The sequence below is a fragment of the Citrus sinensis genome, chromosome 3, assembly GCF_022201045.2.
Source record: "Citrus sinensis cultivar Valencia sweet orange chromosome 3, DVS_A1.0, whole genome shotgun sequence".
In the NCBI taxonomy this organism is placed as follows: domain Eukaryota; kingdom Viridiplantae; phylum Streptophyta; class Magnoliopsida; order Sapindales; family Rutaceae; genus Citrus; species Citrus sinensis.
In genome coordinates, this window is record NC_068558.1 from 41,622,721 (window position 1) to 41,674,869 (window position 52,149).

The 52,149-nt window shown below is 35.7% G+C and overlaps 7 protein-coding genes across 14 annotated transcripts; 3 read left to right on the plus strand and 4 right to left on the minus strand.

The window, feature by feature from the left end:
* Window positions 1-570: 570 nt before the first annotated feature.
* Window positions 571-3,292, plus strand: LOC102613671 (pentatricopeptide repeat-containing protein At5g48730, chloroplastic). Of its 4 annotated transcripts, none has more exons than XM_025099012.2 (4): window positions 571-1,198; window positions 1,720-2,126; window positions 2,290-3,019; window positions 3,192-3,292. In XM_025099012.2, the coding sequence occupies exons 1-3, from the start codon at window positions 764-766 to the stop codon at window positions 2,999-3,001; spliced, it is 1,554 nt and encodes a 517-aa protein (XP_024954780.2). In that variant the 5' UTR covers window positions 571-763; the 3' UTR covers window positions 3,002-3,019; window positions 3,192-3,292. The 4 variants fall into 4 exon arrangements, with proteins under 4 accessions (XP_024954780.2, XP_015386138.2, XP_006479270.2 ...); XM_015530652.3 differs by having other exon boundaries at window positions 572-1,198; window positions 2,290-3,042; window positions 3,188-3,292; XM_006479207.4 differs by having other exon boundaries at window positions 572-1,198; window positions 3,188-3,292.
* A 1,990-nt stretch (window positions 3,293-5,282) lies between these two features.
* LOC102614167 (chromatin modification-related protein EAF1 B-like) lies at window positions 5,283-19,774 on the plus strand. 2 transcript variants are annotated; one of them, XM_006479210.4, is made up of 23 exons: window positions 5,283-5,713; window positions 7,056-7,257; window positions 7,354-7,408; window positions 7,534-7,631; window positions 7,733-9,218; window positions 9,370-9,489; window positions 9,651-9,908; window positions 10,716-10,907; window positions 12,000-12,080; window positions 12,403-12,460; window positions 12,536-13,047; window positions 13,167-13,220; window positions 13,667-13,724; window positions 13,823-14,019; window positions 14,121-14,174; window positions 14,301-14,381; window positions 14,612-14,749; window positions 14,882-14,998; window positions 16,123-16,223; window positions 16,378-16,584; window positions 16,675-17,047; window positions 17,350-19,110; window positions 19,225-19,774. In XM_006479210.4, exons 2-22 carry the CDS (start codon window positions 7,115-7,117, stop codon window positions 19,024-19,026), a joined length of 6,060 nt encoding a protein of 2,019 aa, XP_006479273.2. In that variant the 5' UTR covers window positions 5,283-5,713; window positions 7,056-7,114; the 3' UTR covers window positions 19,027-19,110; window positions 19,225-19,774. The 2 variants fall into 2 exon arrangements, with proteins under 2 accessions (XP_006479273.2, XP_006479271.2); XM_006479208.4 differs by having other exon boundaries at window positions 5,286-5,713; window positions 17,299-19,110.
* Window positions 19,775-20,862: 1,088 nt separating this feature from the next.
* LOC102614841 (phosphatidylinositol/phosphatidylcholine transfer protein SFH9) lies at window positions 20,863-26,175 on the minus strand. Of its 2 annotated transcripts, none has more exons than XM_052437829.1 (16): window positions 25,715-26,175; window positions 25,463-25,509; window positions 25,053-25,353; window positions 24,492-24,591; window positions 23,963-24,229; window positions 23,789-23,866; window positions 23,594-23,695; window positions 23,463-23,512; window positions 23,268-23,367; window positions 23,056-23,145; window positions 22,877-22,969; window positions 22,254-22,350; window positions 21,673-22,067; window positions 21,493-21,567; window positions 21,220-21,381; window positions 20,863-21,137 (listed from the first exon to the last, which is right to left on the minus strand). In XM_052437829.1, exons 1-15 carry the CDS (start codon window positions 25,729-25,731, stop codon window positions 21,322-21,324), a joined length of 1,872 nt encoding a protein of 623 aa, XP_052293789.1. In that variant the 5' UTR covers window positions 25,732-26,175; the 3' UTR covers window positions 20,863-21,137; window positions 21,220-21,321. The 2 variants fall into 2 exon arrangements, with proteins under 2 accessions (XP_052293789.1, XP_052293790.1); XM_052437830.1 differs by having other exon boundaries at window positions 25,053-25,350; window positions 25,715-26,174.
* Window positions 26,176-27,751: 1,576 nt separating this feature from the next.
* Window positions 27,752-31,258, minus strand: LOC102615326 (uncharacterized). Its single transcript, XM_006479213.4, has 3 exons — window positions 30,372-31,258; window positions 28,749-30,028; window positions 27,752-28,034 (listed from the first exon to the last, which is right to left on the minus strand). The coding sequence occupies exons 1-2, from the start codon at window positions 30,949-30,951 to the stop codon at window positions 28,809-28,811; spliced, it is 1,800 nt and encodes a 599-aa protein (XP_006479276.2). The 5' UTR covers window positions 30,952-31,258; the 3' UTR covers window positions 27,752-28,034; window positions 28,749-28,808.
* A 4,690-nt stretch (window positions 31,259-35,948) lies between these two features.
* LOC102615609 (uncharacterized) lies at window positions 35,949-39,245 on the plus strand. Its single transcript, XM_006479214.4, has 10 exons — window positions 35,949-36,321; window positions 36,419-36,754; window positions 36,862-36,934; window positions 37,081-37,193; window positions 37,573-37,657; window positions 37,846-37,918; window positions 38,410-38,465; window positions 38,574-38,639; window positions 38,856-38,921; window positions 38,997-39,245. Exons 1-10 carry the CDS (start codon window positions 36,122-36,124, stop codon window positions 39,075-39,077), a joined length of 1,149 nt encoding a protein of 382 aa, XP_006479277.2. The 5' UTR covers window positions 35,949-36,121; the 3' UTR covers window positions 39,078-39,245.
* A 287-nt stretch (window positions 39,246-39,532) lies between these two features.
* LOC102615912 (probable LRR receptor-like serine/threonine-protein kinase At5g48740) lies at window positions 39,533-44,731 on the minus strand. 3 transcript variants are annotated; one of them, XM_052438692.1, is made up of 16 exons: window positions 44,231-44,731; window positions 43,420-43,960; window positions 42,877-43,328; window positions 42,663-42,780; window positions 42,502-42,570; window positions 42,345-42,413; window positions 42,198-42,266; window positions 41,984-42,055; window positions 41,805-41,873; window positions 41,483-41,727; window positions 41,196-41,389; window positions 40,903-41,029; window positions 40,733-40,801; window positions 40,311-40,500; window positions 40,088-40,220; window positions 39,533-39,988 (listed from the first exon to the last, which is right to left on the minus strand). In XM_052438692.1, exons 1-16 carry the CDS (start codon window positions 44,304-44,306, stop codon window positions 39,770-39,772), a joined length of 2,712 nt encoding a protein of 903 aa, XP_052294652.1. In that variant the 5' UTR covers window positions 44,307-44,731; the 3' UTR covers window positions 39,533-39,769. The 3 variants fall into 3 exon arrangements, with proteins under 3 accessions (XP_052294652.1, XP_006479279.2, XP_006479278.2); XM_006479216.4 differs by having other exon boundaries at window positions 41,196-41,395; window positions 44,231-44,730; XM_006479215.4 differs by having other exon boundaries at window positions 41,196-41,401; window positions 44,231-44,730.
* Window positions 44,732-47,616: 2,885 nt separating this feature from the next.
* On the minus strand, window positions 47,617-49,733 carry LOC102616397 (60S ribosomal protein L13a-4). Its single transcript, XM_006479217.2, has 4 exons — window positions 49,289-49,733; window positions 48,903-49,019; window positions 48,723-48,810; window positions 47,617-47,955 (listed from the first exon to the last, which is right to left on the minus strand). Exons 1-4 carry the CDS (start codon window positions 49,558-49,560, stop codon window positions 47,812-47,814), a joined length of 621 nt encoding a protein of 206 aa, XP_006479280.1. The 5' UTR covers window positions 49,561-49,733; the 3' UTR covers window positions 47,617-47,811.
* Window positions 49,734-52,149: the final 2,416 nt, after the last annotated feature.

Genomic DNA, 52,149 nt, shown 5'->3' on the forward strand with positions numbered 1-52,149 from the left:
CTTCCACAACCCATTAATTGGTTGACAACTAGTAATTGAGTTATTTTAGATTGATGTAAGTTATAGATAATGTAACTTAGAAAAGCATACCAATCTATTAGGTTATCCATAAGCATGGTTATATGATGCTTAGATTTTTAACAAGTGTGAAAATTTTAACACTCTTTTAAAACCTTTATATTGCCCATTTTAAATTTTACTCCCTAAAATATCCTCAATTTGATTTATAAAATATGAACAAATTAACCATCTTCCTATAAAATTTCACCAAAAAAAATTTATTTCAAGTTCTTATTTGTAAAATATATAAAAATTATAAAATCTTAATTTTTTCTCTTCTTGTTATTTTATGATTCTTATCTTCAAGACTCTAAAATCTTATAATTTTTAAAAAAAATTAATTAAAATTTTTAAAAACAAATATAAATTATGAAATGAGATGAATGTAAAGAATTTGATAATAGAATAATTTACTTAAGTTTTTAATTTAACGTTCATTCAAAAAATAAAGAAATGAATCAAACCGTGTGATTATTTCGGTAATCTTAATTAAAAGCGGGGGTTAAGGAAGTTTTGTGTGGTGTCAAAAAGCAATCATTATACAGAGCGAGGAGGCCCAGCTTCTCTCATGAAGCCTAGAAAGCAAAATCAGGCCTCCCAAATTTAACACTGTAAAAAGCTCATCAAGAACTTGAAGGAGTGAGATTTTTTATTTTATGGCTCAGGAGTTCATCCCATATTCAGCAAACTGAAAAATTTCCAGATGTCGTCCTCCCTCTCCAGCTCCAGCTATCCATACCCACCGGCGATTAAGCGCCGTCCCACCACAACAAACTCAAAACCCATTTTAAGCACGTCCGTACCTTTATCCAAACCCGAAATTGAACCAAGGAAACGACCGCACCATATTATTTCTTCTAACAACCACAGTGGCAATGCGGGCAAAACCCCCCAGAGCAGAGGCACACTACTAGACTTGGAGAAGCTGAAAGAGAGGGAGGAAAAAGAGAGGAAAGAGGAGGTTAATAGAAAGATAGCCTCAAAGAAAGCCATTTCAGTTATACTGCGGAGGGAAGCTACTAAGGCTGTGATTGAGAAGAAGCGAGGTCCTGTTAATTCCAAGAAGCTGTTGCCCAGGACTGTGCTTGAGGCTCTTAATGAAAGAATTACTGCTCTGCGCTGGGAGTCTGCTCTCAAGGTCACCGTGCTTAATTTTTAAATATAGTTTTAGTGTCTGTCGCTTCTGGTTTTGGTAACTGGGTTCACCTCTATGCTTTCTTTTGGTTTCTGTGAAGTAATTTAACTGTAATTTTTGATGAGATGTGATTTGATTTTGATTATTGTGAAGTGGTTTGGTAAGTTTGGGTTGTTGTGTCTCGATTTGCACTCATCCTCTGTTCTTCTTTTTCCTGCGAAAGTACATGATATGTGGAAAAATTTTCATATTTTTGTTAGGTTTCTTTTTTTAAGAAATTAGCCAATTAGAGGGGATTGGAACAAGAGGCAAAACCAGTACATGTCAAGAATAGAATGATACTTACCGTGCCAAAGTTTTCAAGAATAGTCACTGGACTTTACTAGTAACAGCATAATTCCTTTGATTGGTTTTCCAGATTCTTCTAAATGTAGAATTGAGATCTCTTGCATGACTGTCGAAATGCCCTGCTCATCATCTTCTAAGTGTGTGCTTATGGCTGTGATATCTTTTTAAATTATCAGGTTTTTGAGCTATTACGTGAGCAGCTATGGTACAAGCCCAACGCTGCTGTATACGTCAAACTAATTGTCATGCTCGGAAAATGTAAGCAACCTGAAAAGGCTCATGAGCTCTTTCAAGCAATGGTTGATGAAGGATGTGACGCGAACACTCAATCCTTTACTGCTCTATTGTCTGCGTATGGTAGGAGTGGTCTTTTCGATAAAGCTTTTTCTCTCCTTGAGCATATGAAGAATACTCCTGACTGCCAGCCAGATGTCAACACATACTCTATCCTCATCAAATCATGCCTTAAGGCTTTTGCCTTTGACAAAGTGCAAGCTTTGCTTTCTGACATGTCAACTCAGGGAATCAGACCTAATACAGTCACGTACAACACCCTCATAGATGCCTACGGAAGAGCAAAAATGTATATTCCTCCTCCGCTCTATCATTCTTTTATTTTCCTTGTTGCTGGAAAGAAGCTGGTCTTAGAACCTTTCTATTATCTTTTGTGATTTTGGTAACTAAATGGAGCACAATGGTGCAATCGTATCAGAGAGAAGTAACTCACCATTTCTTCTTCCTAAAAGGTTCGCAGAGATGGAATTGACGCTTGTGAAGATGCTCAGCGAGGATTGTGAGCCTGATGTTTGGACAATGAACTCCACACTCAGAGCCTTTGGTAACAGTGGGCAGATTGACACAATGGAGAAGTGTTATGAGAAGTTTCAGAGTGCTGGAATCCAACCCAGCATTAATACCTTCAACATTCTCCTTGATTCCTATGGAAAAGCTGGGCATTTTGAAAAAATGAGTGCTGTTATGGAATACATGCAGAAATACCATTACTCATGGACCATTGTGACCTACAATATCGTGATAGATGCATTTGGGAGGGCTGGGGATTTGAAACAGATGGAGTATTTGTTTCGGCTAATGCGATCAGAGAGAATTAAACCAAGCTGTGTCACGCTTTGCTCTCTTGTTAGGGCTTACGGGCATGCAGGGAAACCTGAAAAACTTGGTAGTGTCCTGCGGTTTATTGATAACTCAGATATAATGTTGGACACTGTATTTTTCAATTGTCTGGTGGATGCATATGGGAGACTGAAATGCTTTGCAGAGATGAAGGGGGCCCTTGAAGTGATGCAGCAGAGAGGATGTAAACCTGACAAGGTTACTTATAGAACCATGGTTAGAGCTTATTCAATTAATGGGATGAAGAATCATGCTAAACAGTTTCAAGACCTTGTTGAGAAAATGGATGAGACTGGTTTGGCAATGAAGAGGCCGGATTTCTGACATAAAGAACTTTCACAGGTCAAACATGTCTGATATTCCATGTAATTTTTTTTTTGTTTTTTGTTTTTGTATCTTACCATTGATAAACAAACAAAATGCTATAAGAAGCATTGAAGTTGCGTCTTGTATATGAGTTGCACTTTTTGGGGTCAATCAAGTAACCTTGTTACTTATATTTTCTGATAGGAAGGTGTAAACCCAATCCAGTTCCTCTGTCATTTTCGAAAGTGAAGAAATAGACAAGAGCGGCTCTTACACGGATTAATTATTTCTTGCAAGCTTTTGCTTCAATGTGTCTTAACTCATGGCTTTGTGACCTGGACATGATTGTGCACAGCCTCCTGTAAATGTAATGGCTACTGATTGATCATCACCTGAGTTCCTCGGCATGTAACAGTTGGTGGCTTGTTCAAGTCACTGGCTGGACGGCTGGACCCAGATTTGAAATTCTAATACTTAACCCAAGAAAAACCAACTTGATAAAGATTTCAAATTATAGATTGTATTTGAATAATTTAATTAAGTACTGGTGCTATTCTGTCTAATTTGTTTTATAATATATTATAGCTCGGACGCGGAAGATCTAATTTGACAGCGTGTATGATGGTTTTGAGTTTTGACCCCAATTTTCCCGGAACCATTCATGCACCTTTTGATGGAGATGTTGTGGGTCAAACTTTTATGTCTGAAAAATAAAAAAAGACTAGAAATGAAACACTGTGTGTATGCCTTTTTTTAAAAAAAAAATCCAAATGCCGTAAATTTAAAAAATATTTTTGACAAAGCGAATTTTATCATACTAATTTATTCAAGAAGAGGTTTGTGTTTCTATCATTACTAAAAATGATAATTTTTTAATATTAGGAAAAACAAATTTATGAATTTAGAAATAAAATATAAAAATTATAAAATGAATATCTTACCAATGATTTAATGCTGCCACCTGAGTTTGAGTAATAAGAGGGGGCAAGAGTTGGTATTATCTAAATTTTTTGATAATTAAAAAAAAGGGTTAATTTTGGCATTATAAAGAATTTTTTCGAGTTAAATAGTGGGGAAAATTTATTGAACAATGGCTCATTTGAGATTGCTATTGAAAGGTTCAAAGGTGACTTGAAAAGTTAAAAGTTAATTTTAATATTTGGTAAATAAGGAGCTTAAATATTTAGGGTTAGGTGCATATAAAAAACAGAAAAAGAAAGATTAGGTCGGCTCAACATGACACAATACTATTCACATCTCTCCTAATTTAAGATTAATTTGGTATTAAGATGGGTAAAATATTTGGTAATACTAACTATTGTAATTTAGAAGGTAAGTTAAACTTGATTATGTTCTTACATGATGAAAAACCTATAATATTTTTATTATTTTTGTCAAAATAATTATTTATAATTCATATTTATTACACACTTTTATTTTATAGTTACAGTTTATTTCCACAATAATTGTAAGTAAAAGTTACAATACTCTAATACTAAATAAAACTTTAAGTTTAAAACTTCTAGCAAACTATAGTTGAATTTTGACAAAAATCTAACGATTGAGCCCCCAACTTATAAGCTAATATTAGGACATGTTAGGAATTGTTTTTTTTTTTTTTGAGGGTTATAAGTGATTTTGAAAAGTAAAGAAGGAATAACTTTTCAAAATATGATTTTGAAAATTACTTTTATACTTAATATAATTTTACATATATTTTCATATATATCACAAAAATAAAAAAATGTCTTTATTAATTAGAAAATAAAATTATTAACTTTAAAGAGATTATTATTATAAACATGTAAATAAATTTTATTTAACGTTATGTTCAATTCAATCATTTATATTCTTATAAAAATTTAATAATAAGATTTACTAAACACATATGACTATTTTTAAAACTTACAACACTTTCAAAAATAAATTTTACGAAATATTTAATTAATTTTCTTCACAGTTGATTATTAATTATTTATATAGTATAGTTAACAACAATTATTTTAAAAAGTACAGTATTATGAAATTGATCTTTAGCATTATAATACACATGCGCGCACACGCAAAGATACTTGCTATTTGACATAAAAGTGAACTATTTGTTTGTAAAATTATATCAATAAAAAAAATATTTTTAATTAAAATGTTTTTAAATATAATTTTACGAAATTTTGTTAATTTATATTATACCGTTCATGTTTCTCTTAGCCTATAAATGATTTCACATCGAGATAGAAGAAAACTAGAGAGGCAGTAAGAGAAATAAATAAATAAATAAATAAAAATCCCAAAATGGACTAAATTTGTCTAAAGCCCCTCATGTTCATCTTTCTTCTCGAGTTGAACCCAAATCGAACCCAGCCCAAATCGCTGAGCGAGCAAGCGAGCCGGGAGAGAGACCTAGCATAGTATTTTCGAAAACAAAAGCCATACCTAGAGAGAAGATAGAGAGAAGAAAAACCAAAACGAAATTTCGAAATAGAAATTAGAAAAATTGGAATTACGAATTTTCAAAATTCACTTGTATTACACACACACTCTCGCATACAACGCTGTTTCTTATCATGGATTACATTTGCTATCCCGCTTTGTGCATTAGGGCAAATTCTTCTCGTTGTTGATTGGGGCCTAAACACTTGGTTTCTTCATCTCGAAAACCCTAGGAGAGAGTCCCACTGTGGGGTTTCAGGTGTCCTAGCTACGAATTTCATTATTCAGTTATCAATTCAGGTGATTCTTGTTCCAATTTTGGGTTGTTTTCGAAACCCTAGAATCTGGTGACGTGGAATTTTGTGCATTTGCGTCAATTCAATGTCTTTAGGGTTTCTTTTGAAGGTCTAGAGATGTGAATTCGTTTGTGTTAGGGTTTGGGGAGGCCCTCTGGTTCAATGTTAGTTGTTTTATGTGCATGCTTTCGTTTAGGCCAAGTCTAATGCTAAAATTTGGTCTCCTTATTGGGAAACTGGGGTTTGTGTTCCGTTTGGTAAACAAGTGGATTTTACTGTTTAGTGGATGTTTTGAAGGTGCACGCCTGATAATTTGAGGAGAATTATTTGTGCCGAGTGTCTTTCAAGCATTATTACTTATTATGCACATGTACTTGCTATGAAGTGCAACCAGTTATGTGCTATCCATTTGACATTGCTTTAGATACTCATATTAATTATGGATAGTCCTTTTCCTTGATTGAACTTTTAACTTTTGCATTTGACTTCCATGTTTAGTTGCAGCATTTTGTTTGTTGCTGTAATCATTGATTGTTCATCAAGTTTTATGTGGTCTTGCAACAACCTTGAGATTTTAATGTGCTGCTACTATCTTGATATGATCAAGTTTTAGTACACATGCTTTTATGTTAGGCTTTTATGGAAATTGGACAATATAGGTTTGATTTTTGACTCTTCACGCATGATGTTTCCACTTTCTTTTGAAGTTTTACTGGATAATTTTCAAATAGTTGAGACGTACATTGCCTTGCCTTCAGGATAATTCATTTTAAAGCGTGGCTTCTACGTCAATTATTAATTGTCTTCTTTATGGATGTGTCATGGCAGTTTTCTTCTTAATCAATCTGTGAATACAAGCAGGTGACATCACTGGATGTTTGTATTTTCTGTACAGGGTGAATTCTGTATTCCCCAGATATACATTTTTCTTTCTTATGGATATTGGCTATATTTAGTGTTGGTTTCCATGTGTCTTTGTTTGTACCTTGGAATTTCAGAAAATAGGTAATCCACTGCTGCTTGTATTAGGCATTTTCAATGCTTTGAATAGTATGTATTTCCTTTTCCTGAAATTTGAGTGATTGCTTGATGTAACGTGTTTTAGTCAATTTCCTCTACTCTATTATGTGAACTTATTGAATCTTGAATCTGAACCTGAATGAGGATAGTCTAGTTTATTGTGCTTACGTGTCTGCATGCTTTTCAGTTCACTGAAGGAAAAAGAAAATTGGTGATTGTAGATTCTTAAAATTTTGTTTTCATTACTGGCTTATAGTTATTATTCATTGTTTATGCTGTTCTTCATTGTTAGACATCTCTTACAGTTTGTTTTTTTTTCTTTTCAGGAATTTAATAGATTCAGGAAATTGATGGGAAGAGTAGGCGTGTAGGTATCAGGGTAGTGATGCATGGATGTGGACCAGAAACTGCTCTCCTAGTAAATGCTGAGGTTGATTCCATGGGAGGGGTTGTTGACGGCGGAGTTGGTATTGGTGTCAAAACCTCTCCACGTCGAGCAGCAATTGAAAAGGCTCAGGCAGAGCTACGGTAATACTGCTTTTCATATTTTTGTTCCATGTAATTTCTACTTTGACAATGCATGTTGCCAATTTTTAAAGCAAATTATTCTTTTGTTGTCAACAGGCAAGAGTATGATGTTCGTGAGGAGAGGAGAAGAGAACTAGAGTTTCTGGAGAAAGTATTGTGTTTTGATCTTATTCTAACTATTGTCAAATTGTTAATGTTGTTGATAATTATACGCATCCACCATAGGGAGGGGGCGAAAAACATTATATGATTGTTATTATTTCTCCTTACTTGCAGGGTGGCAACCCTTTGGATTTCAAATTTGGAAACGCCGCATCGGTTAGTGTCCAGTCTACTTCACTTACTGATCAGCAGGCAGAACATTTTGTGACCAGGTAAAATCTTCTTGGTTGGTATTTATTGGTGAATAACAGTTGTGCATTATGTCTACTGGGAAGTGTCTAATGCTTCCTGCATACTTTCATTTCTTTTACAGTGAAGCAAAAGGTAGTTTTGCACTGACTGCTTCACCCCATGGTGATTCTGTAGAGAGTAGTGGTAGACCGGGGGTTCCTACAGTTTGTGAACCCAATACTGCTGATAACCTTTTACTTTTTGATGGTGAAAATGAGATACTTGAACGTGAAAGGACCTCTGTACATCCTGTTAAACGAAAAAATATTGTTCCATCAGAACAGTCTTCTCGCATGGATGGGTCTCAAAATGCTAAGGAATCAGAAGATTCTGCTATCTTTCGCCCATATGCTCGCAGGAATAGGTCTAAAATTAAACGTGATGCTGCTCGATCAGGTTCAAATGACATAGTTCAGACTCGTTCCGGGGATGGAACTTCTCTAACTGTTCGGGGAAGTTCATGGGATGCAAAGGGGTCAATATCTGATTCAAACAACCAAAAGGAGCAGAATTTGCTTTCTGTTACTAATCCAAAGGCAGCAACCTCAAATGGTGATATTGGTTCTAAGGTTGTTCTATCTGATAAACATATAAATACGGAGTTGGATAGGGTGCCGACTCCGGCAGTAACAACCAGCCCGAAAGTTAGTTTGCCTGATGATAAGCTGGATGTTACAGTTCCCAAAAGGATGAGTGATGGACAGCAAAATCAATCTGCACAAGTTGATACCCAGCAAACATCTGCACTTGTTGATGTGCAGCAAAATCCTGCGGATGTGGCTTTTGTGAAACCTGATCTTGTTGGAGGAAATGAACAGACAGTTTCAGCAGAAGTTGATTGTCTTCCTTGTGAAGCTATAGAAAAAGCGGTGAATGAAAGTTGTTCTAATCAGCTAAACGGATTTGATAATCAAGATAGAGATAGGAAATCTATTCCAACTGAAGGTCAAAATAGTACTGCAGCCATTGGTACAAAATTAGATTCGGAGTCATCTTGCACCCAAAACAGTTTAAGTGTAGATGTAAATAATGATAGCGATGCATGCATTAATCCAAAACATGTTGATTCTAATGGAGTTGCCACTGAACAAACATCAGATTTGGAAGGCACAGCAGTTGGTGAAATGGTCAAGGAAGAAAATGGGATCAAGATTGACTGTGGTGCTGCCATGAATGTGGATGAGAATTCTGCTTATCAAAATCATAGCAACAATGGTTCCATGGTCAAAGTTGAGGAAGAAATAAATACAAGTAAATCTGACTTGCAAAAAGAGTCGAATTATTCTTCCAATCTTGAGGGAGTGCCACAAAATGTCAATACTATGTTAGAAACTGATAAAAACTTGAGCGATGTGTTGAGTTACGACTCCAACAGCAACAAGGAGAACCTTTTCTCTGGAAGATCTCAGGGCCCGATGGATATCTCAACTTGTGAGCCTCTTGAGAGTTCCATGTTAGGTAGAAATTCTGCCGATGCCAATGATCATCAAACTGAATCTGTTAACAACTTAAAGTTTGCTGACAAGGCACTTGAAGATTCAATCCTCGAAGAGGCACGGATTATAGAGGTAATTAGATTATCTTCCCATAGCATGACTACAGAATTTTGCTTGCCAAAGAAAGGAAAGAATCCTTTTTTTGGTCTTCTGATTTGACCTTTGGTTTGTCATCATTCCTTGTACTGAATGGCTTTGGTGTATGTCATAATATTGTAAACAGGCTAAGCGGAAAAGGATTGCTGAGTTGTCTGTTGGTACCTTGCCCTCTGAAACTGGGCGGAAATCTCACTGGGATTTTGTCCTTGAGGAAATGGCATGGTTGGCAAATGATTTTGCACAGGTCTGATTATGATTATTTCCTCCTTTCTTTTGGATTGTTTTACATCCTTTGGTTTATTTTAGATTAATATTTAAGTAAATTTGTATTTCAATAATATTGGTTAATGTTATGTCTGATGTCTGTTGGTAATTTTTTTCTCTATGTTATCATTTTCTTTAAAGGAACGTCTTTGGAAGATGACTGCTGCTGCTCAAATATGTCATCGGGTTGCTTTTACTTCTCGGTTGAGATCTGAAGAACAAAATCAACGCTACAAACTCAAAAAAGTAGCTCTAAACCTGGCAAAGGCTGTCATGCAGTTTTGGCATTCAGCTGAGGTGCTTCTAAATAATGACAATCCAACTGTTGGTCCAAAAACCAGCAGGCGAGATTTTGTTGGATCAACCAGTGATGATGTGATTGAAGCTTCTGAGGACAAGGTTGGAAATTTTGACATGCTGCTGGTTATGTACTAGAACCCTTTTTTAGTCAATTCTTCAATTGCCATAGGATGGGGATTATAATATTTTTGCTCATTTTCATTTTTAATGTCCATCATTACCTCTTTCACTTATCATCAATGGTGGCTGTTCTTATTTTTCTGTCATCTTTTGCTATTTTATGATTTACCATGATGATGCTGTTTTCCGAGTTTGAATTATTCACTTTCTGGAGTGTTAATGATTGTATCCAAGATAATCTAGAGTACTTTTGTAGTTCTTTAAAGTGTTCTATTGGATTTGTGTGCTAATTGCATTTAAGATCTGTGGTCAAATTTGTAACTGAAATAACTTGCAGGAACCGGTTGGATCATAAGGTAATATATTCTCTGACAATATGGTAGATTGTTGAACTCTAACTTCTAGATTGTGTTGTGGGGGCACGACTTGTCCTCAAACAACTTCCATTAAGTTTATATATATATATTATCCTTTTAATATACATATGGAGTTTCCAATAGATTTCTGAATTTGGGTAGCATGAGGTCCTAGATTTATTTTGTTTTGGTTGGCAACTGAATTTCTTAGTCCAATGACGTATCCTGAAGCTTAGAGCTTTTCTTGGAGTAGTTGCTGTTTATTTTGTGCTTGCCTCTGGTTGTGCGCTTTGCTGAAAATGCTCTTTTTTTTTTATTAAGGTGTCCATATAGTTACAACTGGATGCTTTACTTTCTATAATAGACATCAAATTTCTTGTCTTGCATTTATGTGAGATATGTTGACAATATGTCTTGTGGTCTTGAGCAGGAGACAAGTAAAAATATGGAGCAACAATATTCCAGAAAAAATGCTGCACTTGCCATTCATGGATATGCTGTAAGATTTTTGAAACACAACAGTTCTCCTGTTCTTCCTCTTCAAGCTGAGGCACCTGCAACTCCTGATAGAATATCTGATTCCGGTATTATGGAGGTGTCTTGGGATGATCACCTTACAGAAGTATGGACCAAATCTTTATATCTTGTTCATGTGTTTAGTTTATTTAGTATTGTTATTGACCACCATTGATCTCTTATATTTATATCACTTGTTGAAGTGATTGACCGATTAATTTAGAGAGGCCTTTTAGATTCATTTCCTTCAATTGTGTTTAGCCTTTTTTTACATGATGCCCGAAAATCCTTCTGCATCATTATGTTCCTCTCTTGGAAAGGCCTCGTAAAAGAAGGTGCTTTCAACAACTCTATTACAAAAGCCTTTTATCCAAATATAGCGTCTGGTGATGTCAAAGTTGGTTTACTTTAAAATATTTTGACTGCACTTTAAATTGGCTTGTTTCTGCTGTTTCATTTAATAATACTGTTCCCTTTTTCTTATTGAAGTCTTAAGTGAGAAGTGCCTTTTAATTGTCATATGTTTAAGTTGTAGTGCCAGTAACTCATAACATAAGCTGTCTATATATGATAAGTTTATTTATTGTTTCTGGTCTTAAGCTTTCAACAACACTATTTTTTCTATTTTATATTCTGGCTTCATCCCTAGTTTGATATTGTCTCCATCATGTGTAATCAGTGTAATAGAACAGATCAATCACATTCTAGCTAAAAGAAAGAAACCAATTACTTTCTTAACTCATTGGCAAAATTGCTTATGAATAAAGGTTTTACCATTGTTGTACTGCAATTTTGGATGACTGTTTCTTTTCAACTTTAAAGCAAGCGTTTAGATTGGGTCCATATGTTTTCTGATCTGGTTCATTAGGTAAATGAAGAAATTATCCCTAAGACCTAAAAACATTGATTGAATCAAATATTGAGGGACTAAACTATTTTGATATTTAATAGATAATTGGGGTTAGGAATCATGGTTTCTTTATGGTAAATTTCAAATCTATATGAGGAAATGCTCTGGAAGAAGTAGGAGTTGTGATTTCAGCTTAGACCAACATGACTATTTTATTTCATGGGGCCCAAGATGGAGTTGGAGATGTGATTGAGAGAGACTACTTTTCTCCACTCTGCATGATCTTGGCTACATATGCTGTATTCATTTATGATGATAATAATTTGCTGTTACTTTTGTAAACTGCAGGAAAGCCTCTTCTATGCCGTTTCCTCAGGTGCAATGGAAACTTACCGAAAGTCAATTGAATCTCATTTAGCGCAGTCTGAGGTAAACATATCTTCTAACAATTCCTTGTGTGCATGTTTTCCGTCTGCTAAAAGTCATCAAACACATACTTTTTTTTCTACCAACTGCATTTACTGCTAACTAACTCGAGCAATTCAACTAATAAGCCTACACTTCTTTTTCCTCAATTCCAGATAGTATGATAATATTATTCTTCCATTTAAAAAAAAAAATTTGAGGGACTCTAGTTAAATTCTTCCAGTTTTCTGGTCATGTTGTTAAAATTAAGTGGCACTAGTACATAATTGACTTACTTAAGTCCTTGCATATTTTTACTTATGTTGTTTTCCCTTTTCTGCCCCAGAAAACTGCTAGTAGTGTGCAAGAGGAAGTGGACACATCAGTATATGATGCTGCAGCAGGTAATGATTTTATTTTGGTAGTTCATTTTTTATTGAACTTAAGCTGTGTGCCAATAAGTTTAAATTCAAATACAGAATTTGGTTATCACGACACTGCTTATGATGAGGACGAGGGTGAAACGAGTGCGTATTATCTGCCTGGGGCCTTTGAAGGTAGCAAGTCATCAAAGTTTGAACATAAGAAAAGGAAGTATGTAATGAAGTATACCGGGAGATCATATGAAGTGGGAGCTGATATTCCTTATGGACATGGCACAGCTGGGTCTCAACAATCCATGATGGGGAAAAGGCCAGGCAATCTTAATGTGGGTTCAATTCCCACAAAGCGCATGCGCACTGCTTCCAGGCAGCGGATTATAGGTCCATTTAGTGCTGGAGCTGCTGGGAGTTTGCTGGCTCCGGCAAAGACAGATGGTTCAAGTGGAGATACAAGTTCTTTTCAGGATGATCAGAGTACTTTGCATGGTGGATCTCAGAATCAGAAAAATGTGGAGGTTGAGTCAGCTGGGGACTTTGAAAAGCAGTTACCTTATGACTGTGCGGAAACATCAACAAAACCGAAGAAGAAGAAGAAAGCAAAGCATCTGGTGTGTTGGAATTCATGTTTCTTCCTTTTCTTGTTGCTGTCGAAAATATGGCTAATTTTACCACAATCTAGTTATTTCTTTGCTTGTGGCTAAGTTGCCTTAATTTTATATGGTTGTAGGGTTCTGCTTTTGAGCAGGGTTGGCAGATTGAGTCTACTGTTTATAGTGAACAGGTAAATAAATTTCCCTTTTCTTTTCTGTGCTTTTTGTTATTTTCTGTTGAGTGACTTTAAGCAGTTTGACAAATTTATATAGTGGTTAGGCTTCTGGTGATGCATTATGGGATTGTTTTGACTAATGACTCTTTTGCCTCTGTTAGCCATTTTAGGTTTTGTTTTTTCAGTCATCATAGTACTATATAGAGTGCTTCGCTATATTTATTATTTCATTTTCTGAACATTAGGTGAAAAGTACACTAATATGTATTTCTATGGAACAGTGATGTAAATCATAAGAATCCTCTTTTTGTCATGTTTACAAGCCTGTGTGATATTCCTTTTCTGGTTGTCATCTTTCCCATGGGTTGGAAAGGGGCGGTTATTTATCCTTTTGCTACCTCATGTTGTATCCCAGAAGTTATTGGCTAAAATGTTACATTAATTCTTTGATGTGTATGTAGAGGGATCATTCTAAAAAGAGATTGGAGAGTCATCATTTTGATTCTAATGGAAACAATGGTAAGACTCTTTTTAATATTTTACTTGCTTTAATAATTGGTTTTATATGACAGCTAGTTTTTAGTTCATCTTTTATATTTTTCATGTCTTCTGTCAAGGCTTATATGGGCAACAAAATGCGAAGAAGCCAAAGATAATGAAGCAATCATTGGACGCCACTTTTGACAACAGTACTCCTTTGACTGGGTCCATCCCTTCTCCAGCGGCTTCCCAGATGAGTAATATGTCCAACCCAACTAAATTTATTAAATTGATTGGTGGCCGAGATAGGGGGAGGAAAGCCAAATCGCTGAAGGTACTATTTCATAATAGCTGAATAATCATGTGCTTCTACTTGTTTCCTCATGTTTTGATATATTGTATTCTAGGAATTTGAGCATTTAGCCTTCTCTGCAGATGTCTGCTGGGCAGCCTGGTTCTGGAAGTCCTTGGTCATTATTTGAAGACCAGGTTGTTTTGCCTTCTTGGCTTTCTTGAGCATCTCTCTTTTATTTTGTGTTTTCATTTGTTTATTTCTTTTATCCTGAGGTATGGCTGTACCTGAACTGTTAATTCTATATGTACATGTAACATCAGGCACTTGTTGTCCTTGTACATGATATGGGCCCAAACTGGGAGCTTGTTAGTGATGCCATGAATAGTACCCTTCAGTTTAAGGTATGCATGTGTGCTTTAAGATGCTCCTCACACTATCCTCTCTTTTCAGATTGTCCCCCGATTCATATTGGGTTGCAGAAGATAATAGTATGGTTATGGTTATACTGCTATAAACTTCAAAAATGGTTCTTTCATTTTGGGGCTAGTTAGTATTTCCATTTAGATGGTGAAACAGCTGTATATTCTTTTCCATCATCTATTTGTTTCATTGACTCGTACAACGTGTTCAGTGTATATTCCGCAAGCCTCAAGAATGCAAGGAGCGTCACAAGATTTTAATGGATAGGGGTGCTGGAGATGGGGCTGATAGTGCTGAAGATTCTGGATCTTCTCAGTCTTATCCATCTACATTGCCTGGAATTCCAAAGGCAAGAATCATCTTTGCCACTTGGCATTGTAGAAGTAGATGTGACTTTTATTTATGTGTTCATTTGAGACTTTTGTACTGTTGAACTAATTGTCTATTTTTTTAATTGGATGTTTTGCTGTATTTGATGCAGGGAAGTGCCAGACAGTTGTTTCAACGATTGCAAGGGCCAATGGAAGAGGATACTGTTAAGTCTCATTTTGAGAAAATCATTATGATTGGGAAGAAGTATCATTATTGGAAGTGTCAGGTTTGTCATGATCTGAAGTTAACTATGAAATTGATTCTTTAATTATATTTGTCTATTTTTGAAAGTCCAAATCTTTTTACCTTTAGGAGAGTTCTTATTCTTGATACATACATGTTATGACTGGAGAAAAATATTTTGATTTCATTTTCTTCTCAGACCAACTTTTTGTATATATTCATGTTTTATTGAAATATGTAGATTCAATTTAAATCTCAGGAAATTTTCTAAAGTTAACCTTCACACTATATCATATTGATTCTTGAAGTGATTTCTACATTGGTTTCATTTAACTCATTGAAATTTTTTAACTTGTTGCCCTGAGGAATGTTTTCGTTCTCTGTTCTTGTTAAAGCTTGTTTTTATGTACATTGAATCGTTTAATTAGTTATAGGACCATGAAATTCATATGCAAAAACATATGAAGAATCTGCCTAATACTGAGGTTTATATTTTAGTAAAGAACTGGTTATTCCTGCGCTAGAATGAAACGAAATGATGTATTTTTAATAATTTTGGGAAGCTCTTGTAGACTTCATATGTCCATGACACTGGGTTGGGCTTTTGAAATTTAAAATATTTTGTTAAAAGCTCGTTTAAGGGTGTGTGTGTTCTCGCATGTATGTGCAATAAGAAGTCCAAGCTTTTTGTCCATTTGCGTTTGTGGTGATGTTACATACAAACTACTTAAAGTCGGTTTGCAAGTTAGGGGCATCATTCATGTTTAAATTAGTTTGCCTTTCTCGTCCAATGTTTATCTCTCAACCTAGTATCTCTTCAGGTTTCCTGAAGGAAAATATAAAATAAAAGGGAAGAAAAAGAGTGGTTTCCTAAACCCAGTATGCCTAAATTTGTCATAAAAAAATTTCGGGTGGCTTCCTCTAAAATAAAAATGGAAGAGCACTGAAGCTTGCTTAAAAATGATGCATACGGGTTCCTGCCACTTTTATGTAGATGGCTTTAGGGGATCATAAACGATGGATAAACATGATATTATGTGTAGGTGATCACTCAACGGGAATATTTCTATTTGTTATATGGAACTAGAAAGCATCTTTGTTTTAGTTCATTGCTCTTCTTTAAATCTTTTCCTGACTAATATTTTCTCTGTTGTTTATCACGTGAAGAATGAAACCCATGATCTAAGGCAAGTTGTACCAGTTCATAATTCTCATGTTATTGCTCTTTCTCAAGTGTGCCCAAATAACCTGAATGGATGCATTCTAACGTAAGTCTTGATGTCTCTCATACATAATCATCAATCCTTTTTTCTTCTCTCCTTTTTCATTTATGAGTTTAATTTTATCGACCCCAGGGGTACCCATCATTTATCTTATCATGCATCAGTCTCATTAATTTTATTTTTCATATCCTGGATGAAGGCCTCTTGATCTCTGTGATGTGACTGCATCAAGCCCAGATGCTGTCTCACTGGGTTTTCAGAGTTCTCATGCAAGTGGTTTAGGAATATCCAACCAAGGAGCTATGCTTCATACTTCTGGGCCTAATTCTCCACTGCATGGATCTTCTGGTATAGTTCTTGGCAGTAATTTGTCATCACCATCTGGTCCACTCAATCAATCTATCAGGTAGTAAGCTAGCATATTGCTTAATTGTGAATCTGTTATCACATTCTAATTCTTTATTATTGGTTTGCTGGTTATTTTGTTTGTTGTCAGGGATGGTAGATACAATGCTCCCAGGGCAAATCTGCCAGTTGATGAGCAACAAAGAATGCAACAGTACAATCAAATGTTATCAGGTAGGAACATTCAACAGTCCAACTTGCCTGCCCCTGGGCCGCTCTCTGGAGCTGAACGCAGTGTTCGTATGCTACCTGGTGGAAGTGGTATGGGAATGATGTGTGCTATGAACAGAAGCATGCCAATGTCGAGGCCAGGGTACCAAGGAATGGCTTCATCTCCAATGCTGAATTCTGGTAGTATGATTTCCAGTATGGCGGGGATGAGCCCTGTAAATATGCACTCAGGAGCCGGTCCTGGTCAAGGAAACTCGATGTTGAGACCTCGGGAGGGGATGCATATGATGCGGGTAAGTAGCTAGTCTTAAATTGTTTCCGTTGCTTTTTTGCTATTTTTTGTGTTTATTTGTTCTACAATAACGAGTGAATGAGGAGTGAGTCTTATTAGTATATAATAGAGCTCTCCACCTTTAAATATGGATCTTTCAAATTGTCCCTGATGTTGCTCTGCTGCTTTAGAATTTCCTTGTTTTTGTTGTAACTATTGGTAAGACATTAGTATATTTAAATCAAATGATAATAGTGTTTATTTGTGTCATAGCCTGGCCATAATCCAGATCATCAAAGGCAATTAATGGTACCAGAGCTCCAGATGCAGGTCACACAAGGGAATGGTCAAGGAATTCCTGCTTTCAATGGATTGAGTTCTCCTTTCTCTAATCAAACTACCCCTCCACCTGTTCAGACGTATCCAGGCCATCCCCAGCAGCCACATCAAATGTCTCCGCAGCAGTCCCATGGTCTGAGCAACCATCATCCTCAGCTTCAGGGCCCAAATCATGCTACAGGATCACAGCAGCAAGCATATGCAATTCGCATTGCTAAGGATAGACAAATGCAGCAGCAGCGATATTTGCAGCAGCAACAGCAACAACAGCAGCACCCACAACAGTTTACTGGATCTGGCACTTTGATGCCACATGTCCAACCACAGCCTCAACTTCCCATATCATCTTCTCTGCAAAATAATACCCAGATTCAATCACAAACTTCATCTCAGCCAGTATCTATGCCTCCCCTAACTACATCTTCCTCAATGACTCCTACAGCTTTGCAGCACCAGCAGAAACACCACTTACCTTCTCATGGACTCAGCCGTAATTCTCAATCTGGTGCAAGTGGGCTGAACAATCAGGTGGGGAAGCAAAGGCAACGACAGCCACAGCAGCAGCAGTTCCAACAATCCGGAAGGAACCACCCTCAACCGCGGCAGCATGCGCAATCTCAACAGCAGGCCAAACTTTTAAAGGGAATTGGAAGAGGGAATATGGTGCTGCATCAAAACCCTAATGTTGACCATCTAAATGGTCTCAATGTGGCTCCAGGTAACCAAACTGCTGAGAAAGGGGAGCAGATCATGCATTTAATGCAGGGACAAGGTTTATATTCTGGCTCCAGCTTAAGCCCAGTTCAACCATCTAAACCCTTAGCTCCTTCTCAATCCACTAATCACTCACAGCCACAGCAAAAATTATTTTCTGGGGCAACCCCTCCTTCATCAAAGCAACTTCAGCATGTCCCTTCTCATTCTGATAATAGCACTCAAGGCCATGTTCCATCAGTGTCCTCTGGACATTCACCATCAGCTACGCATCAAGCTGTTTTGCCTGCAATTATGGCTTCAAACCACCAGCATCTGCAACTTCAACCCCAACCACACCAAAAGCAGGTTAATAAAACTCAACCAGCTGCTCAGAGAATCCTTCAACAAAATCGTCAACTGAATTCTGACATGGCTAACAAGTCTCAAACTGATCAAACTCAAGCAGACGAGCCTGCGAGCAATACTTCTCTGATGGGTGCTAGTGCAACTATGGCATTGTCTCAGGTCTGTATCGACTCCAGCAGTGTTGGACCAGCTTCTTCTGTTGTTGCTCAGCAATGGAAAGCATCAGAGCCAGTATATGATTCTGCTCTACCAAATAAGGCCAATCAAGTGGGTTCAATTGGAAGCCCACCTCTTACAAGCTCCGGTGGGAGTGATGCAGCAACTTCTGTTAGTCAAGGGTTAGGTCAGAGACAGTTATCAGGTAGCTTGCCACCTCATGGGCATAATGTTGGGTCTCCATGGCAGCAGCAGTCGCAGTTACAACAGCCCCCTACACCATCACCTGCATCTCAAAAACACTGCCAGCCACAAGATCTAAAAGTTCTGCAGCAAGATCAACAGCAGTTGCCACTGCAGCAGCAGTCTCATCCGCAAACGCAGCATCTGCAAGCAGCTCAAGGCAGTTTGTATATCAGACCCACTAATGCTAAATTGGAATAGAGCAATCTGGTGATTTGAGCGGTTCTGAGAGCAGCCAGTGCTGCTAGGGTTGGGTTTGCATGCGCTTGAAACAGCAGTGTATAGGTAACGAAGGATCATTTTTAACATTTTAGCAACCTTCATGTATATTCTGACATATGGAGGTCTACTTTTGATTTGTTACATGGAGAAATTAGCTAACTAGTTTGTTTTGTGCAGATGAAGCTGGTTATTTTATTAGGGCAATGCAAAATGGACAAGAAGGAGATCGTCTTCTGCAGGTTCTGTTAAAAATTGTGTAGAGGAGACATTAACAGGCCAATCCATTTTGGCTTTTTTTTTTTCTTTTTTTCGGTTTTGATTTTTGGGATCCATGTATATTACCACTTGTTTAGAGGTTAGGGAAGATAGAGATGGATATAGAGTTATGTGTACAGGGGTCTCGTCTTCCTTCTCTTGTACTTTCTCCACATCCCCCCCCCCCCTTCTTAGCTCCCTTCATTTTCCCATTTGGGTCTGGGTCCTATTCCTTTTTTTGCCCTAGTAGATTAGTTGATGTAATATTTACCCTTTTAGATTAGTGGGTAGCAATCATTGTTATGGGGCAAAATGCCGTCTGGAAATTTTGTGTATACAAGGTCTCTCCAGTACATACACTGGTCAATGGTAGTGTTAGAATGATCAGTATCTGTCAATGCCATGGGTGCCTGCCTTCATTGTAATTTGACAGCATCCCAATTTCCGTAATGCAATGAGCCTTGATAGCTGATCCATCTTCTTGCTGTACATATTAAATGGCCTGTGGATATATCTTCTCCAACCAAAACATCTTTTTTGTTTGATTACAAGTTTGAACCGTGGATTATTTTTACCTCTAATTAATTGCAAGTCGATCGGTATCATTAAAGGTTGCTACTGACGTGATCATGGCTACAGACAGAAGTCTTCTTTAGTAGAAACAGGAAAATGGTACGCTTGAGATGACAGCTTGAGATACGATGGACAGTAACAGAGTAATGGTTTGCTGGTGCTTTGAGCATCAAATTGACAAATTCAATGATGCTCAAGTCTTTTATTTTTATTTATTTGTTTATTTTTGTTGTCTTTTTTTTTTTTTTTTTTCTCTGTTTTGTTGTTGGAGTATATAGCAGAAATAATTTTCTTTCTGTGAGCATCAATGATCATCCAAATCCGTAATTCTACTCATCTGCCACATCAATCTTCCTCTTCTCTGTTTTTGGTCTTACTGTACCGTTCTCTCTTTGACTCTGCGGTGCTGCCAACTTGACTCCCACTTCATCATCCTCATCCACTGTCGTAGAATCGCGGAGCATCCACTCACAACTATACGACTTGGCTGTACCGGTTTCTTTATAATTTCCGAGCGGGCAAGCAGCGATGGATAAAAGTTAGGCCAAATGCACGCGTCTTTCCTGAGCTTGTCCATCTTGTTGGAGTACCAAAAATGTTAGCATTGATCTGACGGGTAAAAGAATACACACACTCACACACACACACACACACACACACACATACATACCGGTGATAATTGCATTTAGGTGTTTCGATTATTCTTGCATATTGTACGATTTATTATATGGATTTTGTTTAGTGCAATATACTCGTGGACACCAATCCAATCCATGAAGCTATTGATCTTGAATCAGAAGATGGCCAAAATCTAGTATTTCTTCCATGTATGGGACCCTATAACCCCTATCTGTAGTTTTAGATTGTTAATTACCTCGGAAGAAAATGTTTGATCCCTGGAACATCTCACGCGTCCAACATAGAGATCAAATGGTACCGATACAAAGAAGTACGACTGTTTAAAACCACAGCTTAATTGTTTTGAAAAAAAAAAAAAAAGTGGTCTTCTGAACTGCATTCTGCTTACACACCAAAAATAGATGGTTTTCACCTTCAACGTTAATAAGTTTCACAATTTATTTTACGGATGACAGAAAGCAAAAAGGAAAACAAAAGAAGAGAGTATAATATGTACAGAAATGAGAAGAATTTTACAGATGTTACATAACTTTTAACAGCTAAATTATCTCTAAAGACCTGCGTTCCCAGCAAGAGCTTCTTTTCTTCACTGGTTCAGCACCAGCGGTTGCAATTAAAAGAACCTATGGAAAAGAAAGTGAGATGAGATAATGACAAGAAGAACAAGGTGATCTTTCATCAATGAAACGTGGAAAAGTTAACCACCTTGAACAACCGCACCGAAGATGGCAAGTAAATTCCAAATTGGCAGTTACAGCATTGTTGAGAATCTATAATTTATAAATCTGTGTTTTAAAATAATGAGGCTCATCTTCCAGGGGTAAGACTGAGAGGTCTACGGTTCCTTGGCCAACATGCGCTCGCCACCTGCCCAAAAAATGTTAATACTTCAGAATGTGAATGTCTTGTGGTAATGAAAATCGTCACTCTAACTACAAGAACATAGCAAGTTCTTTATTGAGTGAGTTATAAACTTGCCGGTATGCTGTTCTCCTTTAATTGTTCCAATGATTCAGCAAGCTCCACTTGTTTTGATGCGGTAGCAAGCAGTGCCTAGAAAATTTTGAGCATAAATACTTAAATACTGATTATTCCAAGATTTTTGAAGTTAAAGAAGCACGCTGCATAAAGCACAAATGAAAAGAAGAAGGAACTTACTTTTTTTGTCCTCTGTAAGTCATGTTCTATGGATTTAATGCGACTCAATGATTCAAGAAGCATGTCTTCTTTCTCTGGAGGAATTCTTTTAGGTTTATTAACCAGATCAGTTACCAATTCTTCCAAACGCTGCAGCCTCTCCCAGCATGGATGGAATGACTGATTCTCCACTGCTTGTGAAATGCTCTGCTCTTGAGAGCTTGTACAAGGCAAAGGGGATTTTGTCTGGTTTTCTAGTTTTTTGCATGAATGTTGCGCTACAAAAAGTCCTTTCAACCATGGGAACAGAAGTACACATGCTAACAAATTAAGAACAAAGTGAACTAGTACACTCATTAGACGGGGAATGAACTTCTTCAGTGGCCTTCTTTGAGTATTTTCAGAGGTTAAATTATCTGTCAGAAGCACCAAACGTGTAACATGTAAAAGCTTGCTATATTCAATGAGAAATAAGCCCCAGATGAAAAGCAGTAGATAGAGAAAAAAGTTAATAATGAAGTACATCGTTGATGTAATGGAGTACATCATTGATATAATTTAATCACTGATACGGGAGCTAAGTTTAATAGAAGAAATGATACCGTGCGGAAATCTATTAGTTGAAATAGCTTCATGAACTCCTGCAACATCAGTTTGTTCAGCCACACTGCTGGTGGAAGTAGGTTCACTCATCCTTCCCTGAGAAATATGTATGCAAGCAAAAGTCACATAGAATGAAGAATATTTTTTCATTGGGTACATATAATATTCAAATATTACAAGCACAGCTAAGTCCGTATGTTGATGAATATCAACACATATTCTGTGATCCTACCTATCATATAGCAGCCAAAGTGAGAAAGGAAAAGGACAAATTTTTAAATGATGAACTACAAGAATCTGGAGAAAAGTCGTGCGTCATTTAACATGTTGTCATTATTTTTATCACTTTATACATTCCATGCTTTCAAGAACCTTTTTTCACCCCTTTTTCTTGTTAACACGTGTTAATTTATATGATTCCAGAAAATGATTTATTGAGAAAACATTTAATTTTACAAGTGAAATTTTGTAGTTTATGGTAAACCATTATAACAGAATATCATGTCGATAAATTGAAGGGAAAAAAGAACTAAGATTAAATCCATTATAGCAAAAGTGGAAGGGAAAAAATAATTAAGTTGAAACCAGGGAGGAAAAAGAACACCATGTCCAGGAAACTTACATTGTCATTAAGTGGCACTAATTTTATGAAGCCTGAAGTATTTGACCTCACATCTAGAGTAGAATCGGCAGAGGATTTTTCACTATTAGCAACCTGCATAGGGAAGCATGGACTGTTGACAAAATACATAGTAGAATATAAGCAATATAACAAGAATAGTTCATAAATCAACAACATACCTTAGAAGAGAATAATTTGATTTCTAAGTCATCAAAATCAGAAGAACGCTTTGTTTTCCATGAGCACATTGCATTGCCAGCATGAACCAGCTTTAGACAGTAGATACAAAAGGGTTATAAGTTTTTTAGACATTTTTAAAGACTAAAAAAAGAATACCGAAGCATACATGTGACAATTTTTTTTTCTTTTTGGGAGTACTATGAAGTCATACTTTCATTATTCCTGGATCACTCCAAGGTCCCTTGTTAGATTTAAGGCACCCGCCTTCATTTGGACAGGAGCAAGTTCCACCAAGAAAATCTGGCAATTGACTGTCCAATGTAGAATTTCAAAATAAATGTGTTGAAGTCACAAAGGAACCCAAGCAATAATAAAATATTGCAGCGTATGAGTTAAAAATCCCAACCTCGAGTCTATAACCTCCAACAATTTATCATGGAATTTGTAGCCTAAAACCTGTAAATTAGCAGAACATTTCTGGTTAATTTATATAGCCTCCAGAATGCAGAAGAAATGTACGACTCATTATTAATTCACCTGTATCTTTGCGGTTGTTTTTGGGTCTAAAAAGCCTTTTGCTGTGTTCCACACAAGTTTGAATCCACTGCCAGCATTAACAATGAACATCTGATGTAATATCTGTTGTGAAAGAGAATGAGCTTATTTCAGCAATGATCAATAAATTTATGCAACAACCGTTTTGTATATTGTTTATTATAAAAATTAACCTACCTCAGGATAGTTGTCACCATCAATTTTCTGTATGCGCATCACAAGATCATGGGCAACCTTGCCGAAGCTCATCCAGTTCTGCATAATCCGGAAAAATGACAAGAGATAATTATGTATCAGTTGTATATGATAAGCAGAACTTCAAGAGACTGTAGCAGGCATTTTTAAAATTACCACTCCCTGAACATCCAATATGGTTATTGTAGAATCAATGTGTCTCTTGGCCGCAATAGAACATGCAGGGAACTTCTCAGAAAATGTCTTCTCAAACCCCTGGACATGATATTTTAGAAACCGTTCCACTGTGGTGCAACTCATCAGCTTGCTGGGGTCAATTTGCCCAAGTCTCTCAATATATACAGGTCGACCTTCTTTATCTACACCATGGTAACCATGAGGATAACAACTCTGAACTTCATCATATTCTTCATATACAAAATCCTGAAAATTGCACCATCATATAGAAGTATCCGTTAGATAGTAAAAACTAAATTAAATCACAACTATAGACTGGAATGTTAAGCCTAATACAAATTCCAATAACTACTACAAGTTTAAATCCAACCGAGACTAGAAGCCTCCATTGTCAATTGGCCCCTATATCAGCTAATGCTTGGTCCCTATCAGTTCATTATCTCAATATACTTGAAATGGAAGGATTTCATCCAAGTTATCAACATATGAAAGAAAAAGCACTGTTTACCTGCATAATAGTATCAACTCCATTCTCTTTCCTCCAGTTGAGCATTTCTACCCACATCTGGAAAGTTTTGTCAATGTCAAACTTCCTAGCCTTCAAAAATCTGCAGCAAGAAATCCCAGTTTCTGCAATTTAGTGGAATAATTAAAGAAAGGAAGCAAATTCTAAAAGCATACATTCATAAACGAATGTTTCAATATCATGAAGATGGTTGGAAGAGCAAAATTGAGAACGATGCTGATAGTAGAGTGTTGCCGCTGTTCTTTTACATAGTTTACACCTTTAGGAGGTCATGACAGCATGACTGGCACGAGTAATTTGAATAATCCATAGGATGAACAGAATAAAATCTATTATTATAGTATTTTGAATTTGTCTCTAGATCGATAAGCTAGCATGCTAATATTGGAAACAACTTCGATCCAACAAAATCAATAGTGCATTTTAATTGACCGATCTGACTGTCTCACATTCAGCAAATACACGGCATTACTACAGCAAATTATATGTACGCGAATCAGATTGATGCAATACAGAACAGAACAATGAAATCGAAATTTTTACCTCAACATAGTGTGGTAATCATCATGGCGAGAGGGAAGCATGTCCCGAGCGATCAATGCATTTCGAAATCCATTCACAGCCTTTTCCTCCGCAGCATCCCTCACATCCTCAATCGAAATCGGAGCACACCTACTATCGGAAACGCGCCGGCCGCGCCTCCTCAGACTGTGCGTTAACCTCGTTGAAGCACTCATGGCTTTCTTGCTCAGATACCTGCTCCTACTTCTCCGTTTCTCCTCTTCACAGATCTCAAAATCAGTGCTTCTTAACCTCTCATTCTCTTCAACTGAAATCACCTCTGCTAAAACAAGCAACTGTTAGTTTTACTTTTAAGAGATATTGTATTTCACATAAATGCGAACATAAAGGCTTAAAATGTAAATTCAGATTTTTCATAAATAAAAATATACCTGGCATTGTTTCTAATTGTGGATATGATTTGAATCCTAGATTGTACCTGTACCGAACAAGACAAGTAAATCTTTGAAATCTCTGAAACAGTTATAAGTTAACAAACAAGAGAGATCTTCAAGATCTGCAAGATGTTTTTCTTTTCTTTTTTTTTTCCTAAAGAGAAAACGACGGAATTGACCAATAAAGCGACACCAGTTCGCATAATTATCAAAGAACGATATTCCAAATTGAGCGATGATCAAAACAACCTCCAATCAACTGACATTCAGTCACAAAATCACGCGATTCGGCTCTCTTCAGATTCACGTACAAATCATGAACGTATATGTATATGCTCCCTCTCTCTCGCCTCTGAAAAGGAGTTGCCGTTGCTTTCAAATTACGATTTCCTTTTAACAAACTTGTAATAAAAAATTTACAAAATAATATTAATTTAAAAGTGTTTTTTAACAATTATTTTTTCTTTTTTGTTTGTTTTGAGCTGACGGCGTAGCTTTCAGGTAACGAGAGGGTGAAAGGGGCTCATTGTCGTTAAAGGTTGGGAGCTCCGTCGTCATATGAGGTGGCGGCTGCAGTTTTGGTTTATCTTTTGTTGCTCTGTTTGTTTCAGGCGGGTTTTCGAGTTGCCGTTTGGTAACGGATCACAGAGGCTCTTGGCCAATTAGTTGGCTCCCCATGATGATACTGTTTGCGGCTTTGCGCTACGCGTACGCAGCCAACCAACGAACGAATCCAATTCCTTTTTAAAGTCAAACTTTTGACCTTTTTTTCGCGGTAAGAATTTTTTAATTGTCGTAATTACTTTTCTTTTCGCTAATTAATTTCTTTTTTTCCATAAACTTTTTAAATATTATACAATGCTGACTTTTCAGTAATTGCTAGTGACTAAACTTAGTCGACCTTCCATTATACAGAAGAGCAGCATAGCATTATACATCCCAAAATTTATTTTTAAATTTTATGTTTTAATGATTTGACAATCATTAAGTGGATGAATACCGTATAATAGAATGATATAATTAATTCATTTAAAACTTAAAAAAAATCACATACATGTAATTTTAAATGAAATTTAAATAAAATTTTCAGATTTACATAATTTATAACTACATTATAAATTTATGATGTTAGGTTGAATCTATTGATTTTTTTATTGTTAAATTACCTTAAACTATTTATTTTTAAATCAGAAGTCAACTCACAGGTAATCATCACCCATGGTATCAATGAATTTTAGATATAATGTTATAATATAATTATATAAAGTTGAGATACAAAATTTATGAAGGAATGAAAAAAAAAAAGTATGATTTGACATTATTATTAACAGTGATCCCAAAATTGATGTCGTTTTGAGAAAGTTATATTCAGAAAAAGGGAAAGAGAGAAATGCAGACAAAAAACAAAGGTGGTATGGTCACCGTCACTGACCACTTGAGTTGTGCCGTGTGGCAGTGGAGGTGATGATGAGTTAGCGACACTTTTGACCTTTAAAAAAAGACAGGGAGGTTGAGCACGTGCGCTTATTACCATCATCATGGGCGTTGGCGTGCAGGCACGTAACGATGGCCCATGGGATACTAGTTTTTCGTTAACGTTAAAATGTTTAAAAAGTTCCAAGAGGCAATCAAGCATATGCTGAAGTGACGGCGATGATGGCGTACTCTCGTTGGTTTGTGTCGCTTGTTTTGGTGGCAGAAAACACTGTGTTCATCCCAATGATTATTGCTTGAATTTTTATTTATTTATCATTTTTGTTGATTCTGCCGAGGAAAACATTTTTTTTTTAATTATTGTCGAAATTACTATTTCACATAAATTAAAAGAAATTAAATTTACATTCAACGTTTTTTTAAAAATACTAGACGTATTTTGAGACTCGACAACCCGTTTCAATACAGACTAAAACTTTCGGAGAAATAGATGCGTATATGTGTGCCCTCAGAAATTTGATTTTGTTTTTGGGGCAGGGAGGGAGCATTTTCGAATTATTTTTTAATTTAGTACCAAAAGTAGAATGACAAAACTTCGTCATCGTTGCTGTTGTCAAGAAAAAAAAAATTAATGGGCTTTTGATTGTTGATATACACAATCCACACTTTGATAGCTTGCCTATTGATTTTTGCAGCTAAAGTAAAATCAAGCGGAGCCCAACTTTTTTAGCTTGCCTCTTGGACAGCGAAAGTAGAATCAAACCGAGCCCAATTTTTTTCTTTTATCTTTTTTGGTGTTTCTTAAATATTGTTTTTATTTTTATTTTTCCATTTTCCTGGGTTATCCGTCGATTTATCGAATTAATTGAAATATGCAATTAATTTTTGAAAAACAAAACCAAAAGCTATTCATAACTTAACACACTCAAAAAGATACATGGTAGGGAAACTTCGACAGCAAGTATACAACAGCTAACTGCAGTGGAATTTACAGTATCTACATCAAAAATTGTCCAACTGTTGTCATCATGAAGGATTTGAAACTTCAAGCGCAGGTGACGATTCTTCCAACGTTGATAACTTCTGCACATGATTTAGGAGACATACTTCGGCTGCGTCTTTTAGTCAGGCTCACCTGAAAATTTAGAGCATGGCACAGGGATCACCAATGTGCTATTACAGGAATATAGCATAGCCAATGAAGGCTTCAAGAGCAAATATAATATGAACAAATTTAAAAATCCCCCACATTTGGTTATGATAATGAGATTTATCAAGGAAGTCGAAGTGATCTTCTCAGATTTTGTAAAGATACATATGTGCCTCAGACAGAAGGGAAAAGATTAACGACTGGATTCAGAATCATGCAGCTACACATGAACAGTAACCGAATTTCACCTTAGTTTCAACAACTTTGCCTTAACACACCAATTTTCAATCTTTCATCCCAGTATGGGTTAATATCTCTATCAAATCATTTGCAATTAATTATTTACTTGACACAAGCAATTGGCAAGCAGTCTGAATCAAATTACTCTCTACTCATTGGTAGATGGATTCAGGATTATAAAATGCATCATTCATACCTCGATTAACAATCAGAATCCTAGCAACCTATAACTTTACAGATAAATATTTCAACTTAGAGGGCACCCACTCTGATAAGAGCAGTTTTATCTAGACCTTAATAGTATAAACCATTCAAAGTCTTAGAAATCCTGTATCTAAGATCAATATCAATAACTCTGTTCTAATTATTTAATATAAAAATATGCAGACAGCTGTGACTCAGAAGCAAGCACATGATAAAAAATGTAGATTGCAAAAGGTTGAACTCTCATGTCATTACCTTAGAAGATGAAGGGGGTAAAGAAGCCCGCCCAACAGGCTCTTTTAGCTGCTGAACCTCTCAAAGCCGGTTTAACATATCTTCCACAAGTTTCAACTGGGAATTGATACTTTCCCTTTGCTCTGCAGAAAAACTCAATTTGTCTTTTCCTACTTCCACTATTCTCAGCATTTCTCTGAGCAATTCAACCTCAGTGTCTATCTTTAAGCTTTCACTACTGGCTGCAGGTGAAGCACTACTAGTGGAGTCAATGGGGAAGTTTTTACTTTGTGAGTTTCCTAATTCTGGAACCCAATTTTTCATTTCAGAACTGTTTCTTCCATTGATCTGATTACTCTGTCCCATGCTTGTACTTGAACTATCACTTAGCAACTCACCACTTGAGACTCCAAAATCAGTAACTACACAATTTGATAGTCCACTAGCTTTTCCCTTTTCCTCCCTCTGAGATTCGGTTTTATCATCAATGACATGAACATCATATATAATTGGCTCTGAATCAAGTATGGAACCGTGAAGATTATCATGTACTTCAGCTTTATAATTCCTATCTTTCTCGAGCTTTTCTCCACAACATGAAGGACTTTCCTCAACCCCACCGCAAGCTTGGAATGCCTCCGATGTCACCTCAATAGATGAAGCCTCATATGTTGGAGGCCAGTTTGCACTCTTAGTGGACGTACTTTCCCTGATCTCCTGCTGCACCCACGAGGGGTCATCTTTTGGATGAGGTGAATGTACAGGCTTTTGTCCCAAATCACTGATCATATAACTCAAATCAATTTCTGTCTGCCCGTTCCTTAAAGATTTCAGCTGCCTATAAGCTTCAACTTCTTTCTCCAGAAAATGATTTTCCCTCTCCCTCCTAACAAGGATCTCTTTCAGAATTTCCATCTCTTCTTCCTCATAAGCAAATTGTTCTTCTATCATTCTCTGGTACTGCCTCGCTTCCATTTCTATTGCTGCTTTATCAGCTTGAAGACGCAATATCATGGCCATGGCTTCATCAGCGGCGGATGCAGCAGCAGCTCTCTCTTTCTCTAACTCTAATTGAACAGCAGCACATGCATTTTTCTCCTCTTGAAGTGCTTCTTCCAAATTTCTGATCATATTTTCTTCATTTCCAGGTTTCCCTAAGTTCTCTCGAGCATTGCATATTAATGTTTCGGACAACAATGAATCATTGTGCTCGACCTTAGTCTTCCCATATACTCCACTCTGTTCAAAACTAACCCACTTTCTTTCACCCAGATCAAGACCAATTGCAGCATTCCTGTCATCTGAAATTGAAAGACCACGAACAACAGTATTCATTTCAACACAACACTTGAAATTGAGAAAAAAATAAGTGAAAATAATCAAACTCTAACAAAATCCAACATCAATTCATTTTTTTTTTCCAACCTTTACAACATACAAAAATATTAACCTTCCAGGCTCTGGCAAAATTTTCTACAACTAGAAAAAAAAAACTTTAAACAATGTTTCAATTTCAACCAGGTCCGAATTATGCACTCAAAATCTTTTGACATATAATTTATCACATATGAGTAACAGCATAAAATTTCAGCTAAAATAGGTAGTTGAACTTTAAACTAAATCAGTTTCGGGTACAATTCTTACCACCCCGAAGACCATCAATCCCATTATAAGTTGAACTGGAAGCACCTGCAACAACTGGTTGCATAGAGGATGATTTTCCGTATGCAAGGGATGATCTCCTCCTTCGACGAGTTCCATACCTTTGCTTCATAACTTTTTTTCCCCTGGCATCAAACCCACTTTCCCTATCAGCCAAGTTTTGAAATTTTGGGCCCGAAAATGAACTAGAACACGCTTCATTCTCCAATTCAAGAACCCCATGGTCACATATTCTACATGAACACAGCACCCTATCCGAATTGCAAGGTTGATAATGAAACCAAATCAAATCAAAAGGGAATTTACTCTTGATCATCGTTTGGACATACAAAATGTTTCTTCTAGGCAAATCGATAAGTAGTTTATGCCAACATAAACAAGTATTCCGGTACCCAAAAACCCCATTACAAGGACATGGCAAGTATAGTCCTAATAGATTACAAAACTTGTGCGGGAAAAATACAAAAGCTGATGCACAAAGCAAAAAATAAGCAATAGCAAGGTCAATAAAAGCTCCTGTAAGACTCCAAATCGTCCATGAGCGAACTGTGTTAAAAGCCATTAGCTTTGAAAAGAAAATGAGTTTCAGAAACTAAATTCAAATACCCACGAAGAATATTCAAATTCTGCAGACAACCAACCATGAAACGAGACCAAGTTAGCACGCAAATTTTATTGAAACAGCTGTAAAAATTCAAAAACACTGAGATCATGTAGAAAAGATAATTTGCCAAAAAAAGGATCATAAGGCCAATTAGTGACAAAGGCAGCGGAAAATCCCTGATTGTACAGTTGAATTGGAATTGCTTATAAAGTTGTTGATAGTTATCAACAGCACTCTTTTTTTTTTGTATATTTTTTTCAATAATAAGATTCCCTCATCCACGTGGGCAAATAATGGAGCTTAGGCGTAGCGCCAATCTGGCTTAGGTATTAGTGTTACCTGTTAGGCGGTTACTGTGCCAGTGTCAGGGACAAAAACGACAGTCGTTTCGCGGGTTTTTGAAAATCAAAGTGCGTGACCGGCTGGCCGCTGGCGGTTTATGAGCGGATATTTACCAAATTGCTAAAACTAACCGTCTTTTCCAATTTCTAGATTCCACTGCCTTTTCGGTTTTAAAAAGTTGTTCGATGAACGCTGTCGTTTTGAATGTGGTCTTACTAGTAGGGATGGCAATTGTACCCGCAAACCCGCAAACCCGCCCAAACCCACCCGCCAAAACCCGCCCGTTGCGGGTAATTTTACCCGTTGCGGGCGGGTTTAGTATTATAAATTAAAACTCGCACATGGATGCGGGTGGGTTTGGTATTAACCTTATATCCGGTGGATACCCGCATGGATATCCACCAAACCTGCAATATTTTTTTCAAATATTTTTAATTTAATTTTAATCTAAAAATGTATAAAGAAAATAATATCATTAATTAAATTACCAAATAGCCAAAGGTTCAAAGTTGTGTATGTGTGTATGTGGCCTATATCCTATTCTAAAGTCATAATCTAAAGAAAACTAAAGGCATTTTCCTTCGAATTAGTATTTGAAAATATTAATCTTAATTATTATTATAGGCATTGTGTTGGATGGGTGCTTATGGTGGTGAATGAAATGAATATCTTCTCTTGGAGCTTGTTTTAAATGATAATATGAAATGTAATTATTATTTTTAGATACTAGTTTGTGTTTTTTAAATGGATTTGTGTAATTTATACTTAAATTTGAGAATTTGTGTTGAATTGATGTGGAAATTTTAATTTTTCATTTACATTATTTAAATATAAAATTAAGTATGTTATATGGAATTTGAGGTTATTATTATAAATTTATATATTAAACATTTGTGATTTTAAATACGGAAACCCGCAAAAAATTCGCCGGATACCATTGCGGGTTTGGTAATTGTTAAAACCCGCTGCGGGTGGGTTTTTGTACAAAAATTAAAACCCGCTGCGGGTTGCGGGTGGGTTTGGTAATTTAAATTTTGTGCGGGTTTGGGTTTGGTAATGGCAAACCCGCTGCGGGCGGTGCCCATTGCCATCCCTAGGTCTTAGTCTCTCCATTTCTTTTTTCTGCCGGTTTTAGTATATTTTGACATCATTATCAGTTCAGTTCAAAAAAAAAAAAAACTTTGTAATTGCAAAATCAAATAACTTATTCATGTGAATCACTTTACTTAATTTTTTATTCTCTCGAATACACACACACACATAATTGAAAAGTATCTAATTCCATTGTCCGCACTTAAAAATATTTTGATAAACAACTATATTTTATCTTTTAACCTCTTTGCAAAGAATCGTTAATCCATTTTTTTAATTAATATGGAAATTTACATTATATAATAACTCTATAAATGATTATTTGAAATTTGTTGTTATGTTGCAATTTTTTTATGCGTCATTTATCATAATCAGTGGCAGCTTTAGTGCTAGGCGAACTAGGCAGTTGCCTAGAACTCCGTATTTAGGAAGACCCTAATTTTTGGATATCTATTTATTAATCAATATAATTAATTTTTTTAAGATTAAAAAAAATTAAGTTACGTATATATGTTTTTTGTACAGTAAAAAAAACCTAATTTTTAGCCTTTACCCTATCATTACTCTCATTCATAATTATCTCTCTTATTTGATAATCTTTACCTTAAATATAAAATATATTTGTATGGTATAATAATTATTTTGAACGTTACTTCTTCATTTTCTTTTACTATTTTCCAAAAAAAAATCAATGCTTTCCCTTTCCAAAAAGAACTCTTATTAAAATTAGTAACGTTATATTTTTAGAACTAACTTTTAGTATTCTATTAAAATATATTTAAAAATCATTATCTATAAACCGATACACATTGAATCAAAACTACTTTCAACAAAAAATTTTTGTGCTCTCTTCTCTTTCTCTACAAAATTCATTGCCATCATCATCCTCATCTCAACTAGTCAATTGACTCAATTACAGGTGCTATCATTCTATTTTGGGAAATTATCAGCCATTACCTTTAAATGACACAAGTATTAAATGTGCTACAACATTTTTCGCTTATATCACTCGTATACCCTAAGTTGACAAAAGAGTTATGGCGTCCACCTTTTCGTTTACTACCGTTAAGAACTTAACATAATTTGAGCAAAATAACTATTTTACCCTTTAAACTCAAAATGAGGTAAAAAGACAAATTTGCCTTGAAAATTAATGTAAATTTTCAATACATTATTTTTATTATTTTGTTCTAAACAATACATTTTTTGATTAAAAAAATATGAATTATTAATGGTACATATTATTAACAATTATCCATAAAAAATATTCATCTTATACCATAAAAAATTATTAACAACATATTATTTACAATTATACATATTATACCATAAAAAATTCAAGTTGGAGCTTGGAGGAGTAGATCGTCAATAATTTAGGTTAAATTTTAGAGGAGTAGATTCGGTTGTAAAGTAGTTTTTTTTAGCAACTATTAATAATTATCCGATAAATGGGATGACATGTCATTTTTATCAAAATATATCATATGACATGTCGTTTTTTACTAGGTAAATGGGATGACATGTCGTTTTTTACTAGGTAAATGGGATGACATGTCGTTTTTTTAAAAATACTAGATTACCCTTATGATGTCAGCGCTCGCAAACAGCAGTTAACGGATTGGTGGACGGTAGAAGTGTTTTGTCAACTTAGAGTATACGAGTGATACACTTGAAAAGTGTTGTAGCACGTTTGATACTAGTGTCATTTAAGGGTATATGGCTGATAATTTTCCTTCTATTTTTTCTATATTTTTTTATTACTGCTCTTATCCTTTTTAAATTTAATTTAATTTTTATTTTTTGTATTGATTTTGGCTTGAATAATTAGAAAAAAAATTGTTTGTTTAATTATTTTTTTTTTAATTTGAAAAGCATGTCAACTAAAAAATATACATCAGGATCATAACAGGTAAGAGCAATGATTTAAAGTTCACGGGATGATTACGGTTATGGCTGATGAAGTTTTAGAGCATCTTAAGGAGCTGGAATTTGTGGAAGACAAAGTTAGTTAATATTCATGTAAAAATAAATAGATATTTTTCCAACTATTATTTTTTTATTTTTTATAGATCTTGTTAATAATTGTTGTAATTCAAGATATTGTTGAATATTGTTGAATTTTGAGCTACTTGATGTTGTTGTGAGAGTTTCTTGAGCTATTTAATATTCTTGTGAGAGTTGATATTTTAACATCAGAATGCCTAAAATAAAATTTCGCCTAAAGCCCCCAATTGGTTAAAGCCGGCCCTGATCATAATCTTAACTTCTCCTTTTTTTTCCCGTTTTCTCAATTTAAAATGCTTATTATCGATCATCATCTTTGAATTATCTTGGTCCAGCTATTAGAAAATTCACAGAACAAACACATGATCCGATGGTATATCATACTGGTGGCCCTCGTCGCGTTTCATTTAAAAATCCACTTACATTATTTTGAAAGAATTATTTAGCCTTTTTTATTTTTATTGGAATATTATAAACACTTCTAGAAGGTGCAAGGGTGCTGTGATGTATCTTTAGCGCGATCCATGTTGCCGGTAGATTTTTTTTTTTATATAATTTTTAACGATGAATAAACCGTTGATGTTTCTAAATTGATATTTTTGGTACAAGATGTTGATGGTTGTGTTTTGTAAACTTTCGTAGAACTATGGTGTGACGTGTTAACTTATTTTAGACGTGAACTCATGATCTTTGTATATTTATTTAAATTTATATTTAAGAGAAAAGAGGCAAAGATCATTACCTTGATTTGTCATCATTAATCTTTTACTGCTGAGCTTTTATATAGCCCCTCCTTTGTTCAGATTCACTGCAAATCATAGTTTTAAGTCTTCAACAATGTAACAAACACACACAAGCAAGAAGGGAGAGAGATGGTTTTTTACATTCTTAACCAAATATTTAAAAAATGAGGGAACAGTAACTCTCAATGGGCGGAGTTACTTTAATACTATAGCCGCATGTAGGAACAATCATGTGTTAGTAAAACATTACTCAGTATTATTATGAGTTAAAATAACGCAATTAGATTTGTTAATATAATATTTTATCATAAAATAAAAGAGCTTATCAAAATTGCTACCTAATATTTAATATTAGTCATGTATTAACCTAATAAAATACAAAATAATTAAAATGATTTCTATTAAATATTTAAATGTTATTTAATTTTAAATTTAATAATAATAAATTATTTTTATATTAAATCTTTATTTAATTATTTCGTAGATTGGATATAATTATAAATTTTAATCCGCAAACCAATATGTAAAATAATAAATTTGATATATATTGAACTAAATCCTCATCCAATCCACAAACGCATAAATTAAAATTAGATTAAATTGTATTAATTCATAATTTGAATTAAAAATTTATAATCCGTATCATCAGTAATCGAATATAAATTAATGTTCTATTGACAAAATCCGACCTGCCAACGGCACCCATATCTATTCTTATTCATTTATACGAGAATCTCCCGAGATGAAATAAGCGAATCTCGTATCTTGAGACTTGAGAGACCATCACATCAAGCCACGTGTACACAAAACTCCTGGTCCTCACTTCATGCTCAAAGGCCGGACAAATCCTGAGAGTACTTAAAAACCAACCCCAAACCAGCAGAGGCAGCAGAGTCGAGTTCGTAGCTGTGAGCCTGCTCACTGTCACCCGACACGAATTTCAAAATATGGCTTTAGTTGCGATTTTAACGCATGGGCAACCCTTAAACTCTGCGAAACCAACACCAAAGCTCTCCAATCTTCCACCTATAAAGCGCACGCCAAACTCGTGCTCATTCAATAATTTCTCTAACACTAGCAGAGAGTTTCTCTATGAAAAGATTACAAATTTTTGCACTTTTCAATTCTTCAAACAACCCACTTTCAGGTTAGTATTTATTTGATCACTATATAATCTGTTCTGCTTGAGGCTTTAGTTTTCTATTCGGGAACATTTCTTGCATTTGACGTTACATAATAATCAGGATTAGAAGCTTTAATAGTGAGGGTGATGAAAATTATGTGCCTGAAGATAGCCCAGATGAACAAGATCAGCGTGCTAATGATGAGATACTTAAGAACAAAACAGTTGAAACCTCTGGTTTCGGGAGTTCATTTCTGGCTAAATTAACAATTGCTGTTGGGGTAGCTGCAACCATCACATTCTTATCTATTGGCCTCAAGCCGCCTAATCTTGGAACATCTTTTGGAGTTCAACGCCTCGCTGAAGGATCATCATCCTCTTTAGCTATGGCAGCCCCTTCTGGTTTTAGTTTCAAGGTCTTCGGATATAAGTTCATACTTCCAGAATATGCCCCAGGGTATGCTGTTGCTCCACTCTCAATAACTTGTTTATGTGAATACTCATAGAAACATAAACATTAATTGCTGAAATGCAAGTGCCCTCCTGAAATGCCGCATTTTGCAGATGGATTTACTTTTGGTTGCTTATGGCTGCTGGCAGTGGACTTTTCGTTAGTGAAGAGGCATTAAATATCTGGGTCTGTCCTTTGTATTGGTACTTGTGTTTTGCTGACGCGGTGGTTATATCTTTGGGGTTTGTTTGACTTCCAGTTAAATTTAGGTGGTGCTTTAAATAGGTTTATAGTTCGGTTGAACTTAAATAGCTGAGCTTCTTGTATTGTAGGTAAGCATATCTTTAGCTCGATTGCTGACTTTGGATGGCACGTGGCTGTCTTTTGCTGAATCTTTCTCCAGAAATGCCCCATACATTGTGTCCACTGTTCTGTGGGTATACTGGTTAGTGGTAGCACAATCTAGTCCACTGTTCTTTATTTATTTAATTTCTAATACACTTTATGGATCCTTCCATGGTGATAACTTTATGTTCAAGGTCAAGGTTTTATTGGCTTTCGAGGCTTACACCTGATGGTTGAAGGTGAAGCTCGAAGGAAAATCTTGAGCCAATTTAAGGTTCAGTATGGTCATTGGATGCCATTAAAACATTATATTTGATTCGTTAGGTTGTGTCCAATGCAAGTGTTTGATACATTGCTTATGGAAATTATATGAGGTTATGATTGATTTTCTGCATTTTATTTTCCTTGTTTTGGCATTGGAACTTTGGTTATTCTTAGATTAATAATTTCATTTTAAACATGGCAACTTGAATCTTCAGGGGAGTTTGTATTAGTGATATGATACCATTTTACCTCGGCAAGCTTTTCACTAAAAGCGGGGCATCCGATGATGTTTGTTCCAAGGTTTGTTCTGTTCACCTTGTTTTAACTGATTCTTCAGTGCTAATGCACTTGCAAATACTTACCTCCTTTTCCAAATAGTTACCAAATAGTCATATCAGCTTTTCCAAAAGTAGTTACATGCAATTATCTGTCTTTGTGATTGCAAGATAATGATTAATATGTTGACTTGATGTGGATGATGACTAAAGTTAGGGATCAGTAAAGAGAAGGCGTTGAGCATCACTCAGTCTGTGCAAAAGTATGGCAATCTGATAGGCTTTGGTGAGTTAAAGAGTCTTGTCAATTTTGTGTGTGCCTAGAAAATAAATATGTTAACACTTTGCTATATGACTCTCGAAATGGCCATTGACTTCTTGCATTTAAATTTGAAATATCTATTCATAGTAGTTTTGTGCAAGTTGGCATGGTTATTCTTGCTAAATGTGGAAATGTACCAACTAAATCCACTTAATAATCTCTCAGCTCCATGGTGTCATACAAGGTTTGATTACTTGTGTGTGTTTGTTATACAGAGTGCAATGAGTAACTGCCATCTGAGTTATCCTTTGTTAGAATTGAGCCAGAGATATTATCCCGAGATTTTTTGGTTATATTAAACTTGCTTCTCTTAGATTGTCTTAAGGTTTACGTTGAATTGTTGTGCCCTTATTTGGCAGCAAAGATATTTTTTAAAGGAGTATTGAGCGTAATGCGTAAAATTGCTTATTAATTTTTTTTTGAATTATGTGTTATTTGTGTATTATGATCTTCAGTAGAACGATTTTCCCTCGGAGTGAGGAATCCAACAGCTTTCCTAGCTGGGACCATGGTATGTTGTAATTTTTTTGTTAATTAAAATTAAAAATCTAGTATTGACAGATTTGCGATGCAAGTATAACATGGTGATAAGAACTGACACAGTTCAATTTGAACGCAGGGTATACCTCCTGATTGCTTCTTTGCTGGAGTTTGTTGTGGTGGTTTACTCACTCTTCCAATTCAGGTAAGTCTGATTCTGTTGGAAATTTTGCAGTGATGATAAATGGAGGGTACAGACAGCCGTGGACTTACTCTATTACTTTATTCAATTTTAAAAGCACATCTCAAATAATGATATGTTGTGATATTCCAATCTAGCTAATCAACATTGCTTTAAGTTTTACTACTTGGGTGACTAATGCTGTAATGCTGCCTTGTTCTTTTTGTTCTCTGGGTTCAGTTGGTGATTGGATTTCTACTGAGGGAGCGCCCTGTGTTTGCCCTCGCTACAGTTGCAACAGTAGTGGTAAAACAAAAGTTTCCTATTCTCGAGCAGTGCTGATTTTATAAATACAGGTATCTAATGTTAAAAAACATACAGGGAATTTGGACTGTGTTTCCTTATGCTGTAGCTGCTTCAACGGCGATATTCCTTTACTTGCGACACCGTTACTCTACTTAGTCCTGCTCAAACTGTGTTCAACTCGAAGATTCAATAGAAGCTATCAATTCTGTAAGCTAGGGAAATTCCAGATTTTTTTTCTTTTAAATTATATTTTGGATGGTAGTTACAGTCATTGTTGAATAACAATCCTTGCCTGCTCTCTGCATTTTTTATTTTCAGTTTTAATTATTTTATGGGTAAATTTTACTCTTGTAAACAATGTGAAAGTGATTCATATATTATAAGATTTAATGTTGTAAAAAGTCGGTGTATAGCCAGCACATCTGATCACATTGCCAAGTTTGGGATTGTAAATTATAGTTATTTCTTGAATTGGTGGCCGAGAAAATTAACAGAACCAAATTAAAGAGAGGGAAAAAAAGAATTTCAGCTTGCTTATGCATTGCATTTTCCTGGCATTTGGAAATCAACCAGAAAGTGAAAAGCAAGCTGCAAGTGATATACTCGTTGAATTTAAAGATGCTGCTTGCTATTGACAGTACATACACATATATTGATAATAAACAGATCGTGAACATAATCTTGTGCTGAATAAGTTACTATATATTGGCTTTATACTAGCCCGTCTGAAAAATATGTTTAGCATGAACACTACAAATTCCCACTTTTGTATTTGCATACTCCACGGCGCAGAGCAAAAAGGATTCATATGAGTTGTATCCTTTGTTTGAAAGTATTGTTTCCGGAGATCAACTTGTATGTCCATGAGCTGCAAGATATGAAAGCTGAATGCTGTAGGCTTCTTTCAGCTCTGCCAATATCTCTGCAATAGTTGGCCTCAGCGACGCGTCTCTTTCGACAGATCTCACTGCAATTAAGGCTGCCTTTTTCATACTCTCCACGTCGAAGCTTCCTTTTAAGCTATCGTCTACAATCTCAAATTCACCTGCCTGAAAGTAGGGCTTGGCCTGCAGTTGAAGCAGAACACGATGGCATAAACTCATGGCGTGTGGTGTACAAACATACCTCCATAAACTAGCAGATGGAAATGGAAGAAGTTCAATTACCCATAACACCAAATTGAAGGAATCTGGAGTTCCAGAGTGACTCAATGGCTCTCGCCCGCAAATGAGCTCCAAAAGAACAACACCAAAGCTGTAGACATCACTTTTCTCTGTAAGCTGTTGAGTGGAGTAGTACCTGTCAAAAATAAATGGACAAAAAAACAAGTCAAACATATTTACCATACATGCCATCCTTAATCTAAAAGCTAAATTGCTAAAATCTTACTCAGGATCGAGATAGCCGGCCGTGCCTTTCACAACAGTGGTTACATGAGTTGCATCAGCCTGAATTACTTGTTTCGAGAGTCCAAAGTCACAAACCTTGGCATTCATATCCTTGTCCAACAGGATATTACTGCATTTGACGTCACGGTGTATGATTCGTGGTTCACTTCCATTGTGCAGATAATCCAGCCCTTCAAAAAGATTGAGATTTCAATAATGAAATGTAGATCTCTTAGGCAATAATGGTTTGGATAAGAAAAGAACGATCTTCTAAGTGCTGTAAAGCCTCATTCAGCCACCAGGTCTAAAAGTTGTAACCAAGGAAACTTGGATTTCAAGTTTCTTTCCTATATAAGGATTAATAATGTATTTTTAACAGATACCTACAGTTGAAAATGCACAGAAATGGATAAATGGACATACCTTTCGCAGCATCAACAGCGATTTTAAGTCTGCGAACCCAGCTTAGTGAAAATTTTTTACTATTTGAACCTGAATGAAACATCAGTAATAAAATCGTTTCCCCCTTTTTTTTTGTCATAGCATAGCATACCATAAAAATTCTTCATATAATTAATGCATGCATAGCATACCATAAAGGTGATCAGCCAATGATCCGCCAGGTAGATACTCGTAGACTAGTATTTGCTGCTTTGCCTCATAACAAAACCCTTCCAAACATACCAGATTTTGGTGGCGAATTTGTGACAAGAGATGCACCTACAGGCAATGGAAGAACAAGAAGCAAATCCCACACTCTTAACTCAAGTTTAACAGGCAAGGAAGAATTAGTCCTTTTAGCTTTGAAGTACAAATGCAGGTAACTCATGCACACACACATGCACACCGAGGAAAAACAATAATGGAAGAGGATTTCACAATGAACCTCATTTATAAAAGAATCAGCACCCAGTTGAGTTCGGTCAAATCGCACTTTCACAGCTACTTGTTTGCCGTCTGAAAGCTTTCCAAGGTAAACAGATCCAAAACTTCCGCGGCCTATAACCTCCTTCAAGTTGTTGGTAGCTGCTTTAATTTCTTTGTGAGAAAATACTCTTGCTGCATTCCAGTTTCGCATATCTGTTGCTGCCGCTTAAGAAAGATATAATCTTCATTAAAGAACGAAGCACTAAATTAAGCACCATGACTTTAGCAATATGATATTTCACATACTTGTTGTGTATGAGACTTGATCAGTTGCTCTTCTCCTCACATACAGGAATACAGCTAGAGATACCAGGAGCAAAACAAATAAGGCTCCTCCAGTTGCACCAAGTATAATTGCTATATGATCAGACTTAGAGTGCTTCTTGTTGGTGACAACAGTAACTTGCGGTGTCTGAATTGAAGGATTGGATGAAGATGAAACGCCATTGCACGTCATTGTTGAAAAGGAAAGGCACAGATTCCCTGATGTTCTGCACACAGTTGATGTATCAGAATGCTACAATGTGAAAGATGGTCAATGAAGGGTTTCAACGTATCAGTTCCATACCTAACTTCCAAGCTGTCCCTATTCAGAGACTGAGGGATGGTACCCTCTAGTTTATTGTTTTCAACATTCCTAAGTATTCAGAAGAAGGATTCTTAGTGAATGAGATAAATGACTGTATTCAAATAAAAGCACCATATCTGTTCAGTTTCTGGTTGATGTAATATTATAGGCTCACTTACAATAGATGAAGGTTCTCCAAATCTCCCAAGCCGTCAGGCAATGTTCCTTGTAAACTATTGTTTTGCAAGTCCCTACATGTTGAAGAATTAAATTCCAATTTAGTGTCACCTATAGGGTCAATACATGCCGAACCCATTATATTTCTTTTTATGAAGCATGCTAAAAAATCAAAAAGGAAGAATCCCAAAATAAAGGGGAAGATTTAAAACTTACAGAACTTGGAGGCTATCCAAGTTCCCCAGACTGGAACCAAAGGATGTTAGCCGATTGAAACTCAGGTTCCTGCAATTTTCAGTAAGAAAATGGTTATCTAGCTATTTAATTACACAAAAATAGGCCATAAGTTCTCTGCGCCATTACAGTTTCTCAAGATGCTGCAGGCTATCCAAATTCTGTATCTCTCCAGTTAGTGATGTGTTGTGCAAATCCCTGTAGCATAAATCACCACGCATAAGTAACGAGTAGATGGAAAATAAAATGAAAATCACAGGTGTCTAATGAGGTTAAAAGAGGTTACAGCGTTTTAAGATCCAATAAGTCACCGAATGTTGGACTAATCGACCTTAAATTGATGCCTGAAAGCTCCCTGCACAGGGATTTATAAGGTGCATATCATTAGATCTTTGGGAAAAACCCTGAGATAAGATTAACCAGCAAAAGAAACTATTATGTACATACAATGATGTAACAAGATTTCCTTCACATCCAACATGATCCCATGATTTGGGAGAGCATGGATCATCCTGCCATCCCAAATCTAAACCAGTAGACTGCTCAATAACCTGAAGTGCAGAAACTGCAACAGATCAAGATGAACGAGTGAATGAGGTCAGTTCAGTCCAGTTGGATAAAATAATCAAGTCTGCACTACCTAAAGGAAATGGCATGATACCTGTTGTTGAGGACGTTTCTGGTGGAATATCAAGAATTTCATATACCTCAAGTGCATTGACCTGAGGGTAGAACTTGATACTCTTAATTGTGATGTTCAAACTCTTTATTCCCTTCCATGTAAAATATAGGGCACCTGCTTCTGAGCTTCTCACTGTATAATTTGATTCTGCAATATCTCCATTTATTAGTACTTCAAAGGTAGGTGAGACAGGAAGAATCCCGGCAAAATAGAGGACAATGTAGTAATCCGCAAGAGTATCTACAGGAAAGTTGTAAGTCATCACATCTCTTCGTGCCAGAACTCTCGCAGTTTGAAGAACAGCAGCTGGAGGACTCTCTTGAATACTTGAGGAACTGAAGCCGACTAAGAGATTGAACCCTGTTGACACATGAAATGGTGCGTAGTCCTCATCAGCATCCCATATCCGATCATATGGATCCGAAGGGTACCTGTTTAAACTCAAAGTGATCAGAATAACTTACACAATATTCTTTCAAGCATTATGTGCGGAAAGGGTGATTAAAACTCAAAAGTTATTACCTGATAGAGCCATTGGTGTAACCACTGTTGATGCGATATCTCTTCCTAAGCAACTTATTTGGGGAATCTCCCGTGCCATTACGGTAAGCTCCTTGCGGAAGTGGACGGATTTCAAGTGAAGATATAACAGGCGATCCACCATCTGGAACTCGGTGAAGACAAAACAAGATCGTGTCCTTAATAGTTGGCCACACAAACTCTTCAATCCGTGGATCATCGGAGGCAAGGATTATAGCACTGGTGACAGCTGTCCCAAGAGAGACAGAGAATGACGGAGGTTTATTTAGTCCATCGTAGTTCTTGTACAAAAATTTGGCTCTAACAAGAACCAATGAGGACACATTCTTGACAGGCAGCCTATAACATGTTCGGCCTTGAGAATCTGGGAAAAATCGAACCGCGGCACGAGTTGATGAGGTGCCATCGACGTAATCAATAGTAGTTGTGTTGCCTGTGTTAATGTATTCACGGTCCGAGGTCCATGAAATGTTGGATGAATCAACAAAGTTTGCAGTTCCACCACAAGATAGACTCAAGAAACCTGCGACATACACACATCAAACAAAGAAATGTCTGAAGTCCAAACCATCTCTTCTACTCATCAGCTGATAGCTTATTGCTTTTGATAATGTGAAATGGAAATTTGAAGCATGGAACCTGATTTTGTTTTAATGTGGATGTACACTAAATTGATGGTTCTCATTTGTTTTAGTTAGCTTTTAAATTGCATGCATTCGTAGCTTCATTATCTTTACGCAACAGACATTAAACACTAATAGAAGACAAAAAAGGGTAAACAAACTGCACATACCATCTTGATCACAGAAAGCAACTAGCCAAAAGCCACAAAACAGAATGAAGCCCACCCAGAAGCACTTCAGGGCCATAGAAACAGAACCCGCCTGAAAATATATCTCAACAAACTGATGAAGACCTATTTATTCAAAGAAACAGCTGCATTAAAAAGGCATTAAACGGAACACATCCGTCAAAAGGAAAATGCTAAAACGAGAGTAAGATGGGAAGTGGGATTTTTTTTTTTTTTTCTATGGGGATGACAAGTTGATGAGAAGTCGGTATGACAATAAGTAAAAAGAAAAGAGCGAATGTAACGGTAAAATTAGAAAAGAAAGGATTAATGATTAAGGCATGGCGAGAGTGGAATTGATGATTATGATTTCTAAGTAATGCGATGATTGTTTGCTGTCATTGTACATTATACTGCTGCAACAGTAGTGCAGTAGTGGCAGTGGTTGAAAAGCATCAAGAACAGAGAAGAACACAGCTGTTAAAAGTCCTATTTATCTATCATTAATGTGTTAATCACCATTGACGTGGGTGGGAAGAGAATTAAATTGCCATTAGATTAAATGAACGTGTTATTAATAACCAACAGGTGATGCGTTAAATGTTAAATGTCGTGTTACTTGAGAGCCGTGTATGCTGATGTCCTTAGTTTTTAATTATGGAAGATCAACGATACATAATTGGTTGGATTAGTAGAGGGTGCTTAATGGAGCCGGAATCAACGCAATGATGTATTTCCAGTTCTCTCTTTGGCATTGCTTTCAGTTTCAATTTCGTCGTTGTCATATTTCTTTTATGCAAAGTAAAGCAACGCAAAGCTACTTTGATGACTTTTTTTTCCAATAATTTTCCACACTCAGATGCACCGAATGACCTTCACTTTTCATGCATGAATTATGACAAATTCGCCTTTTTGTTCAACTAACGGTACACTCTGAAAAGAAAAACAAATAAAACTAACAGTGAGGAAAGAGAAATGTTGATCAGGTCACTTTTGTTTGTTGAATCTCCTCTAAATTAATAGAAGTTTCTTTTCAAAAAAAAAAAAAATGCTTGATGGCATCCTAGAAAGACAAAATTTTAAGGCATTAATTAATTAAAATTCGGGGAACAACATCAAATCAAGCTCATGGCCCAAATTGCTAGAGGCTAGAGCCTACAGACTACAGGTTGTATTGTTTGGTAATTTCCTTTTTTGACAATTTTTTTTCAGTTTATTTCTGTTTGTTTCTAATTGATTTTCACATTGCACTGCCACTCATTTGAGAAGCCTTAAGTGGAAACTGACAGGGATTAGTTAGACGTGATATATATATATATATATATAAAGTTTATACCATGTGACTCATTTATTTATTTAAAAATATTAGTATTCGTTTGCTTCATTCCATTCATACTTGTGTGTGCTTATGGGGCTACTAAGTGTGGCTCTGGGGTTAGGCAAGTATTTATAAATCATAATATCGATTAAAATGGTTGTGTTGTGGTCAGAAATTTTTGAACCATGCATAGTTTGGTGTTTTAGATTTTGAAACTGTATTTATTTATTCATTTCTCATTGGTTGTCTGCAGCAAAGACACACAGCATGGCAAATCTTGTAGTTGTATCTTGGAGACTCAGAGTCCCATGCATGTCAACGTCGTTATCATTGTATGATGATTTATGATTTCTCTATTAAGGATGAATCAGATTTTCAAGTGGAGATTGTTATCTTACGTAATTATGTAAAAAATAAGATTTTTTATTAATTTTTTGATAAAAATTTAACGATTGTAAAAATATAAGATAATAAAATTATTTTATTTGCACAACTGTTGGATTTTTATCCAACAGTTGTGGAAGAATCATGTATCTTGTATGATCATACGAGATAACTAAAGCCTTTCGAAGTTTTTAAATGTTGTGAATATGAAAAGCGCTCGCCAAGACAAAGACACTGAAACTGGAAATTTTTTTTTTTTTTTGGGTTTCGGTTACTCTCGTGTATTACGCGCCTTTAAAGGCTATGCTGAACCTCAGTTTTTCTTAATAGGATTTTCCTAACATTGAATAATACAACTGTAACTGACACACATACACTCACATATATACACACTATTTTTTTTTTAATAGTATATATACACACTATTACTATTACCAACTTTGATTCTAACCATTTGTGTTTGTGAAAGACTCCTTCGTATTAAGGATTACATGTATACACACACACACACACTATCTTATCTCGTAAGACACGCGCACAGATGAAGCCGGCCGCCACCTCCAACTCTCCAACTTCAAGCACCCATAATCCACCAATCGTTGTTCACTGCACTGCACCTCCAACACGGCGGCACCGCATGTCTGCACCTACACGCACTGCACGCGACACAAGACCGCACTATACCTCCAGCGTTGCTAGCCTTGTTAGACACTTGGGGATTTTCATATCTTATGTTGGTAATTGGAATTGTAATTATGAACTTATAATTTGTTAGAACTTAGAATTATGCTGCTTAATTTAAGTTTTTGACATATAACGAACGAATTTAGGCATTAGAATTTAAAGATACAAGTTTCGACAAGTTTTTTTAATTAATTTTCAGTATTTTGAATTTAATGATATCGATTTTTTTAAAAAAAAAAAATTACCATAGCCGGTTGGAGCCCAGATCAAAAACTTATGACCATGTGGTGTAAGGCTCGACCAAACTTATTATTAAAAGACACATAACAGAAAATTTTAAAAAGTTTAAAAGATATCAGATCAAGAGAAAATACTTATCCGTTTTAAAAAACTGTACATAACCCCAAGTCCAGACATTTGTTAAAACAATCCAAGTCAGTCCCAGATAAGCCTAAACTCAGCTGTTTTTTTGCCATCCCTAATTGCAAAGTTAAAAATATGAGATCACCTCTCCTTTAAAGCCCACTTGATATGACCGCATTCAAGATCTCGGTACAATTGGATCATTACTCGTTGACGTTGAAGGTAACTTTACAATAGTTGTTAGATTAGATGAAGATGAGAGCAGGAGAGGATCCTAATCCGTTAGATGTCTAACCCTCCTGGTCCTGAACCATTCTTGATTTTGCCCAGCAATCCAATGCCCTTCATTTACCATTCACGATTTACGCAAGTTCTTTTTTGAACTATACCAAATCCTCATTGGATGGACAAAAACAGAGCAAGTAAAATTATCTTCAAAGTAAATGTGGCCTCGGTATTAACTACTGCGATCTCATGACTGGATGGTTTTGAAGAAGAGCAGTGCTAGCTTAGCCAGGACAAAATTACCACAGATTGAATCAAATCATATTCAGTCACACATTCGGTGAACCTGACCCGAGAAAACCCCTCCTCCAAGAAAATAGAAGACTGGAGTGACCTACGCATGAACTCATCAACCAAATAATAACACCACCAGTATATCTAGAAATTTAACGAAATCATTCTACAACCATCAGTTTAAGTGGGGGAAAAAAAAAAGATAATCACTCAAGTTGTATCAAATTCTTAGCTTCTAAAAGTCTTGAACAAAGTCGAAAACACAAAGGAAATTCAAGACAATGCTCAACAAAATTGTTCTCAACAAGCTAACTGATCAATATTTGACAGGAGCAAGGATGTCCAATTGAGAGCCAAGTTTCTCTTCTGCAACCTTCTCAGCCTTAGCCCTAAGTTTGTTGAGCTGCTTCTTCCTCTCATAAGCCACCTGTGACCTCTCCTTTCTCTTCTTCTCAAGCTCCTGTCCAACATCGGGATAATTAGGGAAAATATTAACATGCATATTTCATTCATCAATTACACTACAGCATAAACCTCAATATGTAGATAAAAGAAACTAGAAACATAAGCCATCTACCACTACAACCATCCACCTAATAAAGAACTAAAAACCAACAAAAAAAACATGGGATCAGCACACTTCATTTTTCACAATAAACTTCATTCAAAAATTGATGTAAAAAAATGATAGCATTGAATAATACTAACACAAAATCACTTGTTCACCAAACCAACATAATCCAATCATGAACACTAGTACTCAAGATACGCAGCAAACAATCACAGTGTCATCCCATCCCATTTTAAAAATTAGGGGCCTAAGAATTTGAAATTTTCCTTTGTACAACTTTTTGTCCTTCCATGTTCAGACAACAACAAAATGACATTCCAAGAAAATGATGCACCATATAAAATAGCCATGATATTCCTAGTCAACTAGTAAAAAAAATGGAAAAAAATAAAACAAAAGGATTAATAGGAGCATGATATGACTTGCATCGATGAGCACCATACATATATGATGCACGAGTTGCATTTATTATAAAAACATGAACATAATTTCATAATTAATAGACAACCCATCAATAGGCTTACCACATGTCATATCAATATCTCAATGCCACTATGCCAGGAGTTCATCACAAACACTCATCCCATTGTGAATCAATGTGAACAAGGAAAAAGAAAACACAGTATAGTAATGAAACAAGAGCTAGAAAAACCTACCCTGATGGTGTCATAATAATTCCATCCAACCTCAGATGCCAGGCGACCTAACAAGCAGTACTTGTGACCCTTCTGAAGCCTCAAAACCCTGACCCAAAAGGTGAAAACCAGTCAATGCCATTAAGTAATCACCAAGTGAAAATAGAAAATATTGAATTAGTTCAGACAAGGAGAACTCACTTGAGAGCGTCGGGGATAACCATTCTCTTCACCTTGTCATAAGGTGCAGGGACCCCTTCATATGCCTTCAATCGAGCAAGTGCTGCAGCTCCACGCTTGGTCTTATGCGGTATCATCCTGCAACAGCAAAAATAAAATACATAAAATAATCAATCTACATCATAATTCATCATAAGAAGACGAAAGTTAAGAATTTGAATCCCATAATCAACAACACTTGCTGGACCTAATTTCGCAGACAACACATACTTCCACGTCATAATATGGTATACTAAAATTAAAGCAATAATTTATATTTTGCAATGCCAAAAGCAAAAAACGGCAACGTTTTGAATTTAAAGATGAATTAAACAACAAGAGAGAGGGGTCAAGGATAAGAGGCAGACCCGCGGACGGTGCGCCAGAAGATCTTGGCAGGGGCGCGGAAGTGGATGGGACCGTGAGAAGGCTTGGTGTTCATGCGCTTGCGAAGGAACCGCATGTACTTCATTTTCTGGCGGACGAGGCCGCCGGACATGCAAATCTCTTCGCAGCGGACCGCGACGACTTTCTGTCCGTTGAGGAGCTCCTTGGCCACGATCGACGCCAGCCGCCCCAGCATGTGGTGGCGTGCGTCCACCACCACTCGCTTCGCGCAGATTCCCGATCCCGACACCATTATTAGGGTTCCTCTCTCTCTATTTTGTTGGCTTTTTCTCTCCCTCTTCTGCTCTCTCTCCCTCTCTCGAACTGGAGGTTTCCGAGTGTTGTCAAATATATATGTGAGGCCAAATGTGGAGCTAGGGTTTCTAGGGTTGCATGAACGCTCTCTCTCTCTCTCTCTCTCTCTCTCAAGTGAGCTTGTTCCCGGTTTATTATTGGATTAGGCCAATAATTTTGATTGGTCAGTTGGGTCTCGGCCTTATCATTAGCCCAATTGGGCTTACGGCCCAATAATGGGGCTCGTCTAGTTTGGGTTACGGTACCGACCCTAATAAGACAATGAAGTAATTGTTCATTTGTTTGCAAAAAGTCAGCATACAATATTAAATTCAAAATTCTGAAAATTATACGACGCTTTTCTTGCCGAATTGAAATTCTGTTAATTTTATCCTTTACCTACTCCCATCGACCTCCTTCGGTCAAGATTTCCACACGAAAATAATAATAACATTTCTAATAAGAAAACGTTGAATTGCCTTCTTTGCTCCTTAGATGGTTGAAATCGATAGCCCAACCAAAGATCCAGTGGCGGCTTTACTTAGTACTAGGTGAATTAGGTACTTGTCTAGGGTCCGTATTTAGGAAGACCCTAATTTTTGAGTATCTATTTATTAATTAATATAATTAATGTTTTTTTAAGATTAAAAAAAATTAAGTTACGTATATATATATTTTTTTGTACAGTAAAAAAAAACCTAATTTTTAACCTTTACCCTATCATTATTCTCATTCATAATTATCTCTCTTATTTGATAATTTTTACCTTAAATATAAAATATATTTGTATGGTATAATAATTATTTTGAACGTTACTTCTTTATTTTCTTTTACTATTTTTCAAAAAATAAAATCAATGTTTTCCCTTTCCAAAAAGAACTCTTATTAAAATTAGTAACGTTAGATTTTTAGAGCTCACTTTTAGTATTCTATTAAAATATATTTAAAAACTCATTATCTATAAACCGATACACATTGAATCAAAGCTACTTTCAACAAAAAGTTTTTGTGCTCTCTTCTCTTTCTCTACAAAATTCATTGCCATCATCATCCTCATCTCAACTAGTCAATTGACTCAATTACAGGTGCTATCATTCTATTTTTTCTATTTTTTTATTATTGTTCTTATCCTTTTTAAATTTATTTTATTTTTGATTTTTTGTATTGATTTTGGCTTGAATAATCTAGAAAAAAAATTGTTTGTTTATTTTTTTTAATTTGAAAAGCATGTCAACTAAAAAATTTGCATCAGGTTCATAACAGGTAGGAGCAATGATTTAAAGTTCGCGGGATGATTACGGTTATGGCTGATGAAGTTTTAGAGCATCTTAAGGAGTTGGATTTTGTGGAAGACAAAGTTAGTTAATATTCACGTGGAAATAAATAGATATCTTTCCAACTATTATTTTTTATTTTTTTAGATCTTGTTAATAATTATTGTAATTCAAGATATTGTTGAATATTGTTGAATTTTGAGCTACTTGATGTTGTTGTGAGAGTTTTTTGAGCTATTTAATATTCTTGTGATAGTTGATATTTTAACATCAGAATGCCTAAAATAAAATTTCGCCTAAGGCCTCCAATTGGTTAAAGCCGGCCCTGCAAAGACCTATGCTTTCTTTACAATCATATTATATATTATAATAACTCATGTGAATTGATATATAAATTTGTATTCAAAACTATACAACCATAACGTGATGCAACGTCTAAGTATATTTAATTTGCACAAACTCCCTTAGATCTTTTGAATTTACATTATATAAATAATAATATAATCGTGAATCATAATATATTAATATTCTAACTTAAAATTTGAACTATCAATATCTTTTTAAGGAACCTATTGTTTATTACACTTCTATTTTGGAGAGGATTATGAGGTTATAAATGTGCAACATTTTGGCGATTAATTAGGCCGGGCTAATCCTAATCTTCTGTCCTAACGCGCTAGTGAGCTGGTAACGGCCAACTCCATTTTTGTCGATAGTTTACCAATATTGATAATCTGACTTCTTAATATTTTAGTTTGGCTCCCTTCTTCTGATGTATCATGCATACACACCCTGAAAAAGTAAAATCCTATTAAGGGATTCTTTTATTTATTTATTTTTTTAAATCTTTACTCACACAATCATAGAAAGATTCGAACTCAATTTGAAACCTTACTTTAAATTTAAAAAATTATGATTTCTTTTAAAACAAAAAATTATAATTTTGAAATTAAAAAAAGATAATTAAGTTTAAAATAAAAAAATGAATTTTTAAGACTCAAAATATTTTAATAAATTAATTTTATTATTTTAAAGACATTTTATTAACTTCATATAACTTTCAATTCAACCTTAACCACTCAATTTTTGAATAAATTCAAACGTGCTGAATTTTGAATGTGCTAAATTCAAACTTATCATGACTTCCTCATAATAAGAAGTTTTGAATATTGACCTTGATTGTTGAATTTAAATACATACTTTTCTTTAATCTCAGTAATTATTTTTGAATTGAAATTTTGAATTTGAGTACATATAATTTTGAAACAATTATA

Excerpts from the sequence above, each read along its gene's own strand:
- LOC102615326 (XM_006479213.4), bottom strand. The coding sequence starts at position 30,951 with ATGGCTTTTAACACAGTTCGCTCATGGACGATTTGGAGTCTTACAGGA. Across the intron at positions 30,029-30,371 it reads GATTGATGGTCTTCGGGGTG|ATGACAGGAATGCTGCAATT; the intron begins GTAAGAATTGTA and ends TTTCAATTTCAG.
- LOC102615912 (XM_006479215.4), bottom strand. The coding sequence starts at position 44,306 with ATGGCCCTGAAGTGCTTCTGGGTGGGCTTCATTCTGTTTTGTGGCTTT. Across the intron at positions 43,961-44,230 it reads TGCTTTCTGTGATCAAGATG|GTTTCTTGAGTCTATCTTGT; the intron begins GTATGTGCAGTT and ends TGTATGTCGCAG. Across the intron at positions 42,056-42,197 it reads TTGGATAGCCTCCAAGTTCT|GGACTTGCAAAACAATAGTT; the intron begins GTAAGTTTTAAA and ends TTCAACATGTAG.
- LOC102615609 (XM_006479214.4), top strand. The coding sequence starts at position 36,122 with ATGGCTTTAGTTGCGATTTTAACGCATGGGCAACCCTTAAACTCTGCG. Across the intron at positions 36,322-36,418 it reads TTCAAACAACCCACTTTCAG|GATTAGAAGCTTTAATAGTG; the intron begins GTTAGTATTTAT and ends CATAATAATCAG. Across the intron at positions 38,922-38,996 it reads CTACAGTTGCAACAGTAGTG|GGAATTTGGACTGTGTTTCC; the intron begins GTAAAACAAAAG and ends AAAAACATACAG.
- LOC102613671 (XM_025099012.2), top strand. The coding sequence starts at position 764 with ATGTCGTCCTCCCTCTCCAGCTCCAGCTATCCATACCCACCGGCGATT. Across the intron at positions 1,199-1,719 it reads GCTGGGAGTCTGCTCTCAAG|GTTTTTGAGCTATTACGTGA; the intron begins GTCACCGTGCTT and ends TTAAATTATCAG. Across the intron at positions 2,127-2,289 it reads GCCTACGGAAGAGCAAAAAT|GTTCGCAGAGATGGAATTGA; the intron begins GTATATTCCTCC and ends TCTTCCTAAAAG.
- LOC102614841 (XM_052437829.1), bottom strand. Across the intron at positions 23,368-23,462 it reads TTGGAGGTTATAGACTCGAG|TCAATTGCCAGATTTTCTTG; the intron begins GTTGGGATTTTT and ends TACATTGGACAG. Across the intron at positions 22,068-22,253 it reads AACTAATAGATTTCCGCACG|ATAATTTAACCTCTGAAAAT; the intron begins GTATCATTTCTT and ends TGCTTCTGACAG.
- LOC102616397 (XM_006479217.2), bottom strand. The coding sequence starts at position 49,560 with ATGGTGTCGGGATCGGGAATCTGCGCGAAGCGAGTGGTGGTGGACGCA. Across the intron at positions 49,020-49,288 it reads TTCTGGCGCACCGTCCGCGG|GATGATACCGCATAAGACCA; the intron begins GTCTGCCTCTTA and ends TTGCTGTTGCAG. Across the intron at positions 48,811-48,902 it reads GTTATCCCCGACGCTCTCAA|GGTTTTGAGGCTTCAGAAGG; the intron begins GTGAGTTCTCCT and ends CTTTTGGGTCAG.
- LOC102614167 (XM_006479208.4), top strand. The coding sequence starts at position 7,115 with ATGCATGGATGTGGACCAGAAACTGCTCTCCTAGTAAATGCTGAGGTT. Across the intron at positions 13,048-13,166 it reads AGAAGAAAGCAAAGCATCTG|GGTTCTGCTTTTGAGCAGGG; the intron begins GTGTGTTGGAAT and ends ATATGGTTGTAG. Across the intron at positions 16,224-16,377 it reads CTGAATGGATGCATTCTAAC|GCCTCTTGATCTCTGTGATG; the intron begins GTAAGTCTTGAT and ends TCCTGGATGAAG.